The sequence below is a fragment of the Saccopteryx leptura genome, chromosome 1, assembly GCF_036850995.1.
Source record: "Saccopteryx leptura isolate mSacLep1 chromosome 1, mSacLep1_pri_phased_curated, whole genome shotgun sequence".
In the NCBI taxonomy this organism is placed as follows: Eukaryota; Metazoa; Chordata; class Mammalia; order Chiroptera; family Emballonuridae; genus Saccopteryx; species Saccopteryx leptura.
The window spans coordinates 151,653,229-151,725,317 of record NC_089503.1 but is presented as its reverse complement, the minus strand read 5'-3'; the positions used below and the strand labels follow the sequence as shown (position 1 = coordinate 151,725,317).

Below are 72,089 nucleotides of genomic sequence, written 5' to 3'. Positions count from 1 at the left end.
TCTGCACGTGGGTGACCAGCACACCTGGCCTCCACCAATTAGACATGAGTAGCATCCCTCCCTCCTCCAAAATTGTGAGAATCCAAAATATCTCCAGACATTGCAAAAATGTTCCTGGGAGTGAAGGTGGGAAGTGGGAAATCTCTCCTCTGTGAAGAACCGATGCTCTCAGATAAGGGACCAAATGTGGTGGCACATGGAGCCGGAACTCTGGAGCTACAGACCACATGGGGGTCTGAACCTCACTCTGTCTCAGGACCCTGGTCCACGCCACTGCTGCCCTACTGGGTGTTGGGGAGGTTCCACCTGAGAGAGCCTGGTACCTGGTGGGTGTACAGCTTTCAGTTCTCTTCCTTCCTGGCTCACGAAGGCCCTTTCAACCCAGAGATGCCTTCGGTATTCTAACCTCTCTCTTACTCCTCTTTCCAACAAATTCCCTAATTCTTTCTCTGCACGAACAGTAAACTGAAATTAAAAGACTTGGGAATCACGCCTTCCTTAGCTTTGCTCTTAGCAGCTAGATCAGCGATTTTCAACTGGTGGTATACCACAGGACTGTTCAAAACATGCGATACCTGACTCTTTTCCCTTCGATTGTGAAATACAAAAATGACAATAGCCAACACATCAACAGCCATCTGCTGTGAATGAATCAAAATTATACCTTTTTTTTTGGGTCACATCAGCAAAAAAAATATATCTATTTTTGGTATGGTGCAGAATTTTAATAACTAGTTTATGTGTGCCATGAGAGGAAACGTTTAAAAATCACCAGGCTAGGTGAATCTGGACAAGTCATTTCACCTCTATTGGATTCTCTGACTCTAAATCAGTCTCATCATCTTGGTATCTACAAACACCCCCCTCCTGAAGTCACTACTCCCCTGCTCAGCAGGGAGCCCGGCCCACTGTTGCTTTGTGAGTCATGGAAAACATGGACCAAAGGTTCCCTTTGCTCAACCAACTTTGAATCTTATTAAATTGGTTCTCAAACATGTCTATACATTAAGGCATCTTGTGAAGATGTTCAAAACAAAATGCAGAGGCTCAAAGCACCGCCTCCAAAGTCTTCTTTAATAAGTCCCGTGTGGGACTCAAGCAGCTATTTTTTTTTAACTTCTCAGGTGATGCTGATATGTGGCCAGGAATGAGACTTCCAGCCCTACCGTCAGCCTCTCCAGTCTCGTTAAACGCACCTGCTTGCCATCCCCAGCCCATGACTCACACCCACCCACCTCCACGCTCTGCACGGATCACTGCCCCTGTGTGCACTGCTTCCCTGGACTTCTGTCGTCCTGGGCTTATCCCTTCTTCAAGACTAGCTCCCTGTAGGAAGACTTCCCTCTTTCCTCCTGAACTAGGACTTGCTCACCCATGAACGTTTTGAGAGCACTCATGTTGCTTAGTGATGCTTAGAAAATGAAAATTATTTTCAAATAAAAATAAGTATTATACAGTATGGCTATCCTGCATTTCGAAGGAGAAATATCTAGATAAGCTTCTACAAAGGGCACCGCTCATCAGACCCCTCAAGGGAGCTCTTCCTGTGCGGCGGCTGTCAGGGACAGTGTTTGAGCCATATTAGAAAAGACCATGTGGTTAGAGCCACAAACATGTCCCCGCACGTCTTCATCGACGCACCTCGCTCACCAGACTGGAGCTAAGGGTCTTTTAGAGCTCTCTGAATATTAAACCCACCATTAAAGGACAATGTATTATGTTGGGTAACATTTAATAATTCTATTACAAGATCTGAAGACAACTTTGTTCATGTTTTGAGTAACAGCAGTGTGGGTTGGACTAAGCGTGTGGTCCTCCAAGTTGATCACTTGGATACAAGCCCTGATTTGAACAAATAAGTTACGTCTTTGATTTGGAAAACAGTTGTCATTACCAAGTGAGCCATCTTATTCCTTTGAGTCCCATTTCTATTAGTAGTTTGAATGCTGTTTGTTTGGAGTGGTGATTCTCAACAAGGAGACACTTGGCAGTGTCTGGAAGAATTTTTGATTGTCACAACAATCAAAATTGTTGGGGGCAGGGGAGGGTTTTGCTACTGGTCAATAGTCCCACAGTTGAAAACACTGAATTAGGTGTGTACACGGCTGTGGCACATTTTTCTCTATATTTTGATCTGTCTGACTCTCTTCAGAAGAAATGTCTTCTTTATTGCATCATAAGGTGCAGAGCCGTATAGATGGAGACAACAGAAAAAAATGCCACATGACAAGCTCCTTATTTATTCCTGATGCTTGGAAATCCCCACGAATCAGGAGTCATTTCCCAAGAAGGTGTGACAGACAAAAGCACAAGGTTGTCACTAGGAGGAGTGGGGACACTGGAGTTAGCCTGCCTATGCATAGACCTCACTCTGTCACCTACTAGCCATGTGACTTTGGGTGATTTACTCAACCTCCCTATGCCTACATGTCTTCATCTTTAACATGAGAGTAATGCTATTTCTTATCTCTTGCTGTTTTTGTGAAAGTAAAATAAGTCGTAAAGTGTCTTGTGCCCAGCAGATAAGAAGTGCTTGATAATAACTGTAAGTTATTATTAGTAGTCTTATCATCATCGTATCCTCGTCATTTTCCATGCACATCACCACAAAGATGCAGGTGCTCCTCATCTGCAGAAGGCGTCAAGCCAAGGGAATTCACGACTGGGACTGGGAGGAGACTGAAGCAGGGGCGCTCATTGGCTACTTGGCTGGCCACTAGAATCACCTAAAGAGCTTTTTATAAAACCCCAAAGCCCAAGCCACACTGCAGACCAATTAAACCAGACTTCCTGAGGAGGGGACCCAGTTTTCAGTCTTTTCTTAAGCATTCCATGTTATCCCAATATGTAGCTAAGATTTAGGACCACTGCATTAAAGTTAGTAACAAAGTGTATCTCTCAGTGGGATGATGAAAGAAAGAGGAAGGAAGGGAGGGAGGGAGGGAGGGAAGGAGGGAGGGAGGAAAGAAAAGAAAGAAAAGGAAGGAAGGAAGGAAGGAAGGAAGGAAGGAAGGAAGGAAGGAAGGAAGGAAGGAAGGAAGGAAGGAAGGAAGGAAGGGAGGGAGGAGAGAGAGAGAGAGAGAGAGAGAAAGGAAGGAAGGAAGGAAGGAAGGAAGGAAGGAAGGAAGGAAGGAAGGAAGGAAGGAAGGAAGGAAGGGAAGGAAGAAAGGGAAGGAAGAAAGAGAAGGAAGGAAGGAAGGAAGGAAGGAAGGAAGGAAGGAAGGGAAGGAAGAAAGGGAAGGAAGAAAGAGAAGGAAGGAAGGAAGGAAGGGGAAAGAAATAAAGGAAAAGAAAAAAGAAACAAAGGCTTGTGGAAGAAGGAAGAGGTGGCTCAGTGGTAGAGCGTCGGCCTGGCGTGCAGGAGTCCCGGGTTCAATTCCTGGCCAGGGCACACAGGAGAAGCGCCCATCTGCTTCTCCACCCCTCCCCCTTTCCTTCCTCTCTGTCTCTCTCTTCCCCACCCACAGCCAAGGCTCCACTGGAGCAAAATTTGCCTGGGCACTGAGGATGGCTCTGTGGCCTCTGCCTCAGGAGCTAGAATGGCTCTGATTGCAGCAGAGCGTCGCCCCAAGATGGGCAGAGCATCGCCCCCTGGTGGGCATGCCGGGTGGATCCCGGTCGGGCGCATGCGGGAGTCTGTCTGACTGCCTCCCCAGTTTCCAGCTTCAGAAAAATAAAAAATAAAAAAATAAAAAAAAGAAGGAAGAGGTAATACATTTGGATTAATGGAGAGACATACAGAAATAAGTATACAATGGTTACTAACCTTGGAAGAACTTACAATCCCTGCACAACTCAAATGGATAAGGTGCCGTGAGAACAGGGAGGGACAGCATGGCGATGCGACCACATCATGGCTGTGAAGCGTGACGCACACATGTGGAGGGGAGTGAGGAGAAAAGCTCCGTAGAAAGTCAGGGAGGTGAGAGCATCTGAGACAGAGCTCACCACTGCAGTGTGCCACCTAGATGGGGTGACAAGATTTTCAAAACTAAAAAGCACTCAGAGATAGGGAGCTGGCTTACAGCCTTTGGGGGGAGTCTGTATAAAAGGGATAGAAGGATTGAGCAAAAAAGAGAAAGATAGAGAAAAAACTCATGGACAGGGACAACAATGCAGTTGGTGATTGCCAGGAGTGGGGGAGGTAGAGGAGGGTAAAGGGGCATTAGGGGTGATAGACGAGACTTGACTTGGGGTGATGTGTTCTGAAATTGTGCATTGGAAGCCTAGATAATTTTGTTGACCAGTGTCACAAATATAAATTCAATTTTTTAAAAAAAATGCACTCATGGATTGTTCAATAAGTAGCTCTGAATAAATGAGGAAAGCAATTTCTTATTGATCTTTTTTTAAATATTTAATTTTGCAGAGAAATTAAACCTTATTTTCTCATCCCAGAAAGCACATCAAAGCAACCACACAACCTTAAAAACCTGGTCCACTCCACAGGGTCCTGAGTTTCATAATGTTGTGCCAACAGCTAGGGAGACCCACATTCCCCGGTTTAAAAGCAGACCATGAAGAGACCCACATGCAATCAAGTGTCCCCATCCATAAAGAGAAAGGGATGCTTCCTTTGAGTCCCAGAATCAAAAAGAGTAGATAATATTTTGTACTCAAAAGACTAATATTCAGTCTTTCAAGAAGACTGATAATATCAAAAACCCTATGGAACTCTCATCCACTGTTGGTGGGAATGTAAAGTAGTACAACCATTATGGAGGAAAGTATGGTGGTTCCTCAAAAAACTGAAAATAGAACTACCTTATGACCCAGCAATCCCTCTACTGGGTATATACCCCAAAAACTCAGAAACATTGATACGTAAAGACACATGCAGCCCCATGTTCATTGCAGCACTGTTCACAGTGGCCAAGACATGGAAACAACCAAAAAGCCCTTCAATAGAAGACTGGATAAAGAAGATGTGGCACATATACACTATGGAATACTACTCAGCCATAAGAAATGATGACTTTGGATCATTTACAACAAAATGGTGGGATCTTGATAACATTATACGGAGTAAAATAAGTAAATCAGAAAAAAACAAGAACTACATGATTCCATACATTGGTGGAACATAAAAACGAGACTAAGAGACATGGATAAGAGTGTGGTGGTTACCAGGGGTGGGGGGAGGGAAGGAGGGAGAGGGGGAGGGGGAGGGGCACAAAGAAAACTAGATAGAGGGTGACGGAGGACAATCTGACTCTGGGCGATGGGTATGCAACATAATTGAATGACAAGATAACCTAGACATGTTTTCTTTGAATATATGTACCCTGATTTATTAATGTCACCCCATTAACATTAATAAAAATTTATTTAAATAAAAAAACCCCTATGAACAGAAACTTATGCCCTAGAGATCTGGGTGTCAGTCTCTGAGACCCCAGGGTTTTGTTTTTAGCTTTAATGTCGCCCTCCACTTTAACTTAAGACAAAAGCAATGAGCACCCTCCTTTGGTCACCACGATAGCAAGTGGTTCTATGGAGTGGGAGGAGTTTTCAGTCTGTACATTTGCCTCTCCGAAGGCCCATTAAACAGATCAAAATATAACTGTGGGAGCAAAGCCACCCCCCTCACTGGAACCAGGCATGAGCCTAGATATCTTGTTTTATTTTTCTACATGCACCCGATTAAGGACCTATGGAACAATGCAAGACCACCACCATGTTGAATAATAACAGCTGTGGTCTCAGGGCAGGAACCCCCACACAGCACACTGTGAAATTCTCCATAGCTCTGGATCACAATTAGAGTAACACCTGTGCAGAACAGGTTTTTTCTGATCCCCTAGAAAGCCCTCTGTTTCACGCAGGCCCAAACTGTGTTTGTTGTTCTTAAGCCAGTTCCCTGCCTCGGAATGTAGACAATCATTCAACTGCTTGATTTCATCCCTTTAAAGCAATCCAGAGAGTTCACGGGAGATACATCAATGAGTCAGTTCATTCCTGCCTGGCCCAGCCCTTCTCTGTGTGCCTCCCTGGGCAAGATGACTTTTACGGGGATGAAAAAGAATGTCCTTTGTCTAGGACACATAAAACTTTTCATGAAGTCAAGCCTTCCACAGCCCTGATGGTGTAGAGGGGGAGGCTGGGGGAGGGAGTTACCTCCCTCTGCATCTGGAGGACCCACTCCTCAACCGAAAGAGGCACAATCGCATGCCCCAGAGGAAGTGGTTACCAAAATCGAGGCGATCGCTTACACTGAAAAATTTCTGTGGCTTCTGCTTTAAAGGAGTCAGAAGAATGTCATTCTTGGACACTACTGAAAACGTGATTAAGACAACTCTTCCGAAGTCCACAACAGGGACAGGAAATGTCAGAATCAAATTTTCAGGCTCAATTATTCATCTCATAAATAAATTTTGAAGATGGGTTTGTCTTATGAAAGTTGAGAAGTACAATGTTTAGCAATTATGCGAACCCTGCGGACTTGGCTCCCTGAAGCCATTTCTGTTGGTCTTGGAATGCTCTCTGGGTCCAAGTAGCTGACAAAGTTTTTTATTATTATTATTAATAACACAGGGCTTTAAGGAAGGTATGAGCTCTCTGAGTGAGTAAAGAGACTCTGGCTTACTTCCATCTTTCCAGTCTTACTAGGGACCAATGGTTGCTGATTTTCTACTTACCCTGTGTGCTCTTGTGTCTTTTCGAGTAATAAAAATTCATTATTCAATTCAGGATGAATGCAAAGTCAAGATGTTGGGTCCTTTAAGAAGCCTTACACAAATATTTGCACAGGGGGAAATCAGTTAAACTCTCAGTAGGTAATAATTGTAATAATTGCTCTCCTGTCCTGCCTGGACCTGGGGGGGGGGGGTACACCCAGAGAACTGCTCACTGCTGTGCACATCTGACATGAATAACCGGAGCATGCATGCTCCCTACGTGACTTCTCACGCAGGCGCTGGTACTCTCGTGGTTCACCTTGTTCAATCTAGTCAAACAGACTGAAATGGGTGAAGCCCTATTTAAAAAAGAAAAAGGAAAAAAACACTTGCAAGCCCTGGGCCCTGCCCTCCAAGGGCTTACATTTTCATCAGTAGACCACACTTGCACATAGCTCACAATAAAGTGTTTGAACAAAATGCTCACTCTGCACTCAGCATTGTGCTGGGCACTGAAGGCTTCAGAAGTGTAACATATGCCTTGTCCTCAGGAAGGACGCAGTGAAGTTGGAGAGGCAGGCTGGGAAGGAGGCTGGTGAGGACTGGAGGGGTCCGAGGGCTGTCGGGAGGAGGCGTGCCTTCAGCAGGTTCAGGAGGGCAGATCAGACCAGGGGGAAGGAAGGTGTGCAGTGTAGGCAGGAGGGCCGGGTGAGCAAAGACGTGAAGGCAGGCAAGAGCAGGGCAGGGCCCCGTGCGATTCCCAAGGGGGCCCCCTCCCTTTTTCTTTGGTCTTATTAGATCCACCTAATGGGGACAAGGTTAGGATTATGTGAAAGAATTTGCCTCATCGACATGGACTTCCTATGGAAACAGAGACAAGGGAGCCTTTGAATGAAGGAACAGAGATAGCTCCGTGGATTGGAAATATATGGGGGGGGGGGGGGGGAGTCAGAAAGACTGTAATTAGAATACAGCATTCAAGTGCTGCCATGGGAACAGTCTTGGGGCAGGAAGATTCCCAGGAAGGCACACTCCTTGCACTCAGCTTGGTGACCACACACACATGCGCGCACACACGCACGTGGTTACTCTTGGCTGCCAATCAGGCGCAGTCTGAGAGTGCGGAGTGCTCCAGGTGACGCCCAAGTTACTCATTCTTCTCTCTGGCTTCATGCTCTGCCACCCACAAGCTCCCACAATTCCACATGGAGCCACCTCATGGGCATCCACCAAATATCCACACTCATGCTCAAGCATTTCTTGAATCGATGACTCTGATTACAGATTTAGACAGTCATGAAGCAGGGTGGCCATGTGGATCACGTGACCTTCCATCCCTGGGGTGGGTCCACAGTACCCCTCTCTCCTTTCCTCCAAGAAGTAAGAACGTTCTTCACTTGTCTAGCTGAGAAGAGCCCCATTTGTGTCCTTAGAATCTCGTTCTACACCCCAGACACGCTCCCAAACAGGACAGCTGCCCGTCTCAGCTGTGATTCTAGTGAATGCACTGTTCTCCATCTGAATAAGATTCCAAGTGAAGGTGAGAAGGAATACTGGCTCTCTGTCACCGATGATACCAGTTTCTCCCCTGAAGGATTGCTCCACATTCAGCCCCTCCATACCACAGGCCTCCTTCACGCCATGGCCCCCACGTCCCCCACCCCTCTCCTATGGCCTTTGAGAAATTCAGCCTCTGAAGACCCCCTGGCCTCCTTCTCTGGCTTGACCCTTCATTCATTTGAGTGGTCTCTCAGGCTCACCCATCCAGACAGGGACCCCTGGCCGCAGAGGTCTCCAAAGAACCCAGCTGGGAAGCCTGGGGGTGCAGCACCCCTATTATTACAGTCCACGGACCGCACCAGGCTCAGGGGAGCCCCGAGGAGGGCGTGCCACGCCCAGTGTAACCCGTGTGCCCCCTTTCCTCCAGCCTCAGAGCCGGAGACCAGCCCGCCCTTGGCAGCCCCTCCCCCCAGGGCCTCCCTCACACATAGGCTGGACTAGGTGTTTATGTGCGCATGCGCACGCGTGTGCTGGGACAGTTCCACTCGGGTTTATTCCCCACTTCCTGACCTTTATTTCTGGAAAGGCAATGGTTTCACTTGAGGGCAGGAGTTTGCCACAGAATGTCTCTCCTCCCCGCTAACAAAACCACGCGGCACACCGGGACGTCCTGTGCCTGTTCTCATGTCCTGTTGCCCTGACAGCAATTACTGCCCATTGTGTGGGTGATTCAGCGCGTACCTGACTTCTTTCTGGAACAACCAATTCTACACAGTGCGTTTTCCCCCAAAGCTGTATTGTCTATCTCAGATGGTTTCCACAACTTTGCTCTAAACTGAAATGGGATTTCCAAAGTCATCAAGCTTCATGGTCGGCCAGACAAGCCCCCAGCCTCCCTACACGACGGGACCCCAGTGAAGAAGTCAACAGAAGGCTGAGCTCCTGGTTCAGCTCTGCATCTTAACTCACGGGACAGGACCCCAGGATGAAACACAGATATCAACGAGGTAAAGTAGAGACACGTTTAAACGTGGGCAAACCCAAATTCTATAGGACGGAGAAGGGCAGAGTCCTCTTTGGCACTCTTGTGAGAGCTTAAAACTGGCTTCCTCAGGCCTGGGCCTCAACGCTTGCCCGCATCGGTTCAGCCAGGAAGCCCAGTCTAGTCACTGGTTTCTGCAGAAGTCCACTTCCGCCCAAACATTTCATTTAGAGCCTTTTGGAGGATTTGGGAACAGGTTCATGGGGAAGGATCATACCCCCTTGTTCTCAGTCTCTCCATCTCTCTCTCCATCTCTCTCTTCTCTCTCTCTCTCTTTCCCCAGAAACAATAGGGGGGAAAGGGGAAGAGATTATAAAGGCAGAGAACTTGCGATTTTGAAGAAGAAACAGGGCATGGGTTAAATGAGTGAGAAAGATGAGTCCCTCCAATGGAAAGGGGAGAGATTCCTGGTCCAGATGTTTTCAGCTAAGGGCAACAAATGGTTAGTGATTGAATCGGAATCTGTTAGGTTGACCCATATGACGTTGCTGATATTCAGCTGTTTCTCAACCAAACCTAAGTAGCCAGGCAATTCAATGGGTGGTTACTTAATTTGAGGAGGATAGTGGGAAACAGTTGTCTGATATGTGATTCATTTATCTATTTTCTGCCTGGTAGTATTAAGTGAATGAAAATACAAGCAGAGATTAAAGAGACTTTCATCTCTACACTAAAATATGACAAAATTGACTGCATCGGTGTTTTCACATTTTTAGTTGTTTATGCATATATTCAAATACATATACTTTATATTAAGTGTGTGCTCATATTTTAATTGTGAAATCAAATGTACTATATTACAGAGACACTAATAAGCAAGTGGCTATTAAGAGAGACAGGTAACATTTTCTTTTAAATTTGTACATAGGTATTCCACAACCTGCCCAAGTTCTGTGGGGACAGAGCAGAAAAGGTGTCACAATTATCATGTGGCCAAAGGCCAGGGGGAAAAAATGATACTAAAGCCGGTGTCTGATCTCTTCCCTTTCCCAAAAATGAAAACAGGGAGTGGCTAAAAAGTAGGTGTTGGAAAACTAGCAGATGGAATCTGTGATCAGGTGGAAACACAGCTCTTAATCAGAGGAAAATATTGCCCGTGGAGGCTAAGACACTCAGTCCTCCTCCCAGCTCCCCGATGGAGTGGGACTCTGTGCCAACGAGGACAACCAACCCTAAACAACCAGGCAACTGTAACCCCATACTAACCAGGCAAGGAGAACGCCCTCCTAACCGGGCAACAATACCATAACGAAATAGATGGCCAGCTTGAGAATTTCTGTCTTGCAACTTTCCTCGCTCCAAGAAATGACAAATTGAAGTTTAACACATACAATAATTTTGGGCCTTTGTTTATTTCTTTCTGGAGGAAGAAGGAAAGAGCAGAAACTTCACAGTTGGGAATAGAAAATACCTTGCGGCTACGGGCTTTACGGCAAGCTGTGCATCTGAGGAGAGACGTTAATGCCGAGTTCGCCCACCAAGATCAAAACTCCGACAAAACTCTTCCAGCTGCAGCCTTTACGGCTCCAGGTTTTGCTTCAGAAAAGTGAGGGATCCGTTCCAGCATTCTGCTCCTGTTTCTCTTTCTTGCCTGCTGTAAACCCGGCCACGGTCTGCTCTTTTCATGCTATGGAAAAGGTTCAGTTGGCCCTGTTTTCCCCCACAACCATGGAAACACCTGCTTCCAAATTAATTTATAATCTGCTTTACACCTATGGCTACAAGCCACACTCTAGTTTATTTTTCAAAGAATTTTGGTATAAAGCATAGAAGAAAGTTTATAATGTCTGTTTCTTCTCTTTCCTGGCTCCTCGTGACATAATGTTGGCTTTCACACGATTCATTTTTTATGTCCAGCTTTTTAAGATGTTAATAATATGTAAAGATATGTGATATGCTGAAATGCATGTAAGGTTTTTGTTGCGGTTTTTTTTGTTGCGTTTTTTTTTTTTTTTTTTAGTCTTTCAAACCATACCCCAGCACAGATACTGAACACTACACATCATTTTCCTAAACCTGAGTCCCAGTGGTTCTTTTTATTTGGCCAGACTGAACCACGCAGTAAAGTGTCTTTGGAGTTACTTGAACAAAGAAAGAAATCTGAGTGTGCCCTCAATTTCACCAACTTCAAATAAGAATGATTCACTTCTGTAAAAATATTTATTTCCCCCTCGGATTTTTATGGTAACGTAGAGGGAAGAAGGGTTTAATATGTTCCAGATGATCCTATGGAAGGAGGATTATGAAAATCAATTGAACTGCTGTTTCCTTCACTTTGTTTTGTTCTATTTATCAATTACAGGGGCCCAGGACTTTATAGCAAGAACACTATATAAAATACTTTCACTCTTGTACTGAGACTGGTACTGGGTTGATGTGTTCATTTTTAAATATTTTTAACTATTTTATGAAAGGAAGTGTTCCTTTTCTCACAACAAAGACATACAAAACCGAATTGACTTGAGTAACAAATGTAGCTCGTCTGAACAAAAAGAAAAAAAGAAGCAGGGAACTAAATTCAGTGATATCATATTGTCTTCAAACATCTGTTGTTATTAGTTCAAGGTTGGCAATACTGTGCTTACTATCTGTAGAAAAAGCAAAAATTAAAAATGTTCAAGTTGAGGAATAGTTATCTCCTTCTAGTCCCGAACATTAGAGAGAAAAGAGCAGAGGGGAAGGCGGAAATGGAAGAAGCATGGGCTTCCAAGAGCAAAACCTGGGCTCACAAGGCAGGGAAATCACTACTCAACCATACTGGGGTCCCAAACCGGGGACGAGTTGGAACTCCTGAGCATCAAACCTGAAGGTGATTGCTTGCTTCTTTCCATTACTGAAAGATGGTCTGTGTCACGTAAAGATAGAAAAAAAATATTTTTGGTCTTTTAAGGATTTCACAGGGCACAACGACAAGATAAGAAACATTTCCTGCAACCACTACCATCACTTGTGACTATTTTAATGCCCTGCAAGTGGGTGAATAGGAACAAAGAGGGAGTATATTGATTTTTAAATGAGTGTCTTAGGAGCTTTTGACCAATATTAAATGTCACTCTTTTTTTCTTATTAAATTTCCGTACTGTCAAATACGTACTGATTTTACAAGAGATCATTAGTATTTAAGTTCCTGTAACATGAGATGTAAGTCATGATCACTCAGATTCTCCCAAGCTGGGCTGGTGTTTCGTCTGTTGCCTACAGCGCAAGCCTGCAAGTTCACGCAGGAGTGGAGCAGAAGATTGCTTTACAATTCACAAAATTCAATCCCTCAGAGTCCTGGAGCATGCTTTGCTTTGTTTCTCTATCTTAGTAACCTTTTAAATTAGAAAAGAAAATAAAATTCTGAGGCAGAGGAAACAACTAACAGGTACATGAGCAGCCTTAACTGTGTAGGAAAGGATTAGTAACCTTGCCTGGTAAAATGATGAGAAGTCACTGCCTAATCGGTAAACCCTTGCCTTCAGACCATGGGATTAGTCACCTGTTGACCCGCTTTTTGCTTCATGTGTTACATCTGCTGACTGGCTCTTCCCTGTCTGAAGAGCCTCCCTGTCACATTGGTGGTGTCCAGGCTAGAGTACAACACCCCAACATCTGGGCTGTGGAATAGAGAGAGAAGAGCACATCCCAGAGGGTGGGTGGGTGGTCAGATGTGAAACGAACACTTCTAGAGAATCTTCCAGTTCTCATAAGGTGTCTGCTATTTGGGGCACTGCCATTTTCATGGTCCATTTTGGTGTTAAGAGAAACATGGATTTCACTTTGGTTATCCATCTCTGGGCAATAACATGGCTCCTTGCCCTTCGATCAGCAATCTTCCAGAGGGTTGCAGAAACTGTCTTAAGACATTACCCAAGGATGGTGAGACTAGGTGTAAAAGAAGACACTCCTGATAAGATTATACCATTGAGGTATCACCTACATAAGAACAGTAATCACATCCCAAAGAAGCAAGCACTCTTCCTTTCCTGCCTTGCTCTCTAAGCTTGAGGACAGGTGAACACCACCCCCTCCCCAGCCCTGGGTCTTCCTCCTCCCACCAAGGAACTCTCCCGAAAAAGGAGCAGCCTCCAGGGCTGAGACCTTAGGCTTTCAACTTCCTGCTTTTGCAACAGTTCTTCCAAGATTAAAGGCCTCAATTACTACAGCCATGCTGGTGTCTCCAAACATACATTCCCAATCCTAATATCCCATAAGATTGCTTAACCTACATTTGTCAGAAAATAATGCCACCAATGCGTCCAAATCCCATCTTTCCCTGACAACTAGTTTATTTTCCAAACCGCTATTTCAATGACTTATCATTGTAACCTCTTACCTACTCCAACTCATTATTGCCCCTTCTCTGTTTTATTTTTCTTCAAATAACTTATCACCAACTGATACACTATACGTTTTACTTGTTTATAGTGTTAATTATGTGTTTCTCCCTGTCTTGAAATGTAAGCTCCATGAGGTCAAGGAATTTCCAGTGTTGCTGTTCACTGTATCTCAGCAGAGAGAATACAGTAGCTGCTCGATAAACACTTCTTGAATAAGTGAAAAGATAAATGGATAGATGACTGAATGAAGTTATAATTCTCTGAAACCTCTCGACCAGAGAAATTAGAATTACAGTGGAGTCTGATCTCACATATGCCCTGAATGTCGAATCAGTTACAAGCCCTGTGATTCATCCTTTCTACATCTCTCCACCAAGTCCAGACCCCAACTGCCTCACACATGGGCTTAAAACAAACGGTATCCAGAATATCTCCATTTCAGTCAGTTCCTCCAGATGAATCCTGTTAAAACTCCAGCTTTCATCGCTCTGCGGAACATGTCGGCTGTCCTCGGTGAATTATAGGCAGCCTCGTTGGTGGGGCCTCTGTTGCCCTCCATACCCTGACCTTCCTTTACCGACACATTCTAATTCCCAGCCGCTACTCATCACTCTTCTTTCTCCTCCCCGTGGGCGGATCTCCTAGCTAACCCCCCTCGGATACAGTGTTCATTCCCACCTCGTGCCTTGACTTAGGTATATTTCCACTGGCTAAGTCGGCCTTCCTTCTCTCTCCAGCTATTCAAATCCTATGTATTTTCTTGAGATCTGATTCCCAGCTATGCTTCGTTAAGCTCTCTGGAGCCTTGACCAACAACCACAACCCATATTGATTCTTGCTTCACCTCTGGAAAGGCACACGGTCTGCATCTTACAATCCATCACTGTGCTTGCCAACGATTCCCAGCTCCATCTTGGCACTGCCATCCCAGGGTAACACAAAGCCGAGTCACTCCTGTGGCCAGCCCTGGATTCACGCTGTATCCAACAGTAACATGAGTCCAAAACCCAAAGATAGATTTTTAAATAACTTAAATTTTTACTGAGATTTTTTTTCGGACGATAAATATCCTAAAGGTCCTCTTTTTTTTTTTTTTTTTTTGGTCATTATTGCCAAAGTCTTCATAATAACTGCCCAGTAATTCCTCTTCCTCCTCATTCTCATTTATATTCTCTACACCTAAAGCTCTAGTCTACACATACTTAAATTTGATTTCTCCTAGTTTCTTCTCACCTCGTAATCTATTCTTCCTGAATAGCTCTCTGCCCTGTCTCTGGGGTACCGAGCTAGACTTTTGGGGCTCCTTCCCACAGTATATCCCAGAAACCAACTGAACAAAATTCCAGCCCCTGAGGACCATTGAAGCAAAGAGGACACTTCCTCCTGCCCAGGTAGACAAAGTGGGAAAGGCTGATTGTACTCACCAGGTGAATTTTTTGTTCTGGTCAAACCTTTCCCTACTTAAATCTTGGTGGGTCTCTAATATCAAAGGACTTACTATCTGCCCCCCCTCCCCAGGGGCATTTCTCATGAGATTCCAAACCTCTCCCACCTCTTTCCTTCTCCGGCAGGGTGGGAACGTTTATCTTAATAGCTCACATTATTAGCAGGTGACTAAGCCAGACAGTGGGCTCACCTGCCCGCAGCTCCGGCTACATTCCCTCCCCCACGGCTCAGCAGCCGTGCCCGCGCCTCTGACTTCCCACCGGCCTCAGACGGGGACATCAGAGGAATCAGAGGAGAGCCCTGCCCACCCTAGCCCGTCGCTCCAGCCGCTCTGTCCTCTTGCAGAGAGGGAGAATCCCCACAGTTCCATGATACTTGCTGCATCTGGGGACAAAATAGGTCATGATGCGGGCGTAGGGCAGCCTCCCTGCTGTAGAGCACTGTGCAGCCCAAGCCCTGGGGACACAGGCAGAAATATCCAGGGAGCAGACCAGACTAGTGAAAAAATGGCAGACACGAAGTGGCAAATGGAAGGGCCACAGGACAGGCAAGGGCTATTTTCAAGAACCTCCAGACATTTTCCACAATATCTGGGGTGGCTTTGGAAGAGCTATGGTCTGACCATAGAGACAGCTTAAGCTAGGAACACAATGATGCTGTTTATGGGGTTCCTATTTCCGTCCTTAGTGCTGCAACCGGGAAAACAAAGGATACATGGAAAATAAAATGAGCACATGGAGCTCAAAGGGCTTTTGTAAAACTTATAAGGTGTGGAAAGTGTGAACACAGGGCCTGGCACCAGCAGGAGTGTAATCAATAGCTCTCTCTCTACTTTTTCTCCTACCCCCTCCAAGAACAGGCTGTATTTTCCCCAAAAAAAAGTATTCATTCAAAAAAAACTTTTTTTCATGAAGCATTAACTATGCATTGCAAATGCAGTGGTGACTAGGACAGAACTCAGTGTCCCTTACTGGAGAGTTGGGCCCAGAGCAGATGCTCAGCAAAAATTTGCACATGGATAAGACAATTCCTAAGGGTCCCATCTCAAACAATCCTCCCCAGGAGCCCTCACACCCCAGGGACTCCTAATTAGGGTCCGCTGTCACAGGAAGTAGTAAATGCCGGATGACCAAGAGATAGAAATAAAAATAGGTGTCTAGGGAGAAGTTGCTGGCTGAGAAACCTCGCTGGAGAATGACTTGCAAAAACGTCAACCCCCATCAATAGAAAAGGAAGTGTGGTAAATTCCAGGAGGGGGTCATATATCAGTGTCTGCCTCACCAGACAAGGCCAAAGTCCATCATAAAACAGAGCAGAAAAAGGCCAAATGAAATTTGTCACTTCCAAGATTTGTCGTAGCTGCATGCACATTATTCAAGGTGTACAATTTAATGGCCACCGTTGATAAGAAGCTTTATAACAGGTCAGTGTACAATTAGATTCCACGTAAGACTATACTTTCAGAGATCATTTCTATAGTTTGTTACAATTAGATTCCACGTAAGCAACTTTGCTTGAATAAAAAGGATCTTTGCATTTCAAAATATATCACCAATGACTACAACGAATTACGAGTCTTTAAGATCTTCAGACCGGTTTGGCACAGAAAGACCAGCTGAACCTGTGCCCAATCACGCTTATATCTCGGCCACCAGCATGCCCCACCCAGACTGAGGAAGATGCAAAAACTGTGGGCTGCCCAGGCCATGGCCACGGCCATATCGACATGCACAGGAAGCACAGGGGATACCCAGGGGATGCTGGTGGCCGGCATCGTCACAGAGTCAACTTCACCAAGAACTCCCAGGTTCCTGGGTAAAAGCTGGGATGAGGCATGACCACATATGGAGGAACCAGAGCTTCTGCCCAACTCTCAACCTTAGTAGACTGTGAACCCTGGTCAGTAAGCAGACACGGGTCAATGCTACCAAAAACAAGACTAGAGGTGCTCCTGTCACTGATGGAGTGTGACCAGGCCACTACCAAGTTCTGGGAAGGAAAGCTCCCAAAGCAGCCTGTCACTCTGAAGGCCAAGTTCTCCAGTAGAGGAGCTGAGGAGAAGATTAAGAGAGTTGAGGGGGCCTGTCTCCTGGTAGCTTGAAGCAACATGGAGGGAAGTTCATTCAATGCTCCCAAGTGAAGAAAAAAAAGAACCACATCTTCTTGGGTCTCCAAGTCCAAGAGAACATTTTCTCAGTCAACAGACATTACCGAATGCCCACTTACCACTTAACGGGCACCTTCTACCCTCTGGAAGGATGATGACTGAGACAAAATATCACATGATGTGCAGTTTATAGACAACTGGGAAGAAAGATATAGAAATATGAACAGGGTAGCCAGTCCTCTGAGAGAGGCTGAACATCGACAGGACAATAAATCCTTTTTGGGAAATAGCAGGTGACTAGACATAGTGTCCTCAAAAAAACAAAAGAACAAAACAAAACAAATAAGGATCTTAATTAAGTCCTGAAAAGTATAGGAACTTGTTAACTCAATGTGGGTAGAAGTGAGGAGTGGACGGGGCACCCCAGTCAAAGCAAAGAAATATGTGGGCATGGCAGGTTCCAGGATTCATGAATAGCAGCTATTTGTGGTTCTTAGTGATGTCTCTGCCATTAGACATTAGTTTCAAAAAGGCCAAGAAAGTACTACTTTATGTACCATAATATTTCCAATGGGTAGCATCATATATAGTAGAAGTTCAGTAACAATTAACAAGTTCTCAAAGAGTAGACAGTCCCAATTGAGGAAGGGTCTTAGATGATGTGCTAAGATTTGACCCTCTGTGGGACACCCTGAAGAATTACACAGCAGGAAAATGATATGACTGAGTTTGGGCTTTAGAAAGTTGCAGCTCTGCAGAAGATGGACTGAAGGAGAATAAAGAAGAAGAGAAGGAGACCAGGTTGAAAGTCACTTCAAGAAATGATGAGACCTGAAGCAGAGCATAGGCAAGGGGCTAGAGAGACGAGACCAATTGGATGAACCATTGGGAAATAGAACTAAAACGCAAAGTAACTATCTAGACATGGGTGGTGGTGGAGGGGAGGGTAAAGAGAGAAGACTATAATAGAATGGCTCCCAGATGTCTGACATCCACCACTAGGAGGAAAATCAAATAAGCAAATCTACCTCAAAGGAGAATGGTGTTACCATTTCAGGAGAATGTTATTTTATTGTTCAACAACATAATAAATATGAACAACTATCTTCTATGGAACTGTTGTTTAAAAAATATTCACATGATATATAATAATAATAATAATCCTGGACTAGATATGAAGACTCATATTGAGAAAGTTGAGATTGTTTCCTGATTTATTCATCTATTCAAAGAGTATCTAATGCATGCATTCCTGCTCTGTGTCAGGCACTATACTAGGTAGTCACTGGGGAAATCATTGTGTGGGGGGGCAAATATAGTCCCTCTTCTCACTGAGCTTACAGCTTGGTGTGGGACATAGGCTATCAATCATATTAAAAGGAGACAGGGGACAAGTTATGTGAGGCTTCACAGGCCTGGCTAAGAAAGTTCTCTTCCCCCCTCAGAGCCATGGAGCGACATGCAAGAGTTCTAAGAACTGAGGAGCAAAAGAAAACCAAATAAGATGAACCCCTGAAAAGCATCACTCTGGCTACTGTGCACTAGAGGACCCTCATAGGAATCCCTTACATGGTCTGGGCCAGGGACAATTGGACTATAGATTCCAAAGAGCTGGGCTGACCCATATGACAATATTAGCTGTTTAGCCTGTTAGGTCAGTGTTTGCACAATAGTAGCTATTAAATATTTGGACGATAAACCCACAGCTAGGGGGATGGTGGTGAAGATAGAAAGAAAAGGATGGATTCGAGACGTTTCTGGGAGGTAGAAGTGGTACCCTCTCCTCATGCCCACAGTCTTTCCTGCTGTTCACCAGCTCCCCTGGCTGCTGACCCTAGAGGTGTGAGAGGTGGTGAGGCTCAGGGGGAAGAGCCCACCCACCTGGCAGCAGTGAGAGGGCACACTGGGAAGTCCCCAGCCCCTTTCTCATTTCTATTCCCCCCACTGGCACGTGGCACGTAGCACATGGCCATCTCCACCTCCAAAAGCAGCACCGCTTGGCCTTTTGATTTATAAATAAGGAAACTAGGAATTAGAAAGTAGGACTCCTTCCCAGACTTGTTCTAGACTGTCGTGAAGCACATTCTCAGAGGCTTGCTTCCCCACCTAGGGCGGTCAAACACTTGCTCAATGATTCACTTAACATGCATTGTTTTGGGGGAGAGAGAAATGGGGAAATATTGGCCAAAGGGTACAAACTTCCAGTTATAAGATGAATGAGTTCTGGAGAAGTCACAGACAATGCGGTGTCTAGAGTTAACAATACCGTATTACATACCTGGAGGTTGCTAAGAGAGTGAATCCTAAATGTTCTCACCACACATGAAAAGAAAGGGTAGTTGTGTGGGGCGATGGAGGTGTTAATTCACCTGGTTGTGTCAGTCATTTCACCATGTACACGTGTATTAAATCATCATGCACCATGCTATGCATCTTAAACTTACACCGCACTGTATGCCAATTATATCTCAATAGAGCTGGAAAGAAAAATCATCTCATTCTACCTAGAGAGTTCCAATCTTGTGCAGAACTGCAGGAATTAGCAGCAGTAGAAATGGCTTGTCAGGAGGCTGGAGAACTGTGTTGGCACCAGAGCCAGGCCACAGTAAAAACCTATAACATGGCGGCGATCCCATAGCCCCATTCAGGATGGCTTACCCAAGAGCTTCCGAGCTGGTCCAGTTGGGATTCCAAGGCTTTAACTCAACATCAGGAAACCATGTGCCTTCCAGCAGGCAAAGTCCTCTGGGGACAGCTCATGCTTAAAGAGGGACCATCCAAAACACGCAGACAAGGACCTCCCAGGGACTGATCCCGAGAGAACCTCTTCTTGAGGAGCAGCGTGTGGACGGCTTACACGCCACAGCACCTCCTCCTTCCAGTTCCTGCAGCTCTTCGCTCTTGGGTGGTGTGGTTCAGGACCGTATATCCTGGTCTCCCATTTCTCTGGAACCCCAAACTCAAGAAAATACCCATAAGCACAAAGGAAGAAAAAGCATTGTGGGCTACAATTAAAGAAAGTGCTCATACAAAAATACTATGAACAAGACCAGCGACGATGAATTGAACACCTGCTGTTATGGGTGCTGTGCCTGGCATATTTCCATCTTATCTAATTAAATTTTCACAACTCTATGACAGAATCACTGTTTCCAGAGCTACCAAGAAGGAGCAATGAAAAAATTCCATTCATACCTTTGAATCCACTGTCTACCAAGCTGTCATATTTCAGTTCAGGGTAGCTATGGAAGCCCTTACTATGACTTGAACTAGAACGAGAGAAGGAACAGCCAAGGTGACAGAAGAGGGGAGCATAGGACGGGCGTAGAGGAAGGGAAAACATGGAAGAGGGGCAGCAACAAGGTTAACTGGCAGCTTTTGAGCACCCACAAAACGAAACTAGGACACACGGGACCATGAGAATGGACCCGCAGGCTTTCGGAAGATAAAGAAGAGTGGAAACATAGTCCAGGGAGATACTGAAACAAAGAGAAGTTGGTGAGTGTCCCAGGGCTGGGTTCCAACATGACAGGCATACTTGGCTTGGCGAACCGGAAAGTACTTGAAAGAAGAAAGGCTGGATGGGGATGAAAGGAAAGAGGCAGACACACCCACCTGCTGGAGAACAGAAATGGACCCACAGCAGCAGCAGCTGATACCCTGCACTTCTAAACGGGCTGAGCTCTAACACAAAGGAGTGACAGATTGTCAGCAACTGTTTTCAAAAGAAAGACTGTGATCACAAGACCCAGGACATAGCTGGATCTGCACCACATGTCACTGGGGCCAGCACAAACGACAAGCCAACCCCTTGGGGCTCAGTTAAGTGAAGAGAGTACGTCTCTGGGAATTCTTTGTTTCTCGTGCATTCCTGTGGGCTACCACTGCCATTCCCGAGAGGCTTCACGTCTTCCACTTTCCTTGTCTGGGACTTTGGTCCCAGAGCCACGGACCAGAGCAACACCAACACTTCTAAGGACTGGCTGAGGCCGAACCATGAAGAAGCCAAAGGACGGCTTTGGTGCCTCCTGTTCACCCATCTCTGCTCTTTCTTCCATCCTGTCATATGCTGTCCTCCTCCACAGGTGCCTACCCTGTGCTCCAAAAAGTTATTTTCTCAGAGGACTCTCAATGTATTTCAGTGATTCCACCCCTGCCCTGGGTATAAGAATCACTGGCCAACCTTCTCCCTACCCAGGGCTTCTGTCCGAACTGGTCTGGGAGGTTTTAATAGACCCTCCAGGAGGCCATGATGCAGTTGGTCCACCAATGGAGAAGGACTGCATTTAGGATGTTTGGTTGGTAATTAAACTATTCGTTGATAACACACTAGGTTTTAAGAACTGAAGTATGTCAAGCTGAAGGCATGCATCTCCAGGGGTGGAATGTTGGCTAGAGAATAGCTGTTTCAAATGCAGAAGATCATCTCTGGTGCTCCCTCGTTCAACATCCTTCATTCTGTCAGCCGTGCTCAACTCAAACCCTGTAAGAGATAACCGCTTGCCCACACATAAGGTAGAGATTCTTGAAGCTTCCCTTCCATGGTGCCAATACATATTTCTGTCTTGATGGTCAGGATACATCCATAGAATCGTCAGAATATTTCAGCTATCAATGCAGGGACATAATTATACAGAAAACAGAATTTATTCAGTTTAAATGTGCAGATGTTACCAGTTTTCTCAAAGTCATGGTCACACTGTCAATGACACACCACCATTCTTCTTCATAGGTTTAATGATTTTACTTACACTTTTTTCTTTTTACTTTATTTTATTTTGGGGTTATAACATCGTTCTTACACATTTATAACTAGCTTGAAAACACAGGCCTTACTGACATGAGCCAATAACCATAAAAGAATAAAATGATAAATATATATTCTCTAGGTCACATGTGACCTCTACTCTTTTCACTTTAAACTGCCATTTTCATCACTGGTTTATGGAAATTTGAGAAACAATGTGGAATTTCACCCGACCCTGGGCCCTAAGACGAGCTCAACTGGGCCCTCCAGGCCTAAATGTCAATATAACTCCACTGAAGGGCAGCTGCCCAGGGTCCTGCAAGGTTAGATTTAATCTACCAGAACTGTTTCCAATTGGCTAGTTTTCTTTTTTATTTTTTAAGGTATCTTATTAGTTGGGGGAAGGGGTCCTAATTCCAAATGACGTATTTCCAATCCAACATGAAAAATTTCCCAAAACCTCTAAAGGTAAAGTATATGACACATGCAAACACATTCTCCTCTGAAGTAGAAGGCACTTAAAAAAAAAGTGCCTGATCAGGCAGTGGCGCAGTGGAGAGAGCATTGGACTGGGATGTGGCGGACCCAGGTTCGAGACCCCGAGGTCACCAGCTTGAGCACGGGTTCATCTGGTATGAGCAAGGCTCACCAACTTGAGCCCAATGTCGCTGGCTCGAGCAAGGGTTCACTCGGTCTGTGTAGCCCCCAGGTCAAGGCACATATGAGAAATCAATCAATGAACAACTAAGGAACCGTGATGAAGAATTGATGTTTCTCATCTCTCTCTCTTCCTGTCTGTCTGTCCCTATCTGTCCCTCTCTCTGACTCTCTCTGTCTCTGCCACAAAAAAAAAGTCATTACTTTATAAAACCAATCATGAGTCATTTAATGGTTGACCCATGTGAACTTGGTTAATTAATACAAAGCAAAGCTGCTGATTGTCATTTTAAAATAATTTCTCAGCAGAGTTCATGCCAAATAAATAAATGTGACATTTTAAGATCTATCCCTTACTTTTTAGAAGAGCTGTAAACATTGATAGAACATATTCCTAGAACATTCTGAGAATGGTTTTTACACATTCCGAGAGTTATGGTTCTGTTTGTGGAAGCCAGTAGGAAGAGCAAAGGGCAAAGACTCTGGAACCTCACTGTTCCTCCTTTTGATAGATCCAGGGAGTCTGAACATGTACAAGTCTCAGAAAACCCTAGGACCTGAAAAGGAAAACCCGAGGTAACCTCCACCTCCAACAGTATTACCAAGAAATCTTTAACATCTCTTTCAATTGAATTAGGTGCATTCATTCACTATTTCAACAAATATTTATTCATTATTTTTTATGTGCCAGAATGGTATAAAAGAATCAACAACTTGTTAAAGCAAACAAAATTGACCTCGTCCTCATCTTCAATTGGTTGGTAAAGAGTTTGGAAACATGATCAAGCTAAATACGAAGAGTAAACATTCACAGGCTTGAAAACATCGTATTTTAAAACTTTGGCCTCTTGCAAATCAAATGAAATCCTATAGCGTGATTCTGCTTAGACATTGAAAGTTGATTAAACCAGGACCCAAAACTTCTTGTCCTCAAGTCATTAGCTCCAGGGTAAAACCAACTATCTATCCTTGAAGATGTTATAAAAAAGAATCAAGACAAGAATTCTAACCTGTTTGAAAAGAACCAGAAAGTATTATATAATTATTCTTCCCAACTCTAAGGGTATAGATCCAACCTCATCTCATTGTTGAAACCTTACACAAATTTCACTAGCTGCCTACACGCCAGAAATAACCTTTACCTTTGGGGGCTCTAAAGCACTTACCACGTGCTGCTTTATATCATGGTCCAGGTGTGCAGTCGCAAATTGATTTACCTTTTATTGAGGACCCAGTATATTGGAAACAGTGCAGGGCAGTGGTTGTGGGCGGGGGCTCTGCCCAGATTTTCAAAGTTGACTCCCATTTCAGTTTTCTCATCTATATATAAAGAAAATGATAATAGTCTTACCACATGGAATTATTGTGATGATTAAGAACATCCTGCCTGACCAGGTGGTGGTGCAGTGGATAGAGCGTCAGACTGGGACACAGAGGACCCAGGCTCTAAACCCCAAGGTCACTGGCTTGAGCATAGGCTCATCCGGCTTGAGTACAGGCTCATCAGCTTGAGTGTGGGATCATAGACATGACCCCATGGTTGCTGGCTTGAGCCCAGAGGTCACTAGCTCGAGCAAGGGATGACTCACTCTACTATAGCCCCCCTGTCAAGGCACATATGAGAAAGCAATCAATGAACAACTAAGGTGCCGCAATAAAGAATTAATGTTTCTCATCTGTCTCCCTTCCTGTCTGTCTGTCCTTATCTGTCCCTCTCTGTCACACACACACACACACACACACACACACACATACACACACACACAAAAGAACACTCCTATAAAATGTCACAGCCAAGAAGAGCTCAAGAAAATATGATGACTAAAGGCAGTATAGTATCCTAGGAAGATCCTAGAACAGAAAAAAAAAATTAGGTAAAAAAAATGAAGAAAATTCAAATAAAGGCTGGACTTTAGTTAGTAATAACGTACAATGCAGATTCATTAATCATGAAAAATATACAATAATAATGCAAAATGTTAATAACAAGGAATTGAACATAGGGTGAGTTGACATTTCTGTACTATTTTGGCAACTTTTCTCTAAATCTAAATCAACTCTGAAATAGTTTATTTAAACAGTAAAATTTAGAATTAAAAAAGTGTTATTATAGGTAAAGCATTTAGAATAATATATGAACATAACATTGTTAAAATGCTTGTAGTATTCAAAACAATCACAATCTACAGACTCAATGCAATCCCTGTCAAAATCCCAATGCCTTTTTTTACAACCACAGAAAAACAATTCTACAATTTCTACGGAACCACAAAAGTCCACAAAGAGCCAAATCAATCTTGAGAAAGACCAACAGCACTTAAGGTAATACCTGATTTCAAAATATATGATAAAATACGGTAATAATAGCAGCATAAAGACAGATATCTAGACCAATGGAACAGAAGAGAGAGTCCAGAAACAATTCCATATGTATATGGCCAATTGATATTTGACAAGGACATCATGCATACACAAAGGGGATAGAATGGTCTCTTCAGCAAATGGTCCTAGGAAAACTAGATATCAACCTGTGAAATAATGATGATAATAATAATAATAATAATAATAATAATGAAATTGGACCCCTATCTTACACCATGCACAAAAAATAACTCAAAATAGATTAGAAACTTTAAAAAAACTGAAACTGTAAAACTTTTAGAAGAAAACATAGGGGAAAACCTTCATGAAATTGATCTTGGCAATGATGACCATAAAAGCGGAGGCAGCAACAACAACGAAAAATGGAACGACACCAAACTAAACAGCAAACAACTGACAGAGAGAGAAAACAACCTGCGGAATGGGAAGAGTATTTACAAACCCATTTGCCTGATAAGGGATCACTAGCCAAAATATACAGGCAACTTCTAAACTCAATAGTAAAAAAAAAGACAAAAAGAACTAATCAATTAAAAATGGACTAAGAGCTTGAAGATATCTCTTCAAAGAATACATAGAAATAGCCAATAGGTAATGAAAAAAAATGCTCAACATCACTAATCATCAGGGACATGCAAATCAAAACTATAATGAGATATCACCTCACAGATGTCAGGATGGCTATTAGCTAAATAAATAAATAAATAACCAGTATTGGCGAGGATGTGGAGAAATTAGAACCCTTGTGCACTGTTGGAGGGAATGCAAAATGGTGCGACCACTATGGAAAACAGCATAGAAGTTCCTCAAAAAATTAAAAATAGAACTACCATAGGATCCAACAAACCCAGTTCTAGGTATTTACCCAAAATAATTGAAATCAGGATATCAAAGACATATTAGTGCTTTTATATTTATTGCAGCATTATTCACAATAGCCAGTATGTGGAAATAACCTAGATGTCCATCAGACAGATGCGTAGATTTTAAAAAAAAAAAACTGGCTTATACTTACAGAATAATTCTATTCAACCTTAAAAAGCAAATGAAGAAAATTCTGCAATATGCAAGAACATGGATGAACTTTGAGGACATGATACAAAGTGTAATAAACCATCACAGGAAGATAAATACTACCTGATTCTACTTATGTGAGGATCTAAAGGAGTCAAAAATCACAGAAGCAAAGAGCAGAGTGGTGGTTGGCAGAGGCTGGGAGTCGGGGTAGGAAAGGGGAGGGACCAATCGACAGGTACAAGTTTCAGTCCGCAAGAGGAATAAGTTCTAGTGACCTGCTTGTACGTCACTGCTCTGTAGCCAACAAGACTGCCTGGCTCACTCCAACATGGCCGCAGAGGGTAAATCTCATGCTCAATATTCTTTCCAGAATAAAAATAACTTTTTTCAAGAAAAAGTTGTAAAAAAATTAACAACACAATAATCGGCTGATAGCAGCTACACTCAATTAAAGGTAAGTAGCAATGTTGGTATGGAATAGCAGTGGAAATCAACAAAAACTTTTAGTAAAATTGAGCATTTCTTGTTCCTTACACTTTCTGTTACATTTTTGTTGCTGCTTTTGGGGGGGGGGGGTCTCTTTTTCTGTACATGTAGCAAAAAAGCTGTAACTAAACAAAACTATTATTTAATATTTCAATTTTAATGTTTCAACCTTATATACAGGAAGGGATTTGGTGTGCCAAAGATGGTATACATTATAACATCTTTTGGTCATAACCATATGTGGTGTGATTAGTTAAATAGGCATGTCTGAAATGTCAACGGCACCTGTTTCAGAAGCGATGAATTTATCCCACAGGCTTTTCATCTGAACTGTTGGAGGATTTGTTTTGTTTTTATTGTATGATTTCGTTTATAGGAAGTGTCCAGAACAGGCAAATCCATAGACAGAACCTAGATTATTTGTTGCGGAAGGCTGGGGAGAGGAGACATAGAAAGCCACTGCAAAAAGGTGTGACCAAGTTCTCTTTGGGGGTGACAGGAATGTCCTGGAAGGTTGCATATAAGGAACAGGCTAAAAACCTATTGAATAATACACATTAAAATGGTGAATTTTATGTTATATAAATTGTGTCTCAGTTTAAAAAAAAATTGCAAAAACCACATACAGTGCTTAGAACAGAGCCTGGCTTTAAGTAAGCCCTTGATGAATCTTAGGGATGATTAATACTACTACGTACAGCACAGTTATTGTTTGCTTTATTGCCATAAAATGTCTGATTCACATTTTTTTATGTTTGAGTAGTTGACAGCTTTTCAGCCCAGCCCTACAGCCTCCCCTCCTGCCCACATGTGGGCACTCTGATAAGAAGCCTGGGTGGTCTCCCTTTCGGTGTCAGTGGGAGATGCCAACCACCTGAGGTCCTGGTGGGTCTGCAGAACCCTTCCCCCATCCCATCTGCCCAAACCACAATAAAGACGCGGGCTAGGTGCCTTGCTTGGCTCTCTCAAGGTATTTCAGACCTGCTCTCCTCAGGGACCTCAAGTACGCACACAATATATGTTTTGTATCATCGTGTGTGTGTGTGTGTGTGTGTGTGTGTGTGTGTGTGTGTGTCACATCATCGGTCTCCAGAAACTGGAGAAATTTGGACGGAAAAGGAGTGCCCTCTTGTTGGCCACAGTCCTCACCACTCCCAATCACCTGACTCCCAAACTCATGCTACTGTTCTCTCTGCCTGTGGGGAACAGGAGTTGAGGAGGACCACACCTCTCAAAATCAAAGAGAAAGTGTGCTTCTGGGATAAGGCTCCATTGGCATCCTCATAAAGGGTCCCCTCCGGTCTCCCTGGCTCCGAGATGGCCCGCGGACACCTGCATAGCTGTGGGCGGTGTACCTTACCTTCCTAGAGGAGATCCCACATCCCAGTCCACAGCCCCGGGCAAGGCGGCCCCCCTCCGCGGCATGTCAGGGCTTGGCCTGCTCCTCTGCCGGCTGTCTGGGGGGTGGGGGTCTGCTCCGGGACCCTGTGGGCCTCCCATGTCGCCACTGAGAAGAGGGATGCTGGGGACAGCTGACCGGGCTGGACCACTTCAATTTCTTGACACTTCACAAGTGGCATCAGCCCTCCCCCGCCCAGCGCAACAGCAGTAGGGGGGGGGGGGGCGCGAAGCTTTTCCGCAATAAGGGCAGAATTTGAACACTGCCTTGATTCTGTCGCCATTTTCAGGACAGAAGGTGACCACAATTCATGAGGCCATGGTCTGCACCTCTGGTGTGGTTAGCGGAGACGCCAGGTGAGCACCGTCTTGCTCTGCAGCCAGGTGCAAACCCCAGGTGAGGGCCCCCAAGCACTATGCGCGCACCCTCCGTCCAGGACAGGACTGTGCTGAGGGGCGGGGGGCTTCGGTTTTCATTTATGAATTAGGATTACATCTTTTATGTTCTTTAGTGGCCTTAAATGATCTACAAAATCAAGTCTAATGTCTTTCTAGGACCAACCCAATTTAATCATTAACTACCTGCCCTACAATCCTATATTATTGTTATATTTATGCTATTTCTTCCTGCTTTTATCCTTCTTTTTTTTTTTTTTTTTTTTTTTTTTTTTCATTTTTCTGAAGCTGGAAACAGGGAGAGACAGTCCGACAGACTCCCGCATGCGCCCGACCGGGATCCCCCCTGGCACGCCCACCAGGGGGCGATGCTCTGCCCATCCTGGGGGTCGCCATGTTGCGACCAGAGCCACTCTAGCGCCTGAGGCAGAGGCCACAGAGCCATCCCCAGCGCCCGGGCCATCTTTGCTCCAATGGAGCCTTGGCTGCAGGAGGGGAAGAGAGAGACAGAGAGGAAAGCGCGGCGGAGGGGTGGAGAAGCAAATGGGCGCTTCTCCTGTGTGCCCTGGCCGGGAATCGAACCCGGGTCCTCCACACGCTAGGCCGACGCTCTACCGCTGAGCCAACCGGCCAGGGCTATCCTTCTTGTAATAAACCAGTTCTCATATTTTGAATCCTTTTCTATATGTTATGACAACTTTTTTTGACATCTTCAGAAAAATTAATTGCTGATTCCTCCATCCGCTTATTTGTCAAGATTATAAAAATGATAACCTCCTGATTAACACTCAGTATGAGTCATTTATCTTTCTACTTATCATTTGAACTGGATTTGTTGACTTCAAACGATCCTCTCTTGGAAGCAGAATGACCACGTAGACTATTTTCCTCTCTGGAATTCCTTTACAAACAATGTGAACCGCGGATACCACATGGTCACTCGCTTGGCTTTAGGTTGCCTTGGGATTAGTCTGCTGCTGTTCAGGACTTCACTCTCCAACTTCATTAGACAATCTTTAAAAGATGAGGTCACATCTATCTTTTCCTTTGCTGGAAGGAAAGCGCCGGTCACGGCAGCTGTAATAAAGGGAATCGCCACATGTTGATGGCCACAAGCAACCTTCATTCTTTATTCAAATGCTTTAACTCTTCCTGTTGATTCCCTTTAATTTTATCTCTGAGGATTGCTGAACCCCAAATGTTCAGGGCTCTCTCATCTGACCAAGAGTCTGACTGAATTTACCTTTTGTCCTCAGGCACCTGAGCAACATAAAAAAATGTTGAACTACTTTATAAAGGGCTGGGGTCTCCTCAAAATTAACCAGAATAGATTAATAAACATATGTATTTTTGGTTCAATTAATACATTGATTACAAAGATTCAACTAAATACCTAAAAGTAGAAAGGCAAATTCCTCCTTAATCACCCTATATTGCCATTTATTTCAAAACATATAAGGCATCTCATTTCAATAGGACTGAATGTTTCATATATTAAATATATTTTTTCTAATGTTTACTTTCACAAATCATATGATCCCAACCACTCTACATAATAAATATAAGAAATGTTTCTGTGTCTATACTTCATCTCTTCTATTTCTATTTTGACCAAGCCATAGAAACTCATTTGGAAAAGAGCAGCTTAGAGCAGCAGAAGTAGAATATGAAATGTGGTGAGGAAAACAAGCATCCACATGTCACATCTGTCCCACAGACGAGTTTTCTCCTCAATGAAGCCAGACAGCCAAGTTCTGTGGTATGAGAGATCATAAAAAAAAAAAAAAGCCCAGAACTTCATGCTTCAAATTCAAACCTAATCCTGTCCCACCTATTGTCATGTCTTGAGTACTATCAGGTCAACGTGTTGTGTTAGTCTAACTCACACACGAATACCAGAATACCAGATTGCTAACAAGTAGGTATGTTGGCAGGAAAAATTTCCCTGAACTCTGAAAATAATGGTGAGCCCAGCATGTTAGATTTGTGGCAGACTTGAATGAAATCTGCTCTCCACCACCAGTTGAATCTGAGTGCACTCTCTGTGCAGTGTGCTAGACCAAACCGTGCACGCACGAGCCAGAATCAGACCGGGCCCAGCATCCTTTTCAAAACTGAGCCAGTGCGGCAGTAACGGCCACACAGCTCTGTTGCAGCCATTCCGGAACCCACACGTGTGTGCCAGCCATACTTTCCAACCCAAGCTGCCCGAGAACACGTGTCACGCCATGCAATTCTCCCAGATGATGCCAAATTGTACCCGTGCAAAAATGTCACCGAAAGCCCGAAATGGTGTTGCCACCCTCCCAGAGGAAATTTTCAGAAATCAGAAATCCACTGCGGAGAGAACTAAATGCAACGTCCACCTCTCTTAGGCAACTTGTTGTTCAGAGATGCACAGGCAGCCTAAAAAAAAAAAAAAATAGGGCACATCTTCAAAACAGCTCCCTTCTGGTGGGCATCATCACCCCAGAAGGACTAACACATGGCACCCAGCCGCCCACTGAAGTAAACCTCCACACTGTGAGCATCTCTGCAAAGTAACTTGGACCCACACCTGCTTCCTCCGGCAGCCTCCCCAGCATCGCCTTGGGCCATAATTAACATCAGTGGAAACATAAGAGTGCCAAGAGCAAAGATCCAGGGCACAGTCACTCCATCAGCATCTAAGCTCTGCTCATTGACTCTCTGCCCCTGGACATGTGCTCTCAACCACAGCAGCTGCTTCCACCGCCAGCCAAAGGGGCTTGATTAGACGCAGGGTCAACCCAAAGAAGTGGGACGAATGAATGCGGGGAGCTCAACAGTTCGCAGCACAGGATATCCTCTGAATCCGGGAAACAGAGCAATCAACAGATCAAGACTGCGTGCTTTCTATCCTGGAGGAGCGCTCCACTTACGGAAAATCCACGCAGCCCCGGAGGTGGACAGGGAGAGCCACTGCCGAGACAGACAGCCTGTCTGCATGGGTACTTAGACAGGACTGCACTGTGCGTCACTAATTAGGCAGCGTTGAGCCCCACTCCCACACAGGAATAGCGATGCCGTCAGTGGCAGCATCTCCTCGTACCAAGGACAAAAATAAATACTTCATCGGGAAGTAGAGGCACAGGCCGCCAAGACAGGCCTCTCTGGAGTTTTGAGCTCTCCTCATAGAACGACGGGGATTGATGCGGATGGTGCTGTGGTCCCTGGGCATCCTTCCATGTTGCCCATCACTTTCCGGCGCACGCGTGTCTGGTTCCCTCGGCTCCTTCCAGCCTCCACCAGTGGCACTCCTCCTGAAATCCTCACTTGCATCCCACAGCTGCCTCTGCCAGCCGGCCCACCGTGTTTTCACCCAACCTCCGGCTGCCTCTCCCTTCAGCCCAGGGAGCATGTCAGCCCTCCTTGTTTGGCTACCTGAGCCTGTCTCCTTCCCCGCTTCCTCCTCCACTCCACACCCTTTCACCCAGACTGTGCAGGTCTATCAAGATGAAAACAACACTGTGACACTCAGAACATACTTCTCCTGTGAGATGCACACAGGGGTCTCTGTTGCACAATCTGCATTTGTCCCCCCGTGCAGTAGAGATTCAACTCGCAGATAGGAGATCCAGACTGGAGATCGGAGGGGAGACTGACTTCTGCCCTTCATTTGGGCCAAAGAATACTTATCTCCTTACTTTCAACTTCTTCTCAGGTTACAGCGAGAGCTGGGGAGATGTAAATACGTAAGTCAAACCCCAGACCAAATTCACAGGTTATCCCTTTCCAACGGACAGCACTTCTCAGTGGCTCTTATCACAGGCTGATTCAACTCCTTATTCATAAAGGGCCAACAGCAAGAGAAGGCGGCTTGCTGTGCCCGGAGGGTGGAGGATGGCAGGAGTCACCCCATAGACTGATCTTTTTGTTCCGATGCAGAAATGTGTGGGATTGGGCTGCGAGCAGAGTTCGTGTGTGTGTGTGTGTGTGTGTGTGTGTGTGTGTGTGTGTGTGTATGTTTCTTTCCCTCTTGCAGCTCCAAGCTAGCCTTACTCTACAGTTCTGCTGAAGAAGTCCTTTCTGCAGCAGACATAACACAGGAAGCCTCAACAATTGCTGTTGGTATTTAATATCGAACACCCACTCCGAGACCAGGCTCTCTGCTGATATATAACTTGTATCTCATTAGAACTTTCGGGGGAGGGCGTTAGGAGGGGGACACTCTGACTGAAAGTAAAAAGCTGTTTCATTATTGTAAGGGTAATAAGCATACACATTCCTCAAATGTCTCTAATTGCTTCCCATAATACAGTGCAATTTTCTTCTTTTATTATAAATACTCATCAACATAATGCACTGTGTGGGCACAGCTCTATGGCAGTGGTCCCCAAACTTTTTTGGGCCACGGACCGATTTAATGTCACAAAATATTTTCACGGACCAGCCTTTAGGGTGGGACGGATAAATGCACAAAATAAAATTATGCAACCGGCATAAAAACTGTGGTATTTTTAAATATAATTGTCGAACTTATGAGACAAGCGTCAAGAGTGAATCTTAGACAGATGTAACAGGGAATCTGGTCATTTTTAAAAAATAAAACATCGGACAAGAATCTGGCCTTTCCACCTTCAGAAGGGAAGGGAGGGAGAAGATGCGGGTTTCTTACCCTGGCCCACTAGGATGTGAGAGCCCGCGGAAGCAAGTGCACAAGTCTGTCTGGGTCTCCGCCATACCTCCAGCACCTAGAGCCCAGCCTGGCACAAAGGAGGAGGCCCCCAGAAACATCTGCTGAGTGAATCGAGGCTGCCTGCCAAGGTCCCTTCTCCATCAGCTCGCTGCTGGTCCTCAACGGGAGCGCCAACCATGATGGCTGATGGACCACGCGGATTGACTCCCCGGACTGGAGAGCTGGAAGAGAGCCCTGGTCTCTCAGTCCCTAACTCACTCCATCACGGAACTCACACACCTCACTGTGAGGACCGGGAGACTGCAGCCCAGCGTGGGAAAAAGGCTTCCCCAAGATCACATAGCCTGGTGGTGGCAGACAGAGATGGAGCTCCGGTCTCTGACTCCCAGTTCAGGGTTCTGCCTGCTTCGCCATGCACGCACGCATCCATGAGCACCTGCTGTATTCCAGGGACTGCTCTAGGCACTAAGCATCCAGAATTCACAGGAAAGCAGATCCTTGTTCTCATGGAGCTTGTAGTCCGGGGGTGGGGTGGGAGGGTGGTGGGGGGACAGAAACAAGCAGCTGGAGCTGTGAAGGATGTAAACAGGCAGATGGGACATGAAGTGGAGAAGAGTGTGGAGGGACAACCAAAGCAAGGAGCTTTAGCCGAAGCCTCAAGCAGAATTACGACCGGGAGATGACTCGGCACAGCCCCCACCTCTAGTGTCTGCTTCTGTGCTCCCTCCGTTCTGTCCTACGTCTTCCCAGCCTGCTCCAGGCCCTTCCTCATTCTGCTCAGAGCTCATCGGTCATCCTGCAGCCACCTGCGATGACCCTCTCTCCAGCCACCATCCTCACACACAGAGTCCAGTCCAGGGATGACTGTAGCTCCCAAGGTGCCTCCGGGGTCACATGTCTTTCACTTCTAGAACCGAAAAGACTAATATTCTGCGCTAAGTCCAAGAGCAAATCTCCCATTTTGCAGGGGAGGAGCATGAGGCCCAGAGAGGGCAAGTAAACTGCCCAAGGTCACACAGTAACTAACAGAAATAAATAAACAAACAAACAAACAAATAAATAGAACATCGTTCAGACTTAAATATAAATAAAACGGAAATAATGTAAGTTATTTATTCTTTCTCTGCAGACCGGTACCAAATGGCCCACGAACCGGTACCGGTCCGCGGCCCAGGGGTTGGGGACCACTGCTCTACGGTGCTTTCTTAAACATTCAACTAAGCCTACTGGTAGCTTAAGCTATATAAAAATTTAAAAAAGGTCACCATGGTAAAACATAATTTTTAAGGTTGTTTCCCCCCCACCTCAGAAAATGTAATATAATTAGGAAGCAGACTCATTGTCAGTCTGCACAAGGTTATGCCTTGTTTTGGTTGTCTGCCTTTCTCTTCCTCGCAACTCAAGGTCGAAGCCTCTGATGAGCCATGGAGGCCACGTTTATCCCCGCCCTGAGATGGTCCTAGCAGGAAAAAGAGACCTACAGTTCTCTCCTCCATCCAGCCTCACACAGCTTGGTGACAGGCCAGCTTCCCGGACCCAGGGCCTTTCATCCTGTCCCCTCCATATTCATGGACAACCAGATCTGGATCTTCGCTCAAAACCCAACTAAAGCCTGACCAGGCAGTGGCGCAGTGGATAGAGCATCAGACTGGGATGCAGAAGACCCAGGTTTAAGACCCCGAGGTCGCCAGCCTGAGCGAGGGCTCATCTGGTTTGAGCAAAAGCTCACCAGCTTGAGCCCAATGTCGCTGGCTCAAGCAAGGGGTTACTCGGTCTGCTGAAGGCCCGCGGTCAAGGCACATTAAAAAAAAAAAAAAAAAAAAAAACCAACTAGAGGCCCTGGCCAGTTGGCTCAATGGTAGAGCATCGGCCTGGCGTGCAGGAGTCCCAGGTTCGATTCCCGGCCAGGGCACACAGGAAAGGTGCCCATCTGCTTCTCCACCCCCCCCCCTTCCTCTCTGTCTCTCTCTTCCCCTCCCACAGCCAAAGCTCCATTGGAGCAAAGTTGGCCCGGACACTGAGGATGGTTCTGTGGCCTCTGCCTCAGGCGCTAGAATGGCTCTGGATGCAACAGAGCGACGCCCCAGATGGGCAGAGGATTGCCCCCTGGTGGGCATGCTGGGTGGATCCCAGTCGGGCGCATGCCGGAGTCTATCTGACTGACTCCCCGTTTCCAACTTCAGAAAAATAAAAATAAAATAAAAAACCCCAACTAGAGGGTTGAGAGCCTTGAACCTGTTTCTTCCAACCAGCCTTCTTTCCCAGAGCCAGACCCAGCCTGTTGGCTAGAATCCTGAGAAGTGAAAAATATTTCCAGAATACCTATACTTCTTGGCAAGGTTCTGCCTGCCCTACCGGACTGGTGTTGGTGATCTTCTGAATCACAGCTTTTATACACAGACAGAAAAATAAAAAAAGAAAAAGAAAAAGTCTGGATGGATATACACCAAAGCATTAATAATAATTATCTCTGGGTGGTAAGGAAACACATGATTTCAATTTTCTCCTTTACTATATTTTCCAAATGTTCCGCAGTAAGACATATTACTTTTGTACTCAGGGGGAAAAAAAAGAAAAGGTTCTATGTTTTGCTCTAAGTCACTGAGACATACTGTTACCCTTCCTCTGTGTTCCTGCTTCGTTGAAGTCTCTCTTCTCTTTCCCAAATCTAGATGGTTGAAAAAGAGTTCTCCCACCATGGAGCAGGCAAAAAATCTCAAGAATAAGTTCTAAGAGAAAACAGTTTTTTAAAGGTTTAAAAATATTTTGTAACATTGAATAAAAAGCCCTGTTTTGAAACCATCTCTTATACATCCTAGGACAAGGAAGAGAGATGACTTGGTGAAGTAAGGCATCCAGACTTGCATGGCACTGTGGATTGGGGAATATAAATCAAAGCCACAAAGGCAGGACGGTGGAACATGAGGAATTATGCCCTAGACACAAAACCCAACGACCTTCAGCTTTAGAAGTCTACCCGACCCCTATCTTCCCCGTGCCCCACCTCCAGTGCTTTAGTTGCAAGATCTGGATGTTTCTGTCTTGGTGGGGAACTGCCTTCTGGTCATCTCATGGTTTTCTCTCTACCTGGGAAGTGTGTTTCCTCCTGAAATGGATTATTTAGGAGCCTGCTACAGGTTCCGTAAGCTACTTTCCTCCATTGTATCCACCAGTACCAAAGTCCACTGCTGTGCATTTGGATTTCTTTACTAGGAAATTTACAGATTGCTGTCATTCATTTCTTCCTTACAAAATCTCTTTGAAGAATGTTAGCTTCAAGTAGAATTTATTATTAAAAAATAAAGAAATAAAACAAGCAAGATACCACTTCACACCTACTAATATAGCTGCCATCAAAAAGACAGTACCAAGTTTTGGCAACAATGGGAACAAATGGAAACATGCAGAGAGAATACTGGCAGGATATACAATGCTATAAACAGCTTCCAAAATTATGTTTGATAACCATTTGGTAGCATCTCAAAAAGTTAAAACAGGGAGTTATCATATGATCCAGTCATTCCACCATTGGGTATAAACACTCAGGAGAAATGAAAACATCTGTCACACAAAAAACCTGTATGAGTGTGTTCAAAGGTGTAGCATGCACAGTAGCTAAAAAGTGGAAACAACCCAAATATCCATCAGCTGATGAAAAGATGAGTGAAATATGGCATAGACATATGAGGATCTATCATTCAGCCATGAAAAAGGAATGGGCTACCAATGCATGCCGCAATAGCAATGAATCTTGAAAACATTAGGCTAAGTAAAAGAATACAGATATAAAGGCTGCCTAGTGTATCATTCTTTTTACGTGAAATGTCCAGAACAGGCAAATCCGTAGACAGGAAGTAGATTCGTGGTTGCCAAAAGAAAAGAGGAATGAGAATAATTTCTGGTGGGTACAGGGTTTCTTTTTTACAGTAATCAACATGTTCTGGAATTAGATGATGTTTGCACACTTCTGTGACTAGATGACAAACCACTGAATTGTATGATACATGTTAGAACAGGGGTCGGGAACCTTTTTGGCTGAGAGAGCCATGAACGCCACATATTTTAAAATGTAATTCCGTGAGAGCCATACAACGACCCGTGTACGTTATGCATTATCCAATAAAAATTTGGTGTTGTCCCAGAGGACAGCTGTGATTGGCTCCAGCCACTCGCAACCATGAACATGAGTGGTAGGAAATAAATGGATTGTAATACATGAGAATGTTTTATATTTTTAACGTTATTATTTTTTTATTAAAGATTTGTCTGCGAGCCAGATGCAGCCATCAAAAGAACCACATCTGACTCGCAAGCCATAGGTTCCCAACCGCTGTGTTAGAAGAATAAATTTTGCCTGACCAGGTGGTAGCACAGTGGATAAAGCATAGGACTGGGACGCAGAGGACCCAGGTTCGAAACTCCAAGGTCACCAACTTGAGCACGGGCTCACCAGCCTGAGTACAGGGTTGCTGGCTTGAGTGTGGGATCATAGACATGACCTCATGGTCACTGGCTTGAGCCCAAAGGTCACTGGCTTGAAGCCCAAGGTCATGACTTAATCCCAAGGTTGCTGGCTTGAGCAAGGGGTCACTCACGCTGCTGTAGCCCCCCGGTCAAGGCACATATGAGAAAGCAATCACTGAACAACTAAGGAGCTACAGTGAAGAATGCTTCTTATTGACCAGGCGGTGGCGCAGTGGAAAGAATGCTTCTTATCTCTCTCCCTGTCTGTCTGTCCCTATCTATCCCTCTCTCTGTCTCTGTCACACACACAAAAATATTCTTTTTTTAAGGATTCTTTTATAGCTCTGTTTATAAAAATCTCCCAAAGATTTTCCAATGTCATACTCCTGTAGCAATGAGCACCCTTAACATCCAGATTTTGACTTTTAACACTATTCCCAATTTAAAACAACAACAGAAAAAGAAAAAAAAATTTTAAAAACAAAACAAAACAGAGCTTCCTAGAGAAAGACTGATTCTGTGCCCGGACAGCAAAGGAACAGAAGCTACCTTGACAGGACCTCCACTAGCCAAAATTATGAAATTGGAAAAATCACTGAATCTACAAATATCTGGGCGTGCATAATGGTGTTCTACGAGAACCAGTCTTTGAGAAAGAAAACAAAGCAAAAACAGCTTATTTGTCCACCTCATTTCAAATAGCCATTCAATCAACACCTTCCTTTGAAAAAAATGCAAAGGGGAGAAAAATAGCATTTATTCTGCCTTTTTAAGATAAGGTTTCAAAGTAATCAATAAATCCACTTATAAATACATATATATTTATCAAATGTTTTATTATATATTATCTATTTTATATAAATGTTATATATCACAATTATGTATAATTAATTATAAAATATTTGAGCAGAGACCTGAAGAGGGAGTAAACCACACATATATCTAAAGTAAAAGTGGTTTACTTTTTCCATTTCTAATATATTTTATCTTTAAATGACAGTTGACATACAATATTATACTAGTTTTAGGTGTACAACTCTGTGATTAGACATTTATATGACTTACAAAGTACAGCATAGGGAATATATTCAATGATATTGTAATCAGATGGGCGTTGAATTTATCGGGGTGTTCACTTTGTAAGTTATAGAAAGTAAAAGCTTTTCAGGTTGAAAGAGCAACAAAGACAGTGTGTGAGCAGGAGTGCCTCTAGAGACCAGGGAGGCTGCAGAGAAATGAACAAGAATTGTAAATGATAAGATTAAGAGGAGATGAGGAAATGCCTAGGAGCACTCCTTAGAGCTCATAAAAATGCTTGTCTAAATCACCTGAAAACAATGGCCTTACTCCCCTCTCTTGGTGTAGGTAATAAGCTCCTATCTACCCTTGCTCACTTTTATCTTCTCATCTAAGGATGACAGACATGGGTGGATGACACAGCTCCCTATGATAATGCCCAAAACAGATATTGCTAATTAATTGCAGCTGTAGAATCCTTTTCTCCTCTCCTTAAACCAAATGTATTCATTATTCCTGTCCTATCATCATAGGAAGCATATATGGGTAATCTTTGTCCTAACTGAGCCAGAAATCCTTTGTCGTATAGAAAGTGCTATATAACCTAATGGACTTGTTGGGTTCTTGAACCCAACTTTCTCTGCTTCTTAGAGTAGGTCCCCCAGGAAGCAAAACCTGAAAGAAGCCTTACATCCAAGTTCTTCACTGGAGAGTGTGATTCAACAGTGGGAGTGAAGAAAAGGAGACCCAATACGAAGATCCATTATTGAGCTGGTCACCTGTACTGTGACTGATTGTTGTTCAGTCCCACAGGAGAGCTTGACATTTTTCTCAGGATCATCTATCCAGAGGAAGAAAAAGGAGTATTCATCCACAGGCTCTTATCATTGCTGAGGTCAAGTCCATTATCCTGAAGAACGACCACCTTCTGGATTTGTCTAATTGTTCCCCGTGGTATACTTCTTCTGACTTCTAAATTTCCTGTAAATGAGAAGGTAGGTTAAGATTTTGATCAGATTCAATTTACACCTTGTAGCCAGAATTCATCATGGGTGATGCTATGCCTTTGCATTCTGTTAAATCAGCTTGCACCTCGCATGATACAAAAATTAGCCTCTGGATTTGGGTGAAGACAGCTTGCTCTCTCCATTGTGTGGTGGTTTCCACCCAAACAAGAAAGTCATCCAGTTTCTTTGGCCTCACATAAATGTCAAGTTCCCATCCATCACTTATCTAATGGTGTTACTGCCAATACTATTTGAGATATAAAGAAATGTCAGCAGTAGCTGGAGATGGACTCCTCATCTACTCTCTACATCCCCACTCTGGATCCCAGAGGGCAACGCCTTCTGGAGACTGAGGGAGATTTACGCAGGACAAAGGAGGTCCCACAGTTTCATATCTTGTGAGAGAACTTGAGCCCAATGTGAATTTTATATCATGAGTTACCCTTTAAAGTTAGTGCTTAGAAAGTCCAAAGGGAAATGTGTTTTCATGGGTATGGGTTTACAAAACAACTATCCATTCCTGTTCATTTGTTTGGTTAGTTCACCCCAAGATGCTTTGTGTTCTTCCTTGTACTTGGTCATATTGTGGTAGATCTGGCTGTTTCCAGGGTCAGAAAGGGTGTTAACCCTGTCAATTTAGGGCATTCAAAATTTCTTTCATCCCACAGACTCCTTAAACACAAGTCCCAAACAGAAACCTGCCCATCTTCCCTATCATTTATCTCAGGAAGGATACTACCACCCACTCACTTGTTCATGCGGAAAACCCAAGAGTCATCCTTGTCTCCTCAACCCCCACATTCAGTCCATCAGCAGAACCTGTCAATTCTACCTCTTAGTAATCTCTTGAATGTATCTGTCTCTTTAACCCAAGAATTACCCTTCACAGAATTCTGCTCCTGGAATGGCATCCCAAAAAGGAGACTTTCACCAGTGCTATGGCTTCCAATTCTCTCTCCATGCCTCAGAGAGAACATTTCTACATCAAAAATGGCTCATGCCACCCTCTACTTGAATAGTCCCGTAGATTTCCTCTGGAAAAACAATGAACCTAAGGTGTTTACTAGAGCTTCTACATTCCGCACCATCAGTTTCTCCCATCTCCTTAACTTCCAGTCTTCCTTCCAATAGGTGCTTTGGTCATTACCAAACTTCTTTTGGCTCCTCAAGTGATTCCCTCTTGCCGACCTGGCCGCAGATTATTTATAATTATTGTATTATTCCTTTGTATTGCAACATGCAATGCAATAATAAATAATACAGGAATAAATTTTATGCTTTGTATACTCACAATTGTAGACCTACTTTTTGCCCACTGCTGTGCAATCCCTTTCTAAATACTGGGCCATAAAGTTATCCTGGCTCAGCTTTGTCCTAAGTTGTGTGGAGTTAGCTAGAAAATAGTGATAATAATACCTGTCTGGAAAGGTAGTTAAGAAAACAAAGATGATACATTTCACATCCCTGGCATAGAATAGGTACTTAATGCCTAGTAGCTATTGCTAAAGAACAAAATAGTAGCTAGATGCACACATATCAGGGGGAGGGGGTGTTTTGAATTCTTTCAAGACAATTGCTATAATGGTGACACTGAATAATTTTGTAAGGCACTCTACTATATGAAGTTATTCCAAAGGAACACTCTGGCTGAGGTCCGAAAGGTTCTTGTAAAGCAAGCAGGCTGATTGGGGTGCACTGGCAGAATAATCAGCTATCCAGCATTTGGGTATTTCAAAATCAGGGCTCTTAATATGGGGTCCATGAAACTCCATAGTATTTCAAAATGTGTGTGATTTCCTTAAAACTCAAGGCAAAATTTTGAGTGGGCATATAGGTGTTTGTGTCTGTGCACCATTCTAGAGAAATGGTTCACAGAGGGACTGTGAATAAGAAAATGTTGGGAATCACTGCCTCAAGGTTGCTTTGACAAATCTGGTGCTCTGGCAAATAGAATATGTTGGCAATGTGATAGTTGTGTCATCTGGCTGGCCAAAGCAATGTTTTCTGCTAAAGCCAAAGATTAGAAATTTGGGGCCAAAATGATCTCAACTCAATGGTTCTTCTACACCATGTTTCCATCTGCCCAGCATGTGAGCTATTAACACATGGTTGCTGTTGATTATTTTTATGTCCTTATTTGCAAGGAAATTGCACTGAAACAAGTTCAGGGGGAAAAAAATATTTATCTGAAGTATTTGAAAACCAAATAAGTAAGCCTTCTATATAGACTAACAATTTTATATCACTAAAGAGTGAGTGTTTATGAAAGATGAAACACACGTTGACCAAGACTGCCTCTAGGTCATTCAATTACTAGTATTCATAATATATATATATATTCCTATCCTAATCCAAAAAATTAGCAAGGCTCGCCACGTGTTGAAATAATTTATTTCAACACTTAATGCATCATCTCTCCTGTGTTTCCACATGTTGTGTCATCACCATTTGACCTCAAACCATTGTTTAATATTTAATAGCACTGTTGGATAAGCAATACAAAGTATAGTTTACTTTTGAATGTAGCATTTACATGAAAAAATAAATAAACCAATACATGCTGTAAAAGGTACAATTTTAAGGTTATAATACTGATGCTTCTGATGGGTGGAAAAAAAGACATAAGAGGAAAGGAAACTTCAGGGAAGATGAATAAATCAGGGAGAGCCATGACTAATAAAAAGATGCCATGACTCTTCAATAAAGAACAAAGGCACAAAGGCAGAAAGGAACTGCCACCCAAATGTTGGCACAATGGACACTCCATGTTTCCACCTCTCAAGACGTAAGCATAATGATGGATCGTTTTGAGTGGGAATCTATTCACATGAAAATGATAAAATAACAGTCAACAAAACACTAATCAACAAAGGATCATTTATAGCGGGCACTACAGTGTGTCCGTAAAATCATGGTGCATTTTTGACCAGTCACAGGAAAGCAACAAAAGACGATAGAAATGTGAAATCTGCACCAAATAAAAGGAAAACCTTCCTAGTTTCTGTAGGATGATATGGCAGCATGTGCGCATGTGCAGATGATGATGTAACACCATGTATACAGCAGAGCAGCCCACAGCCATGCCAGTCGAGATGTGGACGGTACAGAGGAAAGTTCAGTGTGTTCTATGGCTCACTAAATTCGAATCCATGACCAAGTGCAACATGAATATTGGCGCATTTATAATGAAGCGCCACCACATAGGAATAACATTATTCTGTGGGATAAGCAGTTGAAGGAAACTGGCAGTTTGGTGAAGAAACCCCGTTCTGATAGGCCATCAGTCAGTGACGAGTCTGTAGAGGCTATACGGGATAGCTACCTAAGGAGCCCTAAAAAATCTGTGCGTGAGCCCATATCGAACTGCACTGAATAGGTATGGAACTGGGAGAGTTTTCCTTTTATTTGGTGCAGATTCACATTTCTATCGTCTTGTGTTGCTTTCCTATGACCAGTCAAAAGTGCATCATGACTTTACGGACACACTGTAAGTGTACATACATCTCAATGGTGACAGAAATTATGTCTCAGAGAAGCACTGAAAGAATGCATGCAGGAGAGTTGGATGAGTGAGCACTCCACTCCTGGAAAGTGTGTTCAATACCTTCTTTTTGACAGACCACAGACCCAATCAACCTTAAAAAGTACAGGCACAAGTGTAAGCCTGTATCAGAAAATCTTTATATCCATTGGGCTCCTTTGATATAAAAAGCTGGATATGAGTTTACTATCCTCCATCAGCATATTTTTCAGTGACATTCGAAATACAGAATGGATTTACAAATGATAGGTAAAAGAAATATAAGAAAACCTAAGTAAATGGAAAGACATACCATATTCATGGTTTTGAAAACTTAATGTTGTTAAAATTTTATTTCTCCCCAAATTGATCTATCCTTGCTATAATCTCAAAAAGCCTTTTTTTTTTTTTTGGTAGAATTCTACAAGTGGATTTTAAAATGTAGGTAAAAATACAACCAGAATATCGAAAGCAAACTTAGAAAAGAACACATTGGAAGAATTACTTTACTTGAACCCATTGCTTACTATAAAGTCACAGTGTTCAAGATAATGTGGTACTGAAATTGTATCAACAAATAGATCAATGGAACAGAATGGAGATCCCAGAAATCATACTTAAGAGGCTATTTGACTTTCAACACAGGTGCAAAGGCAAAATGCAAACTAGATTTGGAATGAATTCCCCTTTGAAAAAAGATAATTAAATACCTATAGGAAGATGCAGTAAGATAGTTTAAGTCATGTCTAACTGCTTTGTGTGTGTGTGGGGGGGGGGGCAGGCAAAATCACACAAAGAATGAGACAGGATTCATGTCAAGTAAGAAAATACAGATGAAAACACGGATGATCAAGGAGCAGTTGTATCTGCTACCGATTGCCACACAGAACAGACAAGCTCTAAGCAGAGAACTAATGATTAATTGTGCAAACCATTGCTACTTTATGCAAAGCTAAAATGAGGTAACAAAAGCCAAAATGTAAAAAAGTAACTAGAGCATGCCAACTTACCTTCAGCCAGTGACTCATCCAGGGAGGTGGCTTTGACTGTGATTGACACATTGTTTCAGCTGGAACAAAACAGCAAATACTGATTTGCTATGTCACACTTCCAATGCAGTAAAAAGTGTAACTAGAATTAGGGTTAAAAACGCTAAATGTCACACCCTGATATTTGCAGTTATAACCAAATATACCAATTGTTAATATTGTCAAAGCAACCTAAAATACAGCAGCAAACACTTCAGAAGTTTCTATCAATGCATTATAACATTCCTATCCTGAAGCATACTTTGAATTCTTTACTAAGCTTTTATTTTCATGAATTATGTTAAACCTGAATAAGCTGATACAGCTAATATGACATGCCTTAGATGGCTTCTGGAAACCCAAAATATTTCTAAACTTAGAGGGGAAAATAAGGCAATAAAAATGTTACACAGAAACAAGTAGTATCCAAAAAAAAATGTTCTGTTTAGGATGGACTGACCTACCTAACATCAAGGCAACCTTGAAAATAGAAAAGTTGGAGCACTCAATTAATCGTTTTTTTAGTACTATATACAGAAAACATATTCTAATGGCTTTTTTAAAAATGTAATAAACTGAATAAACCAGTGGTTTGGACATCACAGATAAACATTGCTTTTATGTACTCACATTTCTTAACTTGTAGTTCTGCAACGATTCAGCCAGTACAGAACCAATAACTCCCCCTTCAAATCCTCATACTAGCCTGTGAAGTTGCCCAATTCCAATGACCATGACGCATTAAGTAACTGTTTTTGTACCTAGAAGAACAAAATCTGGTTTTAAAAACATTTCAGCCTAGTTTTCAAGTGCTTAAATTCTGTTGTTTAATCAAGATTGAGTATTTGCATATGAAATCTTAATATTCGTTTTGCAAAACACCTAACTGTAAAAAAGTTTGCCATTCAATTTTAAAGCCAAAAATATAAGCTCCTCAGTTCATGACTTTCAAATTTTCCATGTTTAACCTCACCCCACCCCTTCATATTCACTCTTAAGGGACTGAAATTTAACTGGGTCAGTCCTGGTCTCAAACAACTATTTCATATGATTTCAAATAGCTTTCTTGAGAGCTAGATTCAATCATTTGCTAAACTCTAATATTTTAAATTTATAAACTTCAGAAGAAAGATAGTTTTTGAAGCTGACAAAAAAAAAAAACAATCATAGAACAACAGTCTTTTTGTGTGCTGCCCAGAAAGTCAGTTACAAAGTGGTCCTATTGTGTTTCTCATAATTTACATTTACTTTTTTGGCAGAGCAGAAAGAAAAAAAATAAGTCAAACTTGGAGGCACACAACAAAAATGAAGGAAGCCATTTTTTATTTTAACAAACCCCCTTGACATTGAGATTGAATCTACAAACCCAATATTTAAATTAACATTTACAGGAGATAAAACAGTAAAAGAAAAGAGTGGTTGTTTCTCTGTGATGTCACTGAGTGGGTGTGATGCCACTTCCTACCACAGAAATGGGACGGATCTCTTGAGGATGCCCACAGGAGGCCCATATAGAGCCAGTGTTGACCTGTGTGTCATTTCCTCAGATTGGCCAGCAAGTGCCCGGGCGCCAACAAGAGTCCTAATGACTGATGTATGCCGATTCAGAGCAGACATTCTCCCAAACAGATCAATACGATCCAAGGTGCAGCTGAAAAACAGGATGAGCTCGTATCATTGAGCAAACAGCATGCTGCTTAATCACAAGGGCTAGGGCAACACCGCACCTGTGTTTTCCACAGTGTGTTTGCCAGTGACCCCAACCCTGACCCGCAGAGCCACCCTCTGCAGGGCCAGAGTAATCCTGCATTGGGTCTGCCTCTGACCCTGGAGCACACCAAGAGCGGTGGCACTTTTCACAATGAAAGCCACTGTGTCCGCACTGGCTGGGCCTAGATAATCGCACGAGGCCAAAGCAAGTAGTCAACACAGTCGCTTTAGTCAAATAGCAGGTCTGAGTATTTGGCATGATGTAGACAAAATATAAAATAGAAACAGAATGTTTCCTTTGCACTCATCATACTGGAATTGGTGGATGCACCTTGGATTAAATTAATTTAGAAATTGTCTGATGACACCAGTTGTTTCTCTATACACAGACTAAAATAATTATGTGGATAAACCAAATATGTTTGCTCAAACATCCAGGTAAATATTTTTTTATTCACCTCCCAAATCTGCCTCTCTTCTAGTTTCATTTAGTGACATAGAGCCTCTCCACACCCCCCCCCACACACACACACACACCATCGCAGAAAGGAGGTCATGTAGTACATATGTGGGGTTTTCTGATATTAACCTGTTGTATGTGCACATGCAAATAAACAAGAGTTAAATCTAGCAAGCACATGAAAGTTGCATCGCTGTTATCATTGCTGTAAGGCTGCAAAATATGAGGAAATTCTAGTCTTTAATACAATCTTCTCAAAAGTATCGAGAAAATAATGCGTTAAAATGTGACCCCGCATTCATTTACATGAGATGACTTTATATACGAACCAGTATGAGTAAAAATTTTGGGTTTTGGGTGGTTCTAGGTCCAAAAAGAATCTCAGAATTTGATTTTCCCAGCTTCCAGAGGCTACAGCAGCTTCAGGACCAATTAATCTACTTGAACAGGGGCAAATATTACATAAATCGTGTAACTACATTTGGGTCTTAAAATTTTGTAATGTCCATTGGTAGCACTGCCATAAAAGTCCAACCGCGTCTACTGACTAAGACCTTTAACGTATTCAGAATATTTCATTTATTTTCTGCCCTTAGATACACGGCTTGATAACTCTCACTAAAACAGAAGTTTCGTCTCTGGCTGCTATTAAAAGATAAATTTGGAGATATATATATATATATATATATAATTTTAAAAAAACACCTCAAGTGACAATAATTGTTCGCCTTCCCCTTTCCTTCAGCTAAGTTTTCCTTAGGGAAAAAAATTAAAAAGACTTAAAGGAGAGAAAAGAAACTTTCCCTCCAGCATATCACTATATAAGCACTATATTCATCTCCCTGAATAAAGGAGAAATACATTCATTCATCTTTGGAGCTCGGCCATGGAGTGGCGGCTCCTGCAAAGGGAGCGGTCTGCTATTAATTGTTAATGTCGTCTGCCATTAGAGGGCACTAAACAACTCCACATTAATGCTGCACTGGAGGGAAGAGAAAGGAAAACGGGAAAAGAAAGAGGGAGGGAGGGGGGAACTCGAGCGGAGTCGGGGCAGAAGGAGGGAAAGAGAGCAGAGGAGAAGGGGTGGGCGGACAGGAGGAAAAGAGAAAAGAGGGGAAAGAGAGGAATCAATCTGGAAAGATTAAGAAGGATGTGGAGTCCCAGAACCTTCTGAAGTGAGCAAACCGCGCCGCCTCCCCACACCCCCGCCCCGGGCCCGCGCCGCCGGGGCTCCTCCCCTCGCGTCCTCAGGACAGTAATTATAAAGCGAAAAGCAGCGGCGAGGTCACCGGTTTTTACCAGCCTGCTGCAGCGAGTGCGCGCGGTGCAGGTGCGGCGGCCGCGGGGCTTTGTGATTCATACCCACGTTCAAAGGGGGGCTTGGGCCCGTCTGAGAGGCACCCAAACAACTGTCTTCTAATATTAGCACGGCTGTATTTCGGGATCTATTATAGTCTGTCCAGACAGATCCCATTGTAATGGGATCTTTTATTAAAAGATTAGCACTATCTTCTGCAGTTGGTGGAAAAAAATCTGTTATCACTGAGTTATTTGCAGTTGTGGAAGGGGTGGAAGGGGGTGGAAGATGGGGGGTGAGAGGGCAGGAGGAGAAGTGGGGCGCGGTCTGGCGGGAGGAGGGAAGCAGGGGGGAGGGGCGGGTTTGAAATCCGTAGGAGAAAATCCCAGTGACCTGCGAATGTCCAAGAATTTTGTCTGCATACTTCGCTGTCTGTCGTCCTTGGGGCTCCAGGAGCAAAAAGAATAGAAATTTAAAAGGCAGCTTTGGAATAAACAAAATAGCATTTTCCGTGAAGTAATCGTTTTATATAAAAGGAAATATCGCCTCCTCAGTTTCATTCAGCGGTGCCAAAAAATGTTATAAATGAGAGACCCGCCAACTTTCAGCGAAGAATGCCAGGCACTGTGCTTAATAAACTGAGGCTACAGAAGTTCACTATCGATGTTGCAATCTTTTTATTCCGCGAGCCGAGAGAGGGAGGGAGGGAGAGAGAGAGAGAGAGAGGGAGGGGGAGGGAGGGAGGGAGGGAGAGAGAGAGAGAGAGAGGGAGGGAGGGAGGGAGGGAGGGAGGGAGAGAGAGAGAGAGAAGAGAGACCGAGACAGACACTCTCAGGACAGAAACTGGGGAGCGTCGGAGCGGGGGAAGGGCGGACCGCCTACGTCGGCGCCCCAGCTCCGCGCTGCGACTCCAGACGCAGCGAAGTGAAAGAGGAAAAAAGAAAGGGAGAGGGCGACACTGCGACGGGGGAGGCCGGGCCCGAGGTGTTAAACATTTTTGTTTGCTCCTGACTCGCGGAGACCCAGGGCCGCGTCTGGGCCCCGCTCAACCCCGGGAGAAGGGGCCGGGGCTCTGGGCCGGGGATGCCTGAAAAGTGAGGCACTCACAGCCCCAGACACAAAACCTCGCCTGTCCCGCGCCCAGGCTGCGGGGGCCTGAGACCCAGCGCGCCCCGAACGGAGCGCGGGCGGGTTGTGCAGCGGCTCGGGGCTCTGGCCTTTTGCAAAGTCTTCCTGGAGCTGAGCGGCGGTGCGCACACAAACTCCTGGTCCCCCGGTACCCCCACCGCTCGCGCGCGCGCGCGCGCACACACACACACACACACACGCGCGCGCAGACACAATCACACACTCACGCTCACACCCGCCACCCCGCGCGCGCCGGGGCTGCATGCAAGCGGCGGCGTGCAGGACTAGAAGTGGGTGTTCTTCCCCACTTCCCACCCCCAAAGCGTCCCCCACCCCCGCCCCGGTCGCCTCCCCCCTCCCTCTCGCTCCTACGCAATAAGAACTCGGCGATTCCCCTCCTGCCGCTTTGATTTCGGGCACCTCCAGCAGATAATTGGGAAGGGTTTCCAGAAGGTGGGAAATGTCACCTGATTCACACTGAACTTTTAAAAGCTCCCCACCCCCAAGGAGCGGCGCACACCCGCGCTAGCGGCCGCCCTCCCGCTACCCTACACCCTGGGAGACCGCCCACCGCACACCGCAGAGACCCCCGTCTAGATTTAAAGCGCGGCTGCGCTCGGCTCCTGACGTCCATTGAATCGCGCGGCGGCCGGCGGCGAGCGCGGGGCTGCGCCGGGATCGCTGCGCTCTCCGCCGCCCGCCTCTGCGCCCGCCCGGGCCACCGCCGCTCCTCGCCCCGCGCCTGCCCCACGATGAGCCGCTCCCGGCACCAGCCCGGCGGGCTCTGCCTCTTGCTGCTGCTGCTTTGCCAGTTCATGGAGGACCGCAGCGCCCAGGGTAAGGGACGCGGGATGCGCGGGGGCTCGGCCCGGGCGGGGGCTGGTACTTTTCCATCGTCCCCACTGGGTCTGCTCAGAGCGATGTGGCTCCCCGAAGATGATCGGACCAACTTAGCGGCTCCGGGATGCAGAGCAGTGGGGGACTGGAGGCAGTGACACTTTGGGAGCCGAGTTTGGAGCGCGGTTATCCTTAAAAAGGAAAGGGAGTAAGCCGGCGTGCCTCTCAGTACTTAGGGTTAGATGCTGCAAGTTCTGGACATAATGAGAGTAGATGTTATCTCGTGGGCTTGGTTCTGAAGAAGGGGACAAGCATCAGTAGCCAGGCGATTTCAGCCGATCCGTCTGCAGTTTAATCTTTTTTCCTTCCACACCTTTTGGGTACTTTGTAAAAGGAAAAGTGACTAAAATTGGCGTGCGGGAGATACTGAAATTTCTTCTGTGGCAGGGAGACGTGGTTTCAGAAACTTTGCCCAAACTTGGAAATATGGGTGCTGGAAATTTTAGAGGGAAGTAGCTTTCTGCCCAGTGAATGCTCCTTCCAACCCCCTCCCCCGAATCCTGGGGGGGGGAGGGTCCAAATTATTACTCCAGAGTGTTTTGAGTAGTTTACAATTTTTTCCTTTTGATTCCCTCCTCTGATTGTTAACTTTCTGTGGAACAGTAAGGAGCCCACAACTGATTTAAACTGAGATAAATTGAAAGCAAATTTCTAAAGGTTTTTTTTTTTTTTTTTCCAAATAGGTTTGTTTATTTCGGTTCGTCTTTGAGCAGATTTGAAAAGAAATAAGAATAGCAGCCTATGGCCCAATTATTGTTAAAGTTGCATGGATGATTCATGAGAAGTCTGCCCGACTCAAATCCGAACGTTCAAGGCGGGGGTGGCGGGTGGGGGGGGGAGTCACTTGCAGAGATTTCTTGGTAGGTATGAGATAGGTATGTGTTACCAGAAAATGGTAGGGAGCCTCTCCACTTTTGCCCTCACCCCTTTCTCCAGACGGATGTGTGACTGCCCTCGCTTTCGCGTTCGCATTGTGAGTGGGTTGCAAAGCCCCGCCGTCTGCCCCGCACTGTCGCCCGCCATCGGGGCGCGGCGCGGCCGGGCGCCGGGAACGTGGGCGCCGCGCGGAGCAGCCCTGGCAGATTTCGAAAGACCGCGGTGGCCGCGGGCGTCCCCTGGGCCTGGCGGATTGCAAAACGGGCCCGTCGGGCGGGCTGCGCCCCGAGGCCGGGCAGGAACCGGCTGCCTTGTTGCTTTCATTTTTCACAAGTGCCTTGCGCTTGGTGTGCTCCTGCGTGCCGGGACTGTCCTCGGTCCCTCGCTCTTTCTCTGCCTTTCTTAACCCCTGTCACAAATAATATCCACGCCGCCTACGTGAAAGCGACATGTAACAACATCCGTCGCGTCCTGTTTTTGTCAAGTTCTTTAATGGGCTCTTCGAGTCGCTGCAGGTTATGAAATGGGACAAATAAAAGCAAACAGTCTAGTAAAAAAGTCAGCGCAGGCTGCACGTGTTGTGTCTGGATCACTGGTAACTGACATGGATACGGCGGGGGCGGGGGCGCCTGGCCTCTGGGTCTCGCCCACCCCCCACTGCCCACCTCTCTCTTCAATCTGGGTTTCCCCTCTCTACACCACCATCCTCTGCCTTCATGTGTTTCATCCTGGTGTCCTCGCTCCCGTGTGCCCCTCCACGCTGCGCCCTCGCCATCCCTCGGCTCCGGGCTCCTCCCGGGGCCTGCTCGCCGCCCCCACCCTCGCCCCGCCGCGCTCACCCACCTCCCACCCGTCTCCTTGCAGCTGGGAATTGCTGGCTCCGCCAAGCCAAAAACGGCCGTTGCCAGGTCCTCTACAAGACGGAGCTGAGCAAGGAGGAATGCTGCAGCACCGGCCGCCTGAGCACCTCGTGGACCGAGGAGGACGTCAATGACAACACGCTCTTCAAGTGGATGATTTTTAACGGGGGCGCCCCCAACTGCATCCCCTGTAAAGGTGGGCCTCCCCTTCCCGGAGGTCGGAGGTACAGGCAGGCCCGCAGTAGAGGGCATCTTCCCCTTGGTCTCCCCGCCACCCAGCTTGGCGCCTGGGTCCCCTTCTTGTCCCCGAGCCCCGGGAAGCCCTGGGGTGGAGTCTTGCCTATTACACACTTTACGCAAAACAAGGTCGGCAGAGGTTCCCGCAGTGCTTAGCCAAGAGTGGCGGTGAAGCCAGCACCCCGGGCTCTTGGAGAGAGATCTGGATATGAGAAGAGGCCCACTGTCATTCCCTCCCGACCCTACCCCCTCCTCAACTTCCAGCAGAAAGGGGCCGCTCAGGCGCTAACTGCGCAATTGCTCAAGCGCCCCCCGCCCGGTTCCCCCGCCCCCGCAGTCGTCCTGCTGACCCGCATCCAGCCTGGCCCTGGTGTAATCCTTGCCTCCTTCCAACTGGTAGAAACGTGCGAGAACGTTGATTGTGGACCTGGGAAAAAATGCCGGATGAACAAGAAAAACAAACCCCGTTGCGTCTGCGCCCCAGACTGCTCCAACATCACATGGAAGGGCCCGGTCTGTGGACTGGACGGGAAAACCTACCGCAGCGAGTGTGCGCTCCTCAAGGCCAGGTGTAAAGAGCAGCCCGAGCTGGAAGTCCAGTACCAGGGCAAATGTAAAAGTAGGTAGACCCACCGGCAGGCCCCAGGGGATGGGTAGTCCACAGGAAGGGCCTAATAATGATAGTAATGGAACCAAATGAAATAACCTTTCCTAATTTCGAAAGACTCCTTAAGAACCAATCTCCGAGTCATTGATTTTCCCTCGAAAACCACAACGCTCCCCAACTGCTTTTTGAAATCTGGACTCTTCTATTTCCTGATTTCCCTGATAGTATCAAATTCTCACTCCCTGGTGACCAGAAGAGACTTAGTAATATGTGTGTTTTCCTCTTTGTTCCAGAGACCTGTCGGGATGTATTCTGTCCAGGCAGCTCCACGTGTGTGGTGGACCAGACCAATAATGCCTACTGTGTGACGTGTAACCGAATTTGCCCGGAACCCACCTCCTCGGAGCAGTATCTCTGTGGGAATGATGGAGTGACCTACTCAAGTGCCTGTCACCTGCGGAAGGCTACCTGCCTACTGGGCAGATCCATAGGATTAGCCTACGAGGGAAAGTGTATCAGTAGGTATTCCAGAGGGAGGAACCAAAAGAGAAAATAGGAGAAAAAAGGCTAGTCCAGTGTTAAAACTGTGGGGCTAACTGATAAAGAAGCCCAAAGCCTCCCCTAGGGTGGTAGAGCCGCCCCAAAGAGAGAAATGGCACTCCCCAGGGACCCGAGCATCCCTCAAGGGAGCCACTGCCTTCTGAAGTGTTGGATAAGATGCCCGAAGGGAACAGGAAACAGTTTTCTGTCTTAAAACTGTCTTAAAACTCACTCAATTTTACACGTTCCTTTAAGTGCTAGACTTGCTAGAAACAAGAAATAATTACTTAACAGTTCTTGAAATCTGTCATTAGATTCTGATAATGGATGGAATTCTTTCTTTTCTTTTTTCTTTTCTTTTCCCTCCCTCCCTCCCTCCCTCCCTTCCTTCCTTTTTTTTTTTTTTTTTTCAAAGATCCCACTATGGGAAATCATCAAATATATCTTTAACTCAAAGATACTGTGAAATCCTGGTCAAAAAATTTTTACTATTTTCATGCACAAATATAGTATATAGGACACAGTGGAGGGGTGTGTGTGTGTGTGTGTGTGTGTGTGTGTGTGTGAATTTTATTATCAAGCGATTTGCGTAGTATCTCCATTGCCCCCATTAGTGAATAATCAGATGGAAGTTACGCGTTTCTATTTCCTGACAGGGGAGTAGTGGGGGCAACAGGGGAAGAAGGAATCAGTTTACTGATCACAGGTTTATTATATCCCAGAAGCAAAGTCCTGTGAAGATATCCAGTGCACTGGTGGAAAAAAGTGTTTGTGGGACTTCAAGGCGGGTCGAGGCCGGTGCTCCCTGTGCGATGAGCTATGCCCCGAGAGCAAGTCCGAGGAGCCCGTCTGTGCCAGTGACAACGCCACCTATGCCAGTGAGTGTGCCATGAAGGAGGCCGCCTGCTCCTCAGGGGCGCTGCTGGAAGTGAAGCACTCCGGGTCTTGCAACTGTAAGTGCCATTTTAAACTTGCTACACATTCATACTCTCCCGGGCCAGCCCCTTGGGAAGGGGGACAGCGAAAAAAACGCACGAAAGCCTCCCCTTGACCAGCCTGTTGCTGTTTAAGTTAGGTGGTAGCTGCTAAATTTCACCAGCCGTTCCAGTGAGCTGCCGAAGGGTTCCCCGGAATGTGTCCTTGGCTTTCCAACCTTGTCCAATGAGCAGCAAATGGGGGTTGCCTCTAAACACCTGCCTATTTGCAGCCAGTTGCCCCTAATTCTTCTGCTTTCATCATAGTGAGTTTTGCTGTTTGCTTTATTAACACTTACATCTAAACTAACTGCTTCAAAAGTTGTGTTTTGTTTTGTTTTTTTTCCTTTTTCAAAGACAGCTTTATATTATCACACATGGGCGGCTGCTTTCACAGTTGCCTCTACTAACTCTGGAAAATAAGGACCCAAAGCAGTTACACCTAGAACACAAGAGCGCTTTTTATCTGATTTCAGGAATCTGCCCGTAAAACCTGAGCCATTGATTCTTCAGAACTTGCTGCAGTTTTTGACTTCATAGATTATGGTTTTTTTAAAGTTTTTTTTTTTAAACTTATTGCATAACAGCAGATGCCAAAAAACAAAAACAAAAACCAAAAAACCAAAAACAAAAGCATCTCACTGCAAGTCACATAAAAATGCAACGCTGTAATGCGGCTGTATCAGAGGGCTTTGACAACATACACTGAGCTGCTTCCGCGCTGTTGTTGTTCGTATTTAAACAACAGCTCCCCTGTATTCCCCCATCTAGCCATTTCGGAAGACACCGAGGAAGAGGAGGAAGATGAAGACCAGGACTACAGCTTTCCTATATCCTCTATTCTAGAGTGGTAAATCCTCCACCAGTGTTCAGTGTTGACATAGCCTTGGAACAAAAAAAAAAAAAAAAAAAAGAAAGAAAGAAAGAAAAAAGAAAAAAAATGGAAAGGGGGGAAAAAAAGAAAAAATATATTGTCCATACTGTAAATAAGTGTATGCTTATTTATTTGGGGGGAAAACTCTACATAAAGGACCTTTGTCCTGAAGCTCTCTCCCAGGCCACCTTGTGTTACTCATTGGATGCGGAGAGGCAGTCATTGTGAGGTCCACTGGATGAGGCCCATAATTGAGACTTGTAGACATTTATTTATACTGTGTCATGTTTTATAATTTATACATAAAAAAAATGTTTGGTTGACTGTACACCTTGTTTTGTTTTGTTTTGTTTTTTTTGAAGAAATTTATTCGTGAAAGGAAGAGCAGTTGTTATTTATTGTGAGGTCTCTTGCTTGTAAAGTAAAAGCTTTCTTTTTTTTTCTTTTTTTCCCTTGTACACCATGTAAGTCCATTCCTTATTCACACCCTCCCGTTGCCCTTTGCTTCGCCGTCGTTAGACTCTTTTCCACTTTAACAGACTTGCATGTCAAGATTGTCATGTTTATTTATTGGGTTCTCTGCTGTCTCTGCTGTCACGTATGTGATCCCTCGGGTTTTGTTTACAAGGAACCTTGACTGACCAAAAGGCATTGTAACTGGCTGACGTGGAAGGTACAGGGGATCCATCTTGGAGGAAACGCCTACTTCAGTTCCCTGGTGGTGATGGAGACAGGTGTGAGGCAGAGGCGATGGCAGTGTGAGGCTTCAAATAATGTACCTTTAGGATGTCACAGATGCACAGAGATTGCGTGGTGGTGTCGGGAGACTGAAGGAAGGGGAGGCTCCACCTGTTGTTAGGTGTTCCCTGTAAGCTGGTCCGCTGTACCTTCTAACCTAGTTCCTTTCCAACCGGTGTGTCCCTAAAAGTTCAGAGCTTTTTATCAGTTCAAGTTTCTTGCTTTTCATAATACTTTTTTCTGATGCAATTTTATATTTTCAAACATGGCAAGTTAAAAATATAAATTCATTTAAATATATAGTTTTGTACTTTTCTACCATGTAAATGTGCAATGTATATAAAAGTTATAATGTGTATTTGTAAATAAATGATGAGTGAAAAAATAAAAAAAATTTTAAAAAGCCAATAGTCTCCCATCTTTGGTTTGATGATGTCGAAGACATTGTCTGGGCTTTGGGGTCAAGATGTATACGATACATTTGCTAATAGGGACATCTCTGACTTTAAGTGGCCAGGAGATGAGATCATCCAAAGAAAGGTGAATTACAGATCACCTCCGTGGTGCTGGAAAGAAAAAGGGATAGGAGATCCAGCAACCCCTTGGTAAGAATAAATGTGGTTTGTCCCCACCATGTGCCGAGCCTCACGTTTCCTCCTTATAAACGCCATCTTAATGGTGCTTGTTGCAAGCTAATCACAGCCAGAGGCAACCTTTATCTTATCTAAATAAAGTTGACCTTAGATCCTTAAAATACAGCCTGAAAATCAGCTCAGCACTGGCAGAAATCAGAGGGTCAGCTGCAGATAGGTTTTCTAGTGTTGGAATGATAGGGACTGGTGAGCAGACAGTGGGGGCGGATTTCCACAATGGGGCCATGTGTGTTGGGGAATAAAGAGGGACACTCAGGGGAAAAGGAGTCAGTATTTTGCAGGTAACAGACAAGCTGAGCCACACTGTTAGAACCTCAGAATGGCTTTCGGGGCATCAGTGGTCCCTGTGATCCACTGTACTAACAACTAAACACAAGCTTCCCAAATCTGGAGCGCTGCTGATTCTTTGACCAAGAGTACTAAAAACATCTGAAGTACGGGATGTGGAGAAGTGAGGGTTGGAGCTGGTAAGGAAAGCAAATAACGGTCAATATTGTCCACATTGCTAAACAGTAACTATTAAAAATGACTGTCGGTCTGATTTCAAAAGAATAAAAAGGGTTTTTTTCTTTCATTAAAAAAAAATGATGACGTTGACAGGAGAAGATGGTTGGCTCTCCACTGTGGTCACCGAATGAGAAGTTTGGAGACACGGATCTCCTGGGTAGCCAGAGACTATAATGATTAGGAGCCTGTGGGGTTTTGTTTGCCTGCAGCTAGGGTTCCCAGAGGAAAGAAGGGGAGGCACAGAAGACAGACCAGCAGCCATTAACCGAGAGGACGATGGCAGTGAGGGTCTTAGTGGTGCCCAGGAGCTCCTGGCTGCCACTGGGGATGGGCTCCTGGGGAAGGCAAGACAGCTGGCAGATCCGGTTTCCTAGCCCTTCCTGGAGTCGATTCCTTCCTCCGTCCTGGGATGCTACAGACACTCAAAAGCTGCCATTGACAATGAGAGCAAACACGTCAGATTGAACAGGCACCGTAGTGTGTCTTGGCAGGAGAGGGGGATAACATCAACAGCTTCCCTTTAAAATAACATTCAGATGATTTAAAAATGTTATTTCGTATTGGTTGGCATCCACCATGCCTCACAAGCAAAAAAAAAAAAAAAAATCTCATTTTTCTTCTTGACGTTTCCTACTTTTCCAGTAATCCTGGATTAGGCTAATTAGTATATTTTAAAAAATAAGAGTCTTTTAAAATCCCAATTACATTAATGTCATTAGGCTATTGTTAGAATTTCAGCTAAGACTCAAAAAAGCCATTTACGTAGGCATATAATATAATTAATAGAAACCATTCTAGTGACTAGTTTTAATTAGAATGACTACATCTTAATTATTAGGAATTGCAAAATGTCAAGGGCTAATGAAAACTATCAGAAGTCTAATTTTCATCAGATGTCCACTTAAGGTTTTTGTGTGCTACATGGTTTATGGCTCCTAGAATATGGCAAAAATAAAATTTGGTGTAATGGGACTTATTCTCAACCATGACAGCTAAAGGCAGTAGCTGACCCTACTGGCTCTGTACCCTCATGGGGAAAACACTGTATAGTGATAAAATTGAAATACTATTCAGAGATCAAAGTATTTATCCATGTCAAGTTTACTAACATTGATTATTGTAGTGTGGTCATGTCAGAGACTATTCCTTTATGTAGGAAATACACATTGAAGCGTTTAGGGGAAGATGGCCAAAATGTATACAGCTTCCTCTGAAATAAGTTAGAAAGGAAAAATACAGCTTTATATATATAGTTTTTTCCCCACATGGATTTAGAGGGAGAGCACCCGAATGTTAAAAGAAGCAGAGTGAAATGTAACAGGTGAATTTGAATAAAAGGTATATGGGATATTTTTTAATACTGTATTGTTGCAACTTTTTCGTAAACTTAAAAATACACCCACATAAAAAGTTCAACATTTTTTAAAAGTCATTCTCACGAAGGACAGGCGCACGGTAGACTGGCCCATTCTCTGGGACAGCAAGTGAAACATCAGCGTCATTTTAAAAAACAGGTGGAAAGACCAAAAGAATCTGGGAGATAATTCCAGTGACGTCACAAAGGCAACTTAAAGAATCAAAATTGCCAATGAGAGTTCCTGACACTTAAACCATACCCAAACTGAGAAACAGCCTTTTTTTTCTGTAATCATCTTGAAATTTAGAGTGGTGAGTAGCTTTGCTAAAGCACTCCAAACACACAAACACACACACACACACACACACACACACACACACACTTCTCCCCACTGCTTGCTATATATTATTTAGACAAGTAATTTAACCTCTCTGTACCTGTTTCTTGTTGTATATAATCAGAATAATGAGCATCTCCCTCATAACAATGCTGTGAAAATTAAATAAGATGTGTGAAGTGCTTAGGTCAGTGCCTGGCACATATAAAAAAAGTCAGTAAATAAGTGTCTTCTAGGATTATAATAATTGTTATTAACTAAAGAAAAAATAGGTGAAATTGTGGCTCATCCACCAAACTCTACCTTGAAAATGGACTGAAGGAGGCAAGGCACCAACCATGGCCAGAAACAGAATCATGAAGAACTTTTTAATGGAGTGTACAGCTCAAAATGACAACTTTCGGTACACATTTCCCAGGGAGATTTAGAAAAACATTCACTCGCCCACCAACACTTCCAAAGTCACACAAGATGCCTTTTGCCCTCTTATTCACACACCCAACACAATCTCTGGTAGTAAACTAAATTAAATCAACCTTCTTTAATGTTGACATGCTTTCCCACATGAAGATGACAAACTCCTAGAGATCATAAGAAACTACTTCCAAACTACCCAAAATCCTAATGTAAATTATACAATGGCTGGAAGTAAAATTAAGGATATATCATAGCATCAATAAACTTGTTTATCAAAGAGCATTTTTCAAAACCTGGGTCCTAATTTGTTTTCCCCATTCCACTTTCCATTCAGATCAGCATACAGTCATCCTGCGGCCAAAAGCTGTCATGTAAATAGAGTCCAGGCATGCCTGCCCTGTGTGTTCAGCAGACCTGCCTGGACATGTCCAAAGCCCAGCTTCTGCTTAGCTGGAATCCCCCTATGAGTACTGGACGGTCCCTGGGCTTTGCCCTCCTTGGACCTCAGATATCTTGGCTGGTGCCATCAAGATTCCTGTGGCCGAGTCCTTCAGACACTTCAAAACATATTCTCTGGATTACACCAAATGTAGCCTTGGCAGAGATGGAATTCGTCATTCTTCTATTTTAAGAATATGGCCCGGGAACCAACTGGCATTGTTGGGAGCCGGACACACTCCCACCCAAGGTCTCTTGTAGCCATTTGCTAAGGACTCAGGTCACCAGCTAAAGAGTGAGCATAATTTTTTCTCAAGAATTTGGGGGCAAGCAAGACATTAGGAACAAAGTTACAACCCTGGTGAGAAAGAGGCAGGGGGCTCTATATCTGATCTAGTTCCAAGAAGAGATCTTGATAGGTCTCTTATCTTTTCCAACACCAAAAAAAAAAAAAAAAAAAAAAGAAAGAAAGAAATTGGAAGGAGGATGATTTTATGATCATGATGAATCCCTTAAACAGTGGTGTCAGTGAATAACCAAGAAGAAGGCCAGTCACTACAGTTTCTTGAGATTGCTGTGGGCTGGCCCCATGACAGTGCATACCAGAGAGATTGGATTACTCAAAAGGCTAGCAATACTTGGAACTCCTAAGGTAGAGTTTTTGTGGCATCAGTGCCCCAGGAGAAGTTATCAACATAGACTTAGGGCAATAGGTTCACTGAGTATGCGGAAACCAGGACCTGGTCAATAAAATCCCCAAGTATAAATGGTATCAGTCAAGGTGTAGTGCCTGGACCAGCAGCATCTGCGTTACCTGGGAACTTGTTGGAAATATACGTTCTCAAACACTACCCCAGAACCTCTGAACCAAAATCACTGAGGGTGCCTGACCAGGCGGTGGCGCAGTGGATAGAGTGTCGGACTGGGATGTGGAAGGACACAGGTTCGAGACCTCGAGGTCTCCAGCTTGAGCGCAAGCTCATCTGGCTTGAGCAAAAAGCTCGCCAGCTTGTGTTCAGGGTCGCTGGCTCGAGCAAGAGGTTACTGGGTCTGCTGAAGCCCCCCAGTCAAGGCACATATGAGAAAGCAATCAATGAACAACTAAGGTGTCGCAACGAGAAACTGATAATTGATGCTTCTCATCTCTCTCCGTTCCTGTCTGTCTGTCCCTATCTATCCCTCTCTCTGACTCTCTCTCTGTTCCTATAAAAATTAATTAATTAATTAAAAAAATTTAAAAAAAAAACAAAATCACTGAGGGTAGGTGTTGATCAAATAAGTTTGTAAATATGATATATACGTTTGCTCGCTTATAGTTTGCATTGAGTGTGGGGGACAGGCTGTAAGCAGACAGGGTCGTTATAGCCTAAGGCAGGGGTCCCCAAACTTTTTACACAGGGGGCCAGTTCACTGTCCCTCAGACCGTTGGAGAGCCGGACTATAAAAAAAACTATGAACAAATTCCTATGCACACTGCACATATCTTATTTTAAAGTAAAAAAACAAAACGGGAACAAATACAATATTTAAAATAAAGAACAAGTAAATTTAAATCAACAAACTGACCAATATTTCAATGGGAACTATGCTCCTCTCACTGACCATCAATGAAAGAGGTACCCTTCCAGAAGTGCGGCGGGGGCCGGATAAATGGCCTAAGGGGGCCGCATGTGGCCCGCAGGCCGTAGTTTGGGGACCCTTGGCCTAAGACTTAGTTTTAAGACTAAGCCTTTCCCACCCTGGGGTGGTGCACTCTTATGAGGAATCCCATAATGCCTCAGATAAGTGACTTTGTATCAGAGACTTCTTTGTTTATATATTGGATTAAAGGTTTTGATTTTTTACACTATAAAATGGGGCAGAGGAGCCTATGCTAGAGGAGAGCAGAGAAAGGCCACGTGGAGGAGAGGAGAAGCAGCCAAGATGGCGTAGTGTTGAGGGAGAAGCCAGTTTGTGTAGAGTTTGTGCAGAGAGAAGGAGATGGGGAACAGAAGTGAATAAGGCTTGTGAGGTAGAAATCTTTGATTCTAGGAAACTCGGATAAGTCAGTGGCTTTGGGAGCCCTGAATGGAAAGGGAAGTGTTTCCCACTGTGTGTATTTCTCCTCTGCCAGGTCTGAGATAGGATTAAAGCTAATGGCCCACCAGTTCTTGGCTCTGTTGTTTCATTACCGTCTGTCCGAATCCAATGCAAACCTGCATGGGCCAGGTGGCTGTGAATGGTGGCCGTGGCTACTGGCTTTACAGTAGGGTCCAAAAATCTTCTTTTAACAAGCACTCCAGGTAATTCTTACACATGCTAAAGTTAGAGGCCTACTGCCCTAGAATCAGCTCAAGCTCTGACTGAGGCTTGTACCTGATGTTACAAGGGCAACCAGAATACCCACGCGTGAGTCTTGGGTCAAGCTCCATGGGGTCATGTTCAGCCCTGTTCCCCCAGCCTGACCTGCCCAGGATTTTTTTTTTTTTTTTCATTTTTTTCTGAAGCTGGAAACGGGGAGAGACAGTCAGACAGACTCCCGCATGCGCCCAACCGGGATCCACCCGGCACGCCCACCAGGGGCGACGCTCTGCCCACCAGGGGGCGATGCTCTGCCCATCCTGGGCGTCTCCATATTGCGACCAGAGCCACTCTAGCGCCTGAGGCAGAGGCCACAGAGCCATCCCCAGCGCCCGGGCCATCTTTGCTCCAATGGAGCCTTGGCTGCGGGAGGGGAAGAGAGAGACAGAGAGGAAAGCGCGGCGGAAGGGTGGAGAAGCAAATGGGCGCTTCTCCTGTGTGCCCTGGCCGGGAATCGAACCCGGGTCCTCCGCACGCTAGGCCGACGCTCTACCGCTGAGCCAACTGGCCAGGGCCCCAGGATTTTTTAATCTGACCTCTGCTGCAGGAATGGACTCATAGTAGTAAAGGCACTGGGCCATAGACATCACAAAGCACCACATTCCTAAGAATGTTCTCATCTCTGTTATATTCAGGGAGATCTTTCCAAAGAGACAGAAGCTGGGCTGGCTCCCACCTCCTTCAGCCATATGTATTGAGTACTGTAAGGCCAGGATCCACGCAACCATCACAGCCGCCTGGCCCATGCAGGTTCGCATTGGATTCGGACAGTCGGTAATGAAACAACGGAGCCAAAAACTGGTGGGCCATCATCTTTAATCCTAGCTTGCAACCGGCGGGCAAGTAAAAACACACACTGGGCTCCAAAACCCACTCACATTCAGTGCTCACAAAGCTACTGGCTAATCCAAGTTTCCTAGTGTAAAACCAGTGGTCACGGCTACCATTACAGCAGCCTGGCCCATTGTAAAGCCAGGAGCCACAGCCAGGGCCACCATTACAGCCGCCCGGCCCATGTAGGTTCGCATTGGATTCGGACAGTCGGTAAAGAAACAACGGAGCCAAAAGCTGATGGGCCATAGTCTTTAATCCTAGCTTACACCCGGCGGGCAAGCAAAAACATACAGTGGGCTCCAAAACCCACTCACATTCAGTGCTCACAAAGCTACTGACTTATCCGAGTTTCCTAGAATCAAAGGTTTCTAGCTCACCAGCCTTATTCTCCTCAGTTCCCCATCTCCTTCCTTATCCCAGATACAAACTCTGCACAAACTGGCATCTCACTCAGCACTCCGCCATCTTGGCTGCTTCTCCTGGCCACATGGCCTCTTTCTGCTCTCTGCTCTGCTCCCTCTGCTCTCTCATGCTAATCATCCCAGGAACCAAGAGAGCAAGCTCCCATTCTGCCCCTATTTTATAGTGTAGAAATCCAAACCTTTAATCCAATATACAAAATAGGGAAGTCTCTAATACAAAGTCACTTCTCTGAGGCATGATTGGATTGTACCATCCCACATCAAAAAGGGTGGGAAAGGCTTAGTCCTAAAACCAAGCCCCAGGCTACAAGAATCCTGCCTGCCCACAGCCTGCCCCCAACACACATTAATATCACCTGGGTGACGACCTCTACGTGGGCAGTGCCATCTTTAACAAAGTGAGCATAATATATTTTATCTGCCCAATGCCTAGAATCAAAGGTTTCTAGCTCACCAGCCTTATTCACCTCTGTTCCCCATCTCCTTCCTTCTCTCTGCACAAACTCTGCACAAACTGGCTTTTCCCTCAGCACTCCACCATCTTGGCTGCTTCTCCTGGCCTCCTCCACTTGGCCTTTCTCCACTCTCCACTCCAATGCTAATCTCAGGAACCAAGAGAGAGCAAGCTCCTAGTCTGCCCCACTTTATAGTGTAGAAATCAAAACCCTTAATCCAATATACAAACAAGGAAGTCTCTGATACAAAGTCACTTATCTGAGGCATAATGGGATTCCTCATAAGAGTGCACCACCCTATATTATGTAACTGTCAAGGGTGTGGGGAAAAGCTTAGTCTTAAAACTAAGCCTTAGGCTATAATGACCGGCCTGCTTACAGCCTTTCCCCCACACTCAATGCAAACTATAAGCAAGTAAACATATATATTATATTTACAAATTTATTTGACCAACAAGTACTAAATTTCTCAAGAAGAGACTTGAATTTTGAATGAAGAGTAGTAACATTCCAGCTCTGGCCCTCCCTTGAGATGACACTTGGTCCACTTCCCTTCCCAGGACAACGCCTACAACGTCTAAGACCTGCATTGTCTTCTAAAGTCACACTCCAGCTCTGTCCTCGGGGCAGGGAGCCAACGCTGCACTCATCTGGCCCACCTCTTCCAAGAACAGGGAGAGCTGAGCCACCAGATGCAGTAGCCGTGCAAGCTCGAAGCAGTTGTAAGTGACATCCTCCTAGGATGCGCCCAGATGCAACAGCGTCTCCAGGTCCGTCGCCTGAACCCAGGGTGGAAGGGCCACTCCCTTGATTGTCTGCCTTTCTCCCCCTTCTGGCCCCATATCATCTCCAACCTCAATGATTCTCTCACCTGGACCTTGTTTCTGTAAATCCCTGCCCATTGATTTCCCCACACCCTTTGGGCAAAATCCGCATGTTAGGTCTGTGAAATCCACCTTGTCCACGCCCACACCTATGTTGTTGAGCAAGGATAGAATCCAAAGAACGTACCAGCCGACCTCCCTACACAAGCATGAGTGTAATCTCAGCTGGCTCTTGAACCTCCCGAGCAGTATTAGGTACATATCTTTCTTTCCGTTCCTCTCCCTGGCCCTTCCAAACCCTCACCACTCTGGTCAGGCAGCTGACCCCCTCCTTTCCCCCCACATGCTGTGAACTGAATCTCCTCTGCTGAACCAGGAAGCAGCTGACAGCAGGGAAGTGTGGCCTCAGCCTCCTCCACGGCTGGCCTTCACCATGAGTTTTCCCAGTTCCCTGCCATTCCCAGTGGCCTCCCCACTGATCACGGAGTATCTTATGTTCAACGCTGTGTTTTTCACCGCACTCCCTTCCGTCTCCTCCAGAGACTCCACGGGTAGCAGCTTCCCCCCACCCCTTGTTGTTCATTTCTCCCTCTAGTGTATTTGGATAACTCAAGCCTATGCTTCACTTAAAAAAAAAAAAGTGTAAATAAGGTCCTATAAAATTGAAGGAATATAATTAATAAAGTTTTTCTAACTCAGACACACACACACACACACACACACACACGCATCAACCTTGAATAGCCCATAATTTTTTTTTTTTAAAGCGTTCTTGTGACTGTCTAAACACAGCCTGTGGGGGAATCTCCTCTCTGACTCTTCCACCACACCTTGCCTCATCTCTCAACGCTCTGCACTTTGGACTTCTCTCCTTAGTCATCTGAAGAGGTTTGACAAAGCTTTACCAATGACTCTCAAGCCCCTGATACAATGGACATCATCCCGTCCTTATCTAACAGACCTCTCTTTGATCTGTGCTCTGTGGACCAGACTCCGGTGACGTCCTCTGGCTCCTGCATCCTCTCATCTCACCAAGCTTATGTGCTTTCCTCGTGACTCGTGTCTTCTTGCCTGCAGAGCAAGGATCAAAAGACTCTATAGCTGATCTGTAGTTTGAGTACACAAACCTATAAAATAATTTTAAATTAGTTGATAATATTTAAAACGTAGGAAATTCCACAAACAAAAAAGGAAACTGGATTTCTACCATCTCATGAAAAATCTGAAAACCAGAGATCACTAGGTCTTTAAAAGCATTCTTGTGCCTGACCAGGTGGTGGCGCAGTGGATAGAGCGTCGGACTGGGATGCGGAAGACCGAGGTTCGAGACCCTGAGGTTGCCAGTTTTGAATGCGGGCTCATCTGGTTTGAGCAAAAGCTCACCAGCTTGAGTCCAAGGTCGCTGGCTCGAGCAAGGGGTTACTCGGTCTGCTGAAGGCCCGCGGTCAAGGTACATATGAGAAAGCAATCAATGAACAACTAAGGTGTCGCAACGAAAAACTAATGATTGATGCTTCTCATCTCTCTTCGTTCCTGTCTGTCTGTCCCTGTCTATCCCTCTCTCTGACTCTCTCTCTGTCTCTGTAAAAAAAAAAAAAAAAAAGCATTCTTGTGAGTCCGCTGGACACTGTCACGGGAGCAGAGCGGACGGGGCAACAGGCCCTTTTAGATGGGGTATGTCTTCCTAGCCCACGGCATCTACCATACCTCCCGCTGCCTCCACCTTCTACGTGTCACTGGTCTGCATCATCTGACTGCCTTCTGCCCAGTCTTCCGTGTCATTCCCAGCAGTCCGTGTCCTCATGGTTTCCACTACAATTCATACACTACTGACTGCAGACCTCTGTGACCAGCCCTGACAGTTCACGGAGCTTCGGAGCATAGTTTCTCCTCTAGCATGATGAAATTGCACCTCTACATAAACCGCACAGCCTACTGCCCTGACAAGGGGTACCCCTCACTCTGCTTGTTTCCTCAGATAGGTTTCTTCCAAATCAGAATCTTATAGGAGTCTATGCAATTGGTGAGGCTAAGTCCCCGGCCATGGAAGCTGGGGGAGCACAGGATTCAGTTCTAAACTGGGAAGGAGAATTTAGCATGGAGAAAAACAAAGTCGAGAAGATGTCCCCAAGGTCTTGGCAGCCACAATGACAGCTAGTAAAGACTCCTAGAGAATCCAACAAAGGTAGGCATAAAGCTGCTAAAACTAGAACCATAAGTGGCTGCAGCCAGAGGGCCAGGGTACAATTCCTCCCCAGCTAGCTTCGGGAGTATCTTCTCAGAAGCACTCAACAACCGGAGCCGTTCACAATCTATCACCAGTCAAACGTCCCATCCAGTTAGACAGCAGCTTCTAAACACTCCACATGGTCCTAACACAACCCAAGAAACATGGCGAGGGCAGAGAAATAGAGAAGGGAAAGGGGTCACAAGCAAACAGAGAGGAAATTTCCCAAATAACAAACAAACAGCAGTGAGCATTTGGCGGAGTGTTTTCCAGGAAAGGTTGCTGACCTCCTGCATCTCGTGGACCATGCAGGAGCACTGAGCAGACAAAGCATCGTGGAGTCTGAACCCAACCTCAAGCAAAGGCTGGTGGAAAACCAGTGATTCTCTGACAGCACCAGAAACCTTAATATGGGCAAGTCAACTCCTTAGGGCTAATGACAGGCACAGAGATCTGGAAGACAAAAAAAAAGGGGGGGACCAGATCAAGATAAACAATTTTCTTCACCCATATCAAGGGGCAACTGGAATGAATATAGACTAATGTAGATTTTGAAAGGTGTTTTGCCCCTGGTCGGGTAGGTCAGCTGGTTAGAGTGTCATCCTGATGCACCAAGCTTGCCTTTGAAACCCGGTCAGGGCACATTCAACAATCAACCAATGAATGCATGAGTAAGTGGAATAACAAATTAATGTTTCTCTCACTCTCCTCTCTCTCTCTCTCTCTCACTCTCTCTCTCTCTCTCAAATCAATCAATAATTTTTTTAAATCTTTGTCTTTGATAGTTTATCTATTTAAAATTTTCCTGAAGTGATTTGCATTTTAAAGGCTAAAATTAAACCAGCAAAACCCATAAGTGCCATTCATTTATATTTTATGACAATAGTTTTGGGATCAGATGTTACTTTTTTTTTTAATTATATACATGATCTCAGCATTAAATTAATGCAAAGCTTTAACAATTCATTGGGAGGAACATACAAACAAGTTTCTATCAATATTTAATAAATCAACATAAAATTCAGAATTTGTCAAAGAACTATTGCACCTTTAAAACTTTGTCAAACTGTCCAGAGTAGTCAGAGGTATAGAGGCAGAAAGATTCGTGGTTGCCGGGGCTCGGGGACTGGGGGAGAGATGGGAGGTGACTGCTCACGGGTACAGGATTTTCTTCTGAGAAGATGAATATGTCCTAAAATTGATTGTGGTGATGAGTGCACAACCCTGTAAATACATATATAAACACTATTGGATTGCAGACTTTGAATGGATGAATTGACCTGACCAGTGGTGATATAGTGGGTAGAGCATCAACCCAAATGCTGAGGTTACCAGTTCAAAACCTGAGGTCACCAGCTTGAGCCTGAGGTTGCTGGCAGGGTCGCTGTCTTAGTTTGGGCCCAGTGTCAGTGGTCCGAACCCCAGTCAAGGCACCTATGAGAAGCAATCATGGTACAACTAAGTGGAGCAACAAGTTGATGTTTCTCTCCTTTCCTTCCTCTTTCTCCCTCTCTCTCTCTCATTCAAAAAAAATATGAAAATATTAATAAAAATAAATGGATGAATTGAACTGTGTAAATTTTATCTCAGTTTATTTTATCTCAAAAATGGTTAATTTTTTAAAATTATCCAGTTAATTTAAATAGAAGTATTTCATGGTTTCATTTAATTTCAAAACTGTTTTAGTTTTACAACAATTGATGTATAAAAGACATTGCTACTCTCTAACACATTCTAGTTGTGTACCCGTATTTACCTAAATTTCTATACCCTTAAATACCAGTTTTGATGTTGGTAGCAACAAACCCAGCACTGAAAGTATAGCCCTAGAAAATTTAGTCATTTTAGCTTCAGGAGAAAAAAAATGAAAATTTTTCATGAATTTTTTTAACCAGTTTTATTAGTATAGCAACTACATGATTATCAAAGAGATAATTGGGGGAAAAGTCAGGATTTTATGGAAAAATAAAAAGACTTAATTTACCAATGTACATTTCTTTTAACATTACTAAGAAAATTCTCAGAAGAGGAAAATGACAAAAATCCCAGTCTTATCATATACTACTTTTGTACTAAACGCATTTCACATATATAATTAAAAGAACAAACACAAAATTCATATGAAAACTTGACCAAAAGTGGGAGAATAATTTTGGTCCCACCTGTCTATTAACACATTTGAACAGTCTTAAGGAAATTAATTATATTATCACATGTTTTTATTGGTGTGCTGCCAACTTCTGTCATCAGAGAAGTTAATTTTTTCCCTTTTTAGTGTAACATGATGCTAGAGAAGAGAATTGTTAGTATGTATAGAACAGTTTAATCTGTAGTAATATGTTATATTTACTTGTTATGCTTCATCTAAGAAATGAAAAGAGTGCAGCTTCTTTTGGCAAAAATACTTTTATACACTCATGGTTTCTGATGAGAGGAATTTGTTTCTTCTCTGAGAAAAATGTTCATGGACATAAGAAATATGCTTCATTTTCTACTCAGAAACTGAGTAGAGCCTGACCTGTGGTGGCGCAGTGGGTAAAGCGTCGACCTGGAATGCTGAGGTCGCCGGTTCAAAACCCTGGGCTTGCCTGGTCATGGCACATATGGGAGTTGATGCTTCCTGCTCCTCTCTCCCCCTTCTCTCTCTCTCTCACTCACTCTCTCTCCTCTCTAAAAATTAATAAAAGAAAAATTAAAAAAAAATGAGTAGAACATTAAGTCCTACTATCTAAATGCCTATATTCTTTAACTAATTGTCATTACTTTTCACATATTATGATTTTAAAGTTGCAGCTTTCACTTTCAGGGTGTGGAGGAAGGAAAGAGTTGACTCTGTCTTTTCTCCTTAATAGGATCATTCATGATCTCCTCCAACCTTACTCACCTCTTCTTCCTTATGGCTGGATGTGCACCTTTTTTAAAAATTATTTTCCTTCAGATTTTAATTTGATAATTCAATCACTTGGGGGAGGGAAACTTGAGAATTTATGCAAGCACTTTGCTGTTTACTAATTACGTATCTCAAGATCTAATATGCAACATACCATGGCAATGGTGCACATGTATGTATATGGATGAGTAGGTTGATGTAGAGAGAGGATAGACAGATTAGAGGGGGGATAGACAGATAGATGACAGAATAGGTAGATAAATGATAGATAGATAGATAGATAGATAGATAGATAGATAGATAGAGCTATCCAGAGGGAATCCTTCCTTTAACCTCAGTCCACAGAGTTCTCCTGTAACCACCCAAAGCTAGCTGGGGCCCAGACAGACAAGGCCACGAATAGTTTACCTGCCAGGAAAACACTTGCATTTGCTCCATCATGGGATCTGATCTACACACAGGATGCTAATGCACATAGAGCTGAGTCTGCTGATTGCTCAGTGTGCGCTCCACTCCCTGTTCATTCTCCATCATTCCGTCTCTGCTCTGTGCCCGGGAAGGCTGGGCATCTCAGGCCCCACCCGGCTGATTTCCCTCTAGGATTGGCCAGGCCCCTGAGAAGAGAACTGGGGGTAGGAGGAGAGAAGTGGCAAGTATTTATTTTCTGCTCCCTCCCTATCTCAGCTCCCCTTCTCTGGCAGGAGCTGCTCTTCCTTCCAGAACCATCCAGGAATAGCAGGACAATCTTACCTTGTAACCATTCACAGCTCCCCTTGAGCGCCAAAAACTCCATTTCTCCTCTTCCTGGTCCTTCCTCCTGTAGGGACAGTCAGGGCTTCTTTGTTGATGGAGATGCCTCACGTCCCTTGTGTACTCCCTACCCGCTCACACCCACACACTGTGAACAGTCCTGTTATGAGGTGGGTACCCACAAATTGTCTGGGGTGAAGTCTCTCTCTGCCAAGAACCCTGTCTAACACAGAAGCCATTTAGATTTCCTACCGAGCCCTGATGTGTGGTTGCTCAGTCCTTAATTCACACAGGGAAGGGGAGGGAGAAAACACCCAGGAACAGACTAGGTTCTCTCTCTTACTCAATACACCTAAATGCATGCATTTATTTTTGCACCTCATTCAGCGAGTGCAGTGGTTTCATGCTGTCAGTCGGGGGACAGGCAGCAAAGACAGGCAGCTTCCACGGAAGGCCCGGGAGGAGGGTAGGCAGTCTGTTCTGTTTCCCTCTGTTGAGACTTGTCCCCAGGACCATGACTCCAATCTGCTTGAAAGCACGTTTTCAATTGTGTTTCTGACAATGAGTCTGCTATAAGCACTCTTTTATTTCCTTGCACGCTGAGGAGAAAAGTCTAGACTCGGAATCTGCTGCATTTTTGAATTAACAAGGGAGCTTAGTCCATCTATATAATGGAGAAGTTAATAAGACCTGGAAGATCCTAGCCAATGTGTTAGTTATTACAAGTAGGTAAATAAATTCAAGGTCCTAAGACAACCTATTTATTGTTTTCAGTGAGTACATGAGGTTTTGTATAATAAATATTTAAAGACGTTGTTTCTTGTAGTAAGCACACTAAAACATGCTTGGAGATGAGCAAAACCTTAAGTTGATAGGTTACAATTATTAACCAGATAACCTTTACATTTAGAGGATGCGTATCATAGAAGACTTCCTTATAAATCTTAACAGACAGCTATGAGGAATGGCTGTGCATAAAAGAGACAAAATTCTTGCACATTTAAAGTAGAAGAGTTTTGCTTCTCCTCCTATCCTAGACGGAGAATTTTTTGTTATGTCCTGTTCTTAAAACTTTTTAAGGACTTAAAAATAAAAATTAAAAAAGCATGTTTGTTTGATCTGAATGGGAAATGGGTACACATACTATAAAATGCCAAGAGAAGAAGAGGATATCTAAAGAAAACCATGTTTCCCATCATTATGCCCGAGTCACCAAACTCCCCTTCTCTGAAGTGACTGATGTGACCAGTTCCCTATATATAATATTTTTCAGAGATGTTCAGTGCATGAATAAGCACTGTATTTTTATTTTGTTTTATTTTGTTATTTCATAAATGATGCCATGCTAGAAGTTCTATTGTGCAGTTTGCTCTGTCCATTTTTTGTATGTTTTATTTTTACTTATTGATTTCAATGAGAAAAGAGAGGAGAGAGAGAGAGGAACATCAAGCTGTTCCTTTATGTCCCCTGATCGAGAATCGAACCCACAACCTCTGCACTTTGGGACAATGCTCTTAATCAACCAAGCTATCTAGCCAGGCATTTTTGAGATCTTAAAGATTTTTCCACATCATTATGAAGTTGGCTCATTTTTAGAGCTCCTTTATTTTGCATTTATTAAAAGTCTTAACTTTTATTTATTGATTGCTATTAGAGAAAGAGGAAGAAAGAGAAAGAGGGAGATATACACACAAACTTTTTTAAAATATCATTGAATTTATCATAGTTTTCAGGAATGTCAAAATATATGAGTTCAAAGGAGTGCTTGTACTGGAAAAGAAATTAAGAAGCTAGCCTAGAGGGGAACAAGTCCAAAATCAGTTGAATTTAATTTTAAAACTCGCTAATTAAAATTATGCTGTTTCATACCTATAAGTACAAAGGTATGTAGTTGGCTTTGCTAAGGATGACAACATGAATAGAACATATTCTCCATCCTACAAAAATTCTAATTTTTGGATGAAACTTTGGATGGCTTGGTTGATTGGAGCACCATCTGGATACACAGAGGTTGTGTGTTTGATCTCCAGTCAGGGCACATGGAGGAACAGATTGATGTTTGTGTCTCTTTCTCTCTCCTCTCTTTCCCTCTCTCTCAAATCAATAAATATATATTTTTTAATTCTAATATCACCTGATCTGTGGTAGCACAATAGATAAAGCATCCACCTAGAATGCTGAGGTTGTTGGTTCACAATCCCGGGCTTGCTGGGCAAGGAACACACGAGAAGCAACTAAATGAGATGATGCTTGCTGCTTCTCCCATCCCTCTTACTTTCTCTCTCTCTCCTTTCTCTAAAACTCAATAAATAACATCTAAAATAAATAAATAATAAATAATTCTAATCTACTTGGGAGATAGACATGATTCTAAGTAACTTTTCTCTAAGTTCTATTGTAAAGAGTGTAGAATGTGGGTTACAGGCACAGCGGATTCAGAAAACCATGTAGAATGAATTTTGCGGCTAAAGCACGAAGCATATGGTTGTAAGGGCACCATGGTAGCATGGGCTAGAAAGTCAAGTCACAGTCACATTGTTGTAAGATAGGCTGATGAACTGGTATTTGTCCTGGAAGTACAAGGCAGCCACTGAAGTTTTTCAATTGCATTCAACCAATATCTATAACAC

General features: G+C 44.3%; 1 protein-coding gene and 1 long non-coding RNA gene across 5 annotated transcripts; one reads left to right on the top strand and one right to left on the bottom strand.

Annotated features, from left to right (window-relative positions):
- Positions 1–39,110: 39,110 nt before the first annotated feature.
- LOC136400700 (uncharacterized) lies at positions 39,111–48,853 on the bottom strand. 2 transcript variants are annotated; one of them, XR_010750362.1, is made up of 4 exons: positions 48,778–48,853; positions 44,441–44,571; positions 43,793–43,851; positions 39,111–39,236 (listed from the first exon to the last, which is right to left on the bottom strand). It is a non-coding gene; the product is annotated as an uncharacterized lncRNA (long non-coding RNA). The 2 variants fall into 2 exon arrangements; XR_010750363.1 differs by lacking the exon at positions 48,778–48,853 and adding an exon at positions 45,276–45,568.
- Positions 48,854–49,003: 150 nt separating this feature from the next.
- FST (follistatin) lies at positions 49,004–54,343 on the top strand. Of its 3 annotated transcripts, none has more exons than XM_066377793.1 (6): positions 49,004–49,242; positions 51,043–51,234; positions 51,676–51,894; positions 52,176–52,400; positions 53,148–53,375; positions 54,168–54,343. In XM_066377793.1, exons 1-6 carry the CDS (start codon positions 49,158–49,160, stop codon positions 54,248–54,250), a joined length of 1,032 nt encoding a protein of 343 aa, XP_066233890.1. In that variant the 5' UTR covers positions 49,004–49,157; the 3' UTR covers positions 54,251–54,343. The 3 variants fall into 3 exon arrangements, with proteins under 3 accessions (XP_066233890.1, XP_066233903.1, XP_066233896.1); XM_066377806.1 differs by having other exon boundaries at positions 53,145–53,375; XM_066377799.1 differs by having other exon boundaries at positions 53,145–53,375; positions 53,873–54,343.
- The last annotated feature ends 17,746 nt before the right edge of the window (positions 54,344–72,089 follow it).

What these genes read in the sequence shown, in the direction of transcription:
- FST (XM_066377806.1), top strand. Translation starts at nt 49,158, where the DNA reads ATGAGCCGCTCCCGGCACCAGCCCGGCGGGCTCTGCCTCTTGCTGCTG. An exon ending in CAACTGCATCCCCTGTAAAG is followed by an intron (nt 51,235 to 51,675) that starts GTGGGCCTCCCC and finishes TCCAACTGGTAG; the next exon opens with AAACGTGCGAGAACGTTGAT. An exon ending in CTACGAGGGAAAGTGTATCA is followed by an intron (nt 52,401 to 53,144) that starts GTAGGTATTCCA and finishes ATTATATCCCAG; the next exon opens with AAGCAAAGTCCTGTGAAGAT.